At 40.6% G+C, this 62,050-nt stretch overlaps 1 protein-coding gene and 1 non-coding gene across 2 annotated transcripts; both read left to right on the top strand.

Annotated features, from left to right (window-relative positions):
- Positions 1 to 9,005: 9,005 nt before the first annotated feature.
- Positions 9,006 to 19,139, top strand: LOC136885557 (uncharacterized). The gene is made up of 4 exons (XR_011018997.1): positions 9,006 to 9,281; positions 14,929 to 15,107; positions 17,662 to 17,744; positions 19,011 to 19,139. It is a non-coding gene; the product is annotated as an uncharacterized protein (transcript).
- A 6,843-nt stretch (positions 19,140 to 25,982) lies between these two features.
- LOC136885502 (interstitial collagenase) lies at positions 25,983 to 54,345 on the top strand. The gene is made up of 9 exons (XM_067158093.2): positions 25,983 to 26,082; positions 27,808 to 27,940; positions 31,946 to 32,053; positions 34,926 to 35,231; positions 38,292 to 38,440; positions 41,351 to 41,507; positions 45,158 to 45,442; positions 49,805 to 49,965; positions 54,145 to 54,345. Exons 1-9 carry the CDS (start codon positions 25,984 to 25,986, stop codon positions 54,313 to 54,315), a joined length of 1,569 nt encoding a protein of 522 aa, XP_067014194.2. The 5' UTR covers position 25,983; the 3' UTR covers positions 54,316 to 54,345.
- The last annotated feature ends 7,705 nt before the right edge of the window (positions 54,346 to 62,050 follow it).

The following is a 62,050-nucleotide window of genomic DNA, read 5'->3' as shown; positions in this document are numbered from 1 at the left end:
CCTGCATCACCTGCCTTCGTTCGACTCTTCTCCATTACATTTATTTTCGATTTATTTATTTTCATCTTGTACTCCTTACCCAAGACTCTGTCCATAACATCCATAACTTCTGCAGTCTCAGATAAAACAACAAATTCATCGGCAAATTTTAGAGTTTCGATTTTCTGTCCTTCAACTCTGATTCCTTTCCCGAAATTCCTCTTTTATTTCCTTTACGGCCTGTTCTGTATAAAACACTGAAATGGAGAGGGGACAAACTGCAGCCTTGTCTCACTCCTTTCTCGACCGCTGTTTCTTTTCCTTAACCCTCGATTTTTATCACAGTAAACTGACTTTTGTACATCCTTCATATCTCAAATAGCTTTATCCAGTCAGCATTAACGAATGTCTTTTATAGTTCAATAAATGCCATGTACTGTATATGGGCCGTTCCTTCTTAATTTAATCCTGTATGTTAGCCTCTTAAATGATCAATCGTAAATTTACGTCGAAAATTACATGATTAAGAACCAGTTCTGTCACATATTGTTTGTTATATGGAAGATAAACTATCCTGAGGTTTAAATTCCTTGGGTTTACCACCTGCATGTAATCAGCAGGTAATTCCCACCCTTATATTTTCTTGGTGATCTACAAGGAGGCTACTGTTCGATTTTCTCCATCAGTTGTGGCCTTCAGCGCCGAAAATGTTCAACCCACTTCCACTGTTCTCAATGTTCCACGTTCGAGCGGGAATTCTTCTATTGTCTCTCTTCCCGGGAACATTTCCAAGAATGCTTTGTTTTTCATACTGTCATGCTCACGTTGCACAATGTATCGAAAAAATCGGAAAAAAGGCAAGAACCCTCTTTGTTTACAAATCTATGATAATTACTGTCCAGATTTGTAATACAGTACGTTAGATTGTGAACTAATTTGGTTGTTAGAAAGTGTCGTGCAACCCGTTCTTCCGTCGTGTACTGCGAGTCACATAAATTCCAGGGGTACCAGTAGCGCCCCTAATGTTTATGCAAATCACACAGGATAACCGTACAAATAGGATAGAGAAAACAGCAAGTCCCGATTATCCGGTCTGCGGGGTATCCGTACGTAGTCTAGCGAATTTGTGAAATAAGAAAGGAAGCCTGAAGTACTGCATTCTGTTATAGTTAGAAGGAATGTTCACATTTAAAATGCATGTGACTCACGTTTTATCGCCGAAAGATTCTAGGGACCCCATTCCCACCGTGGGTTGTCACTGAAATATTTGCCGTTCCCTTCTTGTCTTCAGGTGAATGCCATGACTCTAACCTCGTGAGATGTGTACAGTCGATTTGCTGCCCATATCTTTTTCAAAACATTTCCCTAGGAGCTAAATATAGATAATTTCCAACGTCCCTAAAACCAGAAGTAAAAGAAAAAGATTCAATAATATTTCTTCTGGGATGATGAGAGTTGTCCAAAGTGGTCCAAATCCCATGTCACCGGCCCCTCATAATGGTACTAATCACTGGTAGAGGAGAACCATGGTGTCCTCGGTACTAAGTGTGATAGAGTGGTTAGCTCTATGTCCTCTAGTAGTAGTGGAAGGTAATGACTTCTTCTATCTGTAACCTCGGTACTAAGTGTGATAGAGCGGTTAGCTCTATGTCCTCTAGTAGTAGTGGAAGGTAATGACTTCTTCTATCTGTAACCTCGGTACTAAGTGAGATAGAGTGGTTAGCTCTATGTCCTCATGTAGTAGTGGAAGGTAAAGACTTCTACTATCTGGAACCTCGGTACTAAGTGTGATAGAGTGGTTAGCTCTATGTCCTCATGTACTAGTGGAAGATAAAGACTTGTACTATCTGTAACCTCAGTAATAAGTGTGATAGAGTGGTTAGCTCTATGTCCTCATGTACTAGTGGAAGGTAAAGACTTCTACTATCTGTAACCTCGGTACTAAGGGTGATAGAGTGGTTAGTTCTATGTCCTCAGTAGTAGTGGAAGGTAAAGACTTCTACTATCTGTAACCTCGGTACTAAGTGTGATAGAGCGGTTAGCTCTATGTCCTCTAGTAGTAGTGGAAGGTAATGACTTCTTCTATCTGTAACCTCGGTACTAAGTGTGATAGAGCGGTTAGCTCTATGTCCTCTAGTAGTAGTGGAAGGTAATGACTTCTTCTATCTGTAACCTCGGTACTAAGTGTGATAGAGCGGTTAGCTCTATGTCCTCATGTAGTAGTGGAAGGTAAAGACTTCTAGTACCTGTAACCTCGGTACTAAGTGTGATAGAGTGGTTAGCTCTATGTCCTCATGTACTAGTGGAAGATAAAAACTTGTACTATCTGTAACCTCAGTAATAAGTGTGATAGAGTGGTTAGCTCTATGTCCTCATGTAGTAGTGGAAGATAAAGACTTGTACTATCTGTAACCTTGGTACTAAGTGTGATAGAGTGGTTAGCTCTATGTCCTCATGTAGTAGTGGAAGGTAAAGACTTCTGCTATCTATAACCTCGGTACTAAGGGTGATAGAGTGGTTAGCTCTATGTCCTCATGTAAAAAACTTGTACTATCTGTAACCTCGGTACTAAGTGTGATAGAGTGGTTAACTCTATGTCCTCATGTAGTAGTGGAAGATAAAGACTTGTACTATCTGTAACCTCGGTACTAAGTGTGATAGAGTGGTTAACTCTATGTCCTCATGTAGTAGTGGAAGATAAAGACTTGTACTATCTGTAACCTCGGTACTAAGTGTGATAGAGCGGTTAGCTCTATGTCCTCTAGTAGTAGTGGAAGGTAATGACTTCTTCTATCTGTAACCTCGGTACTAAGTGTGATAGAGCGGTTAGCTCTATGTCCTCATGTAGTAGTGGAAGATAAAGACTTGTACTATCTGTAACCTCGGTACTAAGTGTGATAGAGTGGTTAACTCTATGTCCTCATGTAAAAAACTTGTACTATCTGTAACCTCAGTAATAAGTGTGATAGAGTGGTTAGCTCTATGTCCTCATGTAGTAGTGGAAGGTAAAGACTTCTGCTACCTATAACCTCGGTACTAAGGGTGATAGAGTGGTTAACTCTATGTCCTCAGTAGTAGTGGAAGATAAAGACTTGTACTATCTGTAACCTTGGTACTAAGTGTGATAGAGTGGTTAACTCTATGTCCTCATGTAGTAGTGGAAGGTAAAGACTTCTGCTATCTATAACCTCGGTACTAAGGGTGATAGAGTGGTTAACTCTATGTCCTCATGTAGTAGTGGAAGGTAAAGACTTCTTCTATCTGTAACCTCGGTACTAAGTGTGATAGAGCGGTTAGCTCTATGTCCTCATGTAGTAGTGGAAGGTAAAGACTTCTACTATCTGTAACCTTGGTACTAAGTGTGATAGAGTGGTTAACTCTATGTCCTCATGTAGTAGTGGAAGGTAAAGACTTCTGCTATCTATAACCTCGGTACTAAGGGTGATAGAGTGGTTAACTCTATGTCCTCATGTAGTAGTGGAAGGTAAAGACTTCTTCTATCTGTAACCTCGGTACTAAGTGTGATAGAGCGGTTAGCTCTATGTCCTCATGTAGTAGTGGAAGGTAAAGACTTGTACTATCTGTAACCTCGGTACTAAGTGTGATAGAGTGGTTAGCTCTATGTCCTCATGTAAAAAACTTGTACTATCTGTAACCTCAGTAATAAGTGTGATAGAGTGGTTAGCTCTATGTCCTCATGTAGTAGTGGAAGGTAAAGACTTCTGCTACCAATAACCTCGGTACTAAGGGTGATAGAGTGGTTAACTCTATGTCCTCATGTAGTAGTGGAAGGTAAAGACTTCTGCTATCTATAACCTCGGTACTAAGGGTGATAGAGTGGTTAACTCTATGTCCTCATGTAGTAGTGGAAGGTAAAGACTTCTGCTATCTATAACCTCGGTACTAAGGGTGATAGGGTGGTTAACTCTATGTCCTCAGTAGTAGTGGAAGATAAAGACTTGTACTATCTGTAACCTTGGTACTAAGTGTGATAGAGTGGTTAACTCTATGTCCTCATGTAGTAGTGGAAGGTAAAGACTTCTGCTATCTATAACCTCGGTACTAAGGGTGATAGAGTGGTTAACTCTATGTCCTCATGTAGTAGTGGAAGGTAAAGACTTCTACTATCTGTAACCTCGGTACTAAGGGTGATAGAGTGGTTAGTTCTATGTCCTCATGTAGTAGTGGAAGGTAAAGACTTCTGCTATCTATAACCTCGGTACTAAGGGTGATAGAGTGGTTAACTCTATGTCCTCATGTAGTAGTGGAAGGTAAAGACTTCTGCTATCTATAACCTCGGTACTAAGGGTGATAGAGTGGTTAACTCTATGTCCTCATGTAGTAGTGGAAGGTAAAGACTTCTGCTATCTATAACCTCGGTACTAAGGGTGATAGAGTGGTTAACTCTATGTCCTCATGTAGTAGTGGAAGGTAAAGACTTCTGCTATCTATAACCTCGGTACTAAGGGTGATAGAGTGGTTAACTCTATGTCCTCATGTAGTAGTGGAAGGTAAAGACTTCTGCTATCTATAACCTCGGTACTAAGGGTGATAGAGTGGTTAGCTCTATGTCCTCATGTAGTAGTGGAAGGTAAAGACTTCTGCTATCTATAACCTCGGTACTAAGGGTGATAGAGTGGTTAGCTCTATGCCCTCACGTAGTAATGGGAGGTAAAGACTTCTGCTATCTGTAACCTCGGTAGTGAGTGTGATAGAGTGGTTAGTTCTATGTCCTCACGTAGTAATGGGAGGTAAAGACTTCTGCTATCTGTAACCTCGGTACTAAGGGTGATAGAGTGGTTAGCTCTATGCCCTCACGTAGTAATGGGAGGTAAAGACTTCTGCTATCTGTAACCTCGGTAGTGAGTGTGATAGAGTGGTTAGTTCTATGTCCTCACGTAGTAATGGGAGGTAAAGACTTCTGCTATCTGTAACCTCGGTACTAAGGGTGATAGAGTGGTTAACTCTATGTTCGTTTGCCTGTTTTAAAGCCAAGTTGATGCTATTGTGATTCGTGGGGGCAGCTCCTTGAGTTTCACCCGAACCCTTTCTGTTTCGTTCTTCATTTGACAGGGGAATTGTGAATAACTGAACTGTGTTTTCACCGACAGTCACTGTACCAGAAGCGGCCGACGCCTGTCAGCACGACAACACTGCTGCCGCCTACATCTGTGTCTTGGTACCCGGAAAGAGAAGATAGCGAGCTGTGTGAAGATCCCTCTGTTGATGCCATATTGCCGAACGACAAGAGAGAAATCTATGTGTTTAAAGGTAAGGTAAATGTATCCAGTTTCCATTATGAAACGATGTACAAACACATTTTTGGAGGCCAAAGGTAACACAGGGAGAGCGTTATTAAGAGCCAAATACTACGCTGCTGTGGTCATTGTTCAATGTAACTTCAGAAATTGCATTTTAAACGCAGTCCAATCTAAAATCGCTTGCCAGTATGATTGCTTGAGAAATCTGAAGAATAAGAAAGCTCCTTTTCCTTTGCGAAAATCAAATGATGATAAGTATGTCTTCCGGTCAAGGCCATCCATTAGCGGCTGCTACTTTCAGATGACCGCCAGCTATAAGACATTGGCTGCACGGTTGCTAGGTAACACTGTCTGACTATACATCCATACTTACGGCTGCTAGGGTTACACTTCCGTCACGCTAACTCCTGAGCTGAAATTTTTAAATGTCCCCCTAGCCGTAAGACATATTTATATCAAAATTTACAGGAACACCGGTGTTTTGTCCGAACGTGATGCGATTACGAGAAGAGGAAAAACAGAGCTTGATAGAATACGCGTGAAGTTTCTTACTTCATTCTCTGTCAACTTTGTATGTAGTATTACAATCTTGCCAGGAAAACAACACTGGATTATGAATTTCTTTAATATACGGTATTGTTATTACTTACTCACCTCTTCGCTAAAAACATAACTTAGACCGGCAGAACAACCTCGGCAGAATGATAAATTGTTTCAAGTTCAGAGAACTTGTTTCTAACACGATTCACTGCAGATGGTGGTATAGGAACACGTTTCTTACTATCAGTTGCAGTCCATGAATGAATGCGGCTTACATGCATTATCGAGCTTCTTTATAGAATTCACGACTAATTTGTGTCGTGTTGTGAAAGATTAGTTTATCGAATGAAGAAACAGTTAAATACCCTTTTACTTCGATTATATTCTAGAATTCCTGAGATAACTTACATTTTCGATGTTAGTTGGCATATAATACATTTTTCACATTTGCACCATGAAGTAGTATTTCTTCTGCCTCATACAAACATTTCTTTACGGAATGGTAATTCTTCGTCGTTATTTGACTGTGTAGAGTTCTCCTCCGAATAACTACAACATCAATGAAATTAAATTATTGTTTTCTGGAACATAATCTGTGATTTACAATAAGCCCAAATAATTTGGTTAGTAGGAAGTGCCGTCTCTCCGCTGTTCCTTAATATAGCGAGAGTAATTTCAATAGAGCTTCTGAGAGGCCTTTACCCCTTTTGTTTATGCAAATCTCATAGCATAACCGTTGTGCAGGGTAGGGCATACTCTTCCATAATGGAGCAAGCGTAACATTAGTGGGGGTTCTAATATAACACACCCCTACTGTTTATGCAAATCCCGTAGCATAACCGTCGTGCAACGTGCATACCTGCTCTACCATAGTGCAGGAGTAACATGCATTCTAGGGGTCCTGAGTGGCCGTGGCCGTACCCCGTCATGTATGTCATTGGGTTTCATATTAGAATTTAGGTTCCCAAAGAAAACTGTAATTTAATCTCTGATGTAAAGACTAAAGACAGACATTTATGCAAGTGAAGGCACATGCTTCCCCTAGTGCAGCGTCACTGCATTGTCCTACATAGAAGGCTTTCAGTGGTGGCTCAAGGGTGCAGTAGCTGCCTGTTTCTTGGTAAAGTGTGGCATTCCAACTGATGAACCCACTGCCACTATGGGGCGAAACACTGGTAATTTCGCGATTTAAAAGGACGAAAGAGTTTGAGTGTTTTAAAATATTTGTGTCGTTTTATAGTTGTGAAAACATATACGAAATTTTCATGAAGATATTTTAAAATTTTTGCTTAAGTAGTGTACAGATGAAGGAAGTTGTAAGCAGCCAAGTTTTATAGCTTCAGAGCTAAGCGGTTACGGTGACGATGAGTTAACTATGAATGAGTTGATCAATTAAAATAACTTTCAGTACGGGGCAGCTGCTTCATACAAAAACCTAGTCCAGTTAGAAGAACTAGTTCACACCTGTTCGTCTGCATTTAGGGCTGTCGCGCATGTTGTACATTCCCTATCAATTATAGTCCTTTCTTAAGTATTTTCAAAAACTTAAATATTTATAGAATATCTCCCTTGGTAAATTATTCCAACCGGGCGAGTTGGCTGTGCGCGTAGAGGCGCGCGGCTGTGAGCTTGTATCCGGGAGATAGTAGGTTCGAATCCCACTATCGCCAGCCCTGAAGATGGTTTTCCGTGGTTTCCCATTTTCACAACAGGCAAATGCTGGGGCTGTACCGTAATTAAGGCCACGGCCGCTTCCTTCCAATTCCTAGGCCTTGCCTATCCCATCGTCGCCATAAGACCTATCTGTGTCGGAGCGACGTAAAGCCCCTAGAAAGAAAAGTCCAATCTACTAATGCCATTCCACAATGTTTCTTCACTGACAGTTCGGAACATACCACTTAGTCGAATACCTCGTCTCCTTACTTCCAAATCTTTCCAACCCATAGTTGGAAATTAGTTCACGAAAAGGAGGTCGTTCGTACAATGCAGTTAGTTCACACTAAAGAACTAGTGCATTCAAAGGAGCCAGTTCGCACTAACGAAGTAGTTCATAAAAGGGAGCTAGTTCAAGTAAAGAACTAGTTCATACAACGGAGCTAGTTCAATAAAAGAAGTAATTCATTCAAGGGGATAGTCCATACAAAAGCACTAGTTCATTCAAGGGAGCTAGATCATTCAAAAAAGCCAGTCACAGTAAAGAACTAGTTCATTCAAAGGAACTAGATCACACTAAAGAACTAGTTCATACAAGGGAGCTAGTTCACACTGAAGAACTATTTCAGTCAAGGGAGCTAGTTCAAGTTAAGAACTAGTTCATACAACGTACTACTTCAAGAAAAGTAGTAGTTCATTCAAGGGTATAGTTAACACTAAAGAACTAGTTCATTCAAGGGAGCAAGTTCATAGAAGGAAGCCAGTCATAGTGAAAAACTAGTTCATTCAAATGAGCTAGTTCACACTAAAGAACTAGTTCATTCAAGGGAGCTAGTTCATACAAGGAAGCCAGTCACAGTAAAGAACTAGTTCATTCAAAGGAGGTAGATCACACTAAAGAACTATTTCACTCAAGGGAGCTAGTTCAAGTAAAGAACAAGTTCATACAAGGGAGCTGGTTCACATGAAAGATGTTGATGATGCTTGTTGTTTTAACGGGCCTAACATCGCAGGTCATTGGCCCTATGAACGATGTAGTTCATTCAAGGTGGCTAGGTCACACCGAAGAACTAGTTCATTCAAGGGAGCTAGTTCACACTAAAGAACTAGTTCATACAAGGGAGATAGTTCAGACTAAAGAACTAATTCACTGGATGGAGGTAGTTCTCAGCCAGAATTATTTGACACAATAGAGCTAGTTCACCCAAAATAACTACTTCATACATGTTAACTAGTTCGAACTATCCTTAACTGAGCGAGTGGCTGCGCGATTTAGGTCATGTAGTTGTCAACTCGCATTCACGACATCGAAGATTCTAACCCACTGTCGGCAGCCCACTAGGTGCTATTCTGTGGTTTCCCATTTTAGCGCATGGCAAAAGCTGCGGCTGTATCTTAGTTAAGACCACGGCCGCTTCCTTCCCACCCCCGGCTCTTTTCTATCCCATCGTCACCCCGATACTTATCTGTGCCGGTGTGACGTAAATCAAATAAAAGAAGCGTTAATATGAAGTTTCACGTTCGTGTTGTCTTCTCCATGTCTAAATCACTTGTCTGTGTTCGCAGGCTCCGCGTTCTACACTGTGTCATCTGGCGGACGGGTGTCTTCTCCCCGGCCCATCTCCGACCAGTGGCCCGGGCTACCCTCTAGCCTAGGAGCAGCCTTCCACTACGGTGCCGCGAACAACACGTACTTCCTCAAGGGGTCCTGGTTCTGGAAGTACGACAGGTCAGGCAGTCTGGTCCCAGGTTACCCTAGACGTGTCGGTGAAGGCTTCCCCGGTGTGCCGGACGACATAGACACGGCCTTTGTGTGGACCGGAAACAAGAAACTATACTTTTTCAAAGGTAAGGGTAACTTACAAATAGCCCTGCTTCCATTTTTATTTATTTATTGCTCATTGCTTATAAGTAGACCGATTTTTTTTGTCAGTAATACGTTAGAATGCAAAGTAATTTGGTTATTAGGAAGTGTCCTGCAAAACGTTCTTCCACAATGTAGGGAGAGTAACAAATTCTAGGAGATCTGAAGGCCGTACCCCTATTGTCTATGCAAATCTCATGGCATAACCGTCGTACAGGGTAGTGTATACCTATTACTCGCTTAAATAAGTTTGCGTTCCAACGTATTACCGTCTAAAAATCTGGATTTTGCTTGCAGCGAGAAAGAAGAATTATGAACTATTAGTAAGAAAAGCCGGAAAAGAGTGGGAAAAGGCTGCATTTTGTCCCCTCTTCATTTCAATGTTTACATAGAACAGACAATAACGTAAATCAAAGAGGAATGAGGAAAATTCTGAGATTTGTCGATGATACTGATATTTTATCCAAGTCTGCAAAACATGTGGAGAAATGAATGATTAAGGAAGGAAGGAAGGAAGGAAGGAAGGAAGGAAGGAAGGAAGGAAGGAAGGAAGGAAGGAAGGAAGGAAGGAAGGAAGGAAGGACTTTCTGAAGAAAATAAATATCCACAATTCAAACACTAACATCGGAATTAGAGAGATGTTTCTAAATACTATCATCTGGAGCGCGGTATTGTACTGAAGTGAAATATGGCCGATAACTAGCTCAAAACGAAAGAGAACAGTAGCTTTTGAAATGTGGTGTTACACAAGAATGCTGAAGATGAGATGGGTAGATCGATTCAGGAATGAAGAGATACTGAATCGAACAGGTAAAGATCGAGCTGGATAAATTTGACGAGAAGAAAAGATAGAACGATAGGACACATCTTAAGACACCTAGGACTTACTCAGTTGGTTTTTGATGGAAGTGTAGGTGGTAAGAACGGTAGGGTAAACCAAGATATGAATATGGCAAAGAGATTAGGGCAGATGTAGGATGTAGCAGTTACATAGAAACGAAGATGTTAGCACAAGATAGGGGGGCAAAGACAGCTGCATAAAACCAGTCTATGGACTGTCGACCCAAACAATATTTTAATTAATTAATCAATTTATATGGTTATAACATGTCGAAGCTGGAGTGCTCTCTTTTTTCTTACACTTAACCACAAACAAATGTTGAGAGTTTTACACTATTATTTTAATAATAATAATAATAATAATAATAATAATAATAATAATAATAATGTTATTTGCTTTACGTCCCACTAACTACTTTTTACTGTTTTCGGGGACGCCGAGGTGCCGGAATTTAGTCCCACAGGAGTTCTTTTACGTGCCAGTAAATCTACCGACACGAGGTTGACGTATTTGAGCACGTTCAAGTATCACCGGACTGAGCCAGGATCGAACTTGCCAGCGCCTCAACCGTCTGAACCACCCAGCCCGGCTATTATTATTATTATTATTATTATTATTATTATTATTATTATTATCATTATTATTAGTATTATTTAGAATGTCATAGGGATCAACTACAAGTCATAAAAATGGCAATAATTTAAATACTGAGTAAACGGTAATGGAACAAGTTTACACAACAGTATTTAGTAACTAGCTTAAAGTAGAATTACTGCAGATTTATTGCGTGTGCCATATCCGCATTCGAAACCAACGCGCGACTTGCCAATGCGGCTGTTGAGGACACCGCCAAGAGTGGATATCATTTAGTTCTTCAGCAAAACAACCTCGCTGTGGTGCGTATCATGAGACAATACGCACAGCTGTTGAGTCGGTAACCACCTGTAAGCTCATCAAGGTGTCAGAGATACGGCCAAGTGCAGTAACACAATCTTGCAACCTCTCACAACTGGCACTGTTACCCCATTAGGGTTTGATGTTGTACCGCAGTAGAAGAGTTTGCACCCTTCGCCAAATTACCGAGACTTTGCATTTTGCCGCCTTGTTTTCTGGATACTGACGAAGTAAATTCGTCGCCGCTTGAGTGGCTAAATCGTGTAATTATAATTTGACCTCACTTCTTTAGCCTGCCTGGGTCTTGGGCAGGTTGCCCTCGGGGTGCGTCACCTACAGGGGTAACCCTAGCTTCTATATGTTCATTGAGAAAGGAGGTATGCATATTGATGCGACGTTTTGTACTCGGCTGAGTTGTCGCCTACCCTCCTCCTTTATCCAGGCTTGGGACTGGCACTAGGATGTCCGTGGTATACTCCTAGTGGCGGAGTTACGTCAAAACCAAGTATCAGGTAAATATAAAAAAAATACAGACAGATGATTACACAGGATTACACAGAAGGCAACAAGCAAAGGAATCATGGTCCTATAAACATTGTTAGGAAACCCACCATCTTCGGAGTCATGGTCCACTATCACTAATATCAATGACCACGATGTACCAATAATTTATGGAGGGTCGTATGCAACTACTAGCGTGTTGTGTCATGATCCTTCATAGTAGGATTAGGTGGCACCTAACACGGGTGTTCCATGGGCGATGGAGCAGTACTATGACTTGCTCGTTCCCCTGACCTTAACCTTTTAGATTTTGGTTTTGGAGCCATGTAAAGGAAGACCATAGTGTATGCGGTTCCCATAAATGATATGCACACACTACGAGAACGCGTGTTGAATGCCTGTGAGCAATCCGGCGACAGCCACGGGTGCTCCAACGAACGCGTGATTCGATGCGACGTAGTGTGGAAGGCTGCACTGCAATGGATGGCGGTCACATGGAACACATGCTGTGAAGAGTAGAAGTGGACCATAACTCGGTAGATATTGGGTTTGAGACCAATGTTCATACGACCTACCTTTCGTTCTTCCTTTTTTGCATGCTTCTTTTTCTGTAAATATTGTAACATATTTTCGACAACATCCTGTATATCTAATATATAAAGCGCGGATTTTTATGCAGTAAAGGTTAGATTGCGAACTAATTTGGTTAGTAGGAAGTGTCGGCCACCTGCTCTTCCATAATGTAGCAAGCGTAACATAAATTGTAGGGGTTCTGATGGGCTGTACCCCCTTATGTTTATGCAAGCCCCAAAGCATAGTCGTTGTGAAGGTAGACTATAGTTGCTACTCGCTTCACTAAGTTTGCATTCTAACCTATTATTGCATAAAAATCCTGGCTCTACAGTAATATATATTGTTACGATGTTTTGTGGACCGGCAGAGGTGAAAGAAGGTGTTGGGATGAATAGGTCTCAACTTACGAAATTAAAGTTAATTTAAAATTTAACAAAGGTTATATTTTCTTTTCAAGATAAAGAAATAACAAGTATAACAGGTACTCAGTAGCCTATCAACAAATTAAGAATGTACAATTGCAATTAGTAAATGGATTTGGGCTTCGAGCCCCCAGACACGCAATCCTTGAGCAATGAGCCCAACTTTACCTATGTACAAAGTTCAACAAAGGGGCAGAAAACCCCAATCATGCCAAGGAGCACTAGCTCCCAATTACCCAGTTAAGCCTGCTCGAGGCACACAGAAACCAAATTTAAGAAAGAGCAACCCGCTCTCAAAGTTCAGCCTATTCAAAGGCCACACCAAACTCCACCTTCAAGCTGCCCTCCAGGCACACAAGAACAGGGGTAAAAATACCCAACCTACTGAGGCCTATTCAGTAAAGAAACAGGGCAATTATATGGCCCCAAAATACCAACATGAGTGGAGGCGTAACTTGCACTCCTAATACACCTTTTTAAAACCTATTTGGCACTAGGCCGCTTATGCAAGGGCTAATCCCATACTACGGAGGTGACACGATAGGAAAACTTTATTAGATTATGAAGAGAAGGGAAACTATTATGAAAACGTTGTCACCTCAAAACAATATGAGTGGGAGCTCGAGAGGGTTAGGCACTCTCTATCCCAATTTGTAGTTAAAGCGACAGAATTTATACCAAGTGTCTTTTACATTTTAAAGGAAAGTTACATGACAAAAGTTTCGAACCTGCCCCGAGGGTTAAACTGCTGAGCTAGCGAGAAAAGAAGTTATTAAAAGGCCATTACCTTATGGATGAACTGCTGCCCGAAGAAAGAGGCGCTTCCCACCACCTGCTACATAATCACACTAGGATAGATATTACAGAAGTGGCCCAGAGACCAGAAAATCAGCAGTTTAAATACCCTCGTGGAACATTCGAGACCTTTCAAGAATGAGAACCCACACCCCTCTCAATTTTATTGGGTAGCATGAAGCAACATATCCATATCGGAGAAGACATACGTTATTGGTCAAAAATTAATTAGAGAAATTCGGGATTGGCTAAATTCAAAACAAGCGGAAAGAGGAGGGTTATACTGCCAACCCAAAAAATAACTGAAAGAAATTTAACAAAGAACAAACTTATGACTACAAAATTTCTTCAAAAAAAGTTCCTTCACTTCGCACTAGGATGCACAATTGTAGTTCTTACGTAGTGCCATCTAGAAGAGAATGTTCACACTTCTTACTACAGAGAAAACAAAAACGAATCGAAACTGACATAGTTCAGAACACTTCAAAATTTACAGTAGGGACATCTTCTGAGAAATCTTAGAATTAATGTGATTGTTAAGTTCAGGCTTCCTCCAGTAGAGGAGTTTCAACTGGCGCAATGTTTGAATTAGCGGCGTGGAGGTGTACCGCCCGGTACATATATAATACGAGTTTTTTCTGTTCATTGCTCAGCGTTTAAAAAAGAATTGTATTCTGTCTTGGCCGTGTTCACAGTGACAAGGAAATGCACTTTATAATTTTCCTTCATCTGTGTCTGTATGTCCTTCCGTATGTTTGTCCGCGCATCACGAGAAAATGGCTAAAGAGAATTTGATGAAAATCGGTATGTAAAGACGGGGAGTAAGGCACTAAAATATAGGATATAAACAATTTTATTCACGCTGGATAAAATGGTAGTTTAGGGGAACGCCTAAAATTGATTCTTTTAAATACCTAATGTTTCGGTTCTATCGAAAAAAAATTACGTAACTAAAGTTATACAGAATAAAAGTTCTGATCATTTATGTCATATGCAGTTTTATCATACCGAATATGAAAATGGAATTCGTGAATTTAGACTCCTGTTGCTCAGTCTGTATCAACGCCGAGCATTGCTCAATGTGTTAAGTGGCGGTCCATATCGTTAAGGAAAATAATTGTGAAGATATTTATAAAAAATGAGAAAAATCGCAAAGGAACATACGATTGAAGAATAACAGAAGAGGGAGTCATGAACGAACGAAGGACTCCCTTTACATCAGATGCCCTAATATCACACAGTGGGAAGAAAACCATATGTGAACTCCTAAAATATAGAAAGCTGAAAAAAAATTAAAAACAATAACATTACATTGACCATTGTTGTGATGCGGTTTGTCTCTTCTACTGCCACTCATCTCCGATGGATGGGATTACCGCTGTGTCCGATGAAATCAGCATGCATTTATATTGGGGAAAGTAGCTGGGGAGTTAGATAACTGCATATGCTGTATGGTTGTCTCGCCAATGACGGTTGTTCGTTCGCGATCCTTAATGTCTTGTCAAAGCCCACTGTGAGCTAAGCTCGAAACGCTACCACTGACGCTGCGCGCTGCGCTCGGATTTTGGACACTAAGTCTCATTTACCATTTATGTTCTCGTTCAGGTTCACAGTTCTGGAAGTTTGATGAAGACCTCAGTCCTCCTGTGGGAAGAAACTACCCCCGTCCTGTGTCCGACTGGTGGGGAATACCCGGCAGCGTGAATGCCGCCTTCGTTCACCGCGGGCAGACTTACTTCGTTAAAGACGACACCTTCTACAGGATTGCAGACGACACACTCCAGGTAATAGCACCCTTTATTAATAATAATAATGTTGTTTGACTCACAACACTGGTTTGATGCAGCTCTCCACGCCATCTTATCCTGAACTAACCTTTGCATTTCTACGTAACTGCTGCATCCTACAACTATTCTAATCTGCTTGTCATATTCATACTTTGGTCTACCTCTACCGTTCTTACCGCCTACACTTCTCTCAAAAACCAACTGAACAAAGTCCTGGGTGTCTTAAGATGTGTCCTATCATTCTATCTCTTCTTCTCGTCAAATTGAGCCAAATCGATCTCCTCTCACCAATTCGATTCAGTATCTCTTCATGCCAAATGGTATGGACAAACTCTTGGGGAAAGAGTACAAGATGAAGATAAACAAATCCGAAACATATGTAATGGAGTTCAGGCGAAGGAAGTCAGTTGATGCAGGAAAATATTAGACTAGGAAATGAATTCTTAAAGCAAGTAGACGAATATTGTTGCTTGGGTAGTAAAGTAACTAACGATGGCAGAAGTAAGGAGGACATAAAATGCAGATTAGCACAAACAAAGAAGACCTTTCTTAAGGAAAGAAATTTGATCACTTTGAACATTGACATAGGAATTAGAAGCATGTTTTTGAAGATTTTTGTCTGGAGCGTGGCATTGTATGGAAGTCAAACATGGAAGATAAAAAGCTCAGAAAGAAAGAGAGTAGCAGCTTTTGAAATGTGGTGTTACAGAAGAATGCTGATGGTAAGATGGGTAGATCGAATCGCTAATGAAGAGACACTGAGTCAAATAGGTGATAGGAGATCGATTTGGCTAAATTTGACCAGAATACGAGATAGAATGGTAGGACACATCTTAAGACACCCAGGAGTTGTGCAGTTGCTCCTTAAGGGAAGCGTAGGTGGTATGAACGGTCGGGGTAGACCAAGGTATGACAAGAAGCTTAGACCAGATGTAGAATGCAGCAGTTACGTAGAAATGAAAAGGTTAGCTCAGAATAGGGTGGCGTGGAGAGTTGTATCAAACCAACTTATAGGCTGATGACTCAAACAACAACATCTATTCATTAGTGATTCGTTCTCTCCATCTCATCTTCACCATTCTTCTGTAACACAACATTTCAAGAGTTTCTATTCTCTTTCTTTCTGAGCGGCCATGTTTCACTTCCATACAATGCCGCACTCCAGACGAAAGTCTTCAAAAACATCTTTCCAATCCCTATATCAATTTTCGAAGTGAGAAAAATTTTGTTCGTAAGAAAGGTCTTCCTTGGTTATGCTAGTCTGCATTAAATGTCCTCATTACTTCTGCCATCGTTAGTTATTTTACTAGCCAAGTAATAATATTCTAAGACTTCATTTTAACCTAATCTGCATCACATGACTTCGTACGACTGCACTTCATTTGGATTTACTTATTTACATCTTGTACTTCTTCTCCAAGACTGTGCTAATACCATTCAGCAACTTCTCCCGATTCTCTGAAGACTCAGTTAAAATAAAAATATCACCGGCAAGTCTCAGGGATTTGATTTCCTCTCCGAGGACTGTGATTCCTTTTCGAAATTCCTCCTTAATTTCCTTTACTGCTTCTTCTACGTAAACATTGAAAAGGGCAGGGGACAAACTCCAGCCTTGCCTCATTCCTTTTTGGATTGCTGCTTCTCTCTTGGCTCAACAATTTGGAAAATAAATACGAACTATTGCTGGTTTATGAGACTGTACTACATCGCGATGACTTAAAGAAGATTCAAGGGAAATCACTGGAAACAGCATCTTACTCTAATGGTAAAATTTATGTGACTTGTTTCAGGGTTGAAACTCTGACAAATTTTTCCATTTACCCTCGTAATAGTGTGACACACAATATTCTTTATCCTACGACACTGGATTAATATATCTCACAAAGAAAATTCGTACAATGTTGACAAGTTCACACAAAGGAGCTAGTTCACACTAAGTAACCAGTTCAGCAAAAAGGAGCTAGTTCACACTACGTGACTAATTCAGACAAAGGATCTAGTACGCACTAAGTGACAAGTTCACACAAAGTTGCTAGTTTACAAGAAGTGTGACCAGTTCAGACAAAGGAGCCAGTTCACACTAAATCACTAGTTCGGATAAAGGAGCCAGTTCACAATAAGTGACAAGTTCACACAAAGATGCTAGTTCACACTAACTCACTACTTCAGACAAAGGAGGTATGTAGTTCACACCAGGTTACCTGCGGGTAACTGCTAGTAATTATTTAAATATAAGAGGCATGCGCCTAATGTGCCAGTTACAAACAGAGATTTGCGGAAAGGCATAACATTCCGAAAGAAAGAAAGAAAGAAAGAAAGAAAGAAAGAAAGAAAGAAAGAAAGAAAGAAAGAAAGAAAGAAAGAAAGAAAGAAAAATAAATAAATAAATAAATAAATAAATAAATAAATAAATAAATAAATAAATAAATAAATACATCAATCAATCAATCAATCAATCAATCAATCAATCAATCAATCAATCAATCAATCAATCAATCAATCAATCAATCAATCAATCAATCAATCAATCAATTTCTACTATACGTTTCAGGTGGCTGAGAGCGGTTCTCTGAGTATCCAATGGTTCGGCTGTAGGGGAAGGAAGTCATCTTCCAGAAATTCTGCAGACTGGAGGTAAGATGCACTTTTACAAGTCGCTTTACGTCGCACCGACACGGACAGGTCGTATGGCGACGATAGGATATAAGAGGGCTAGGAGTTGGAAGGAATAGGCTATGGTCTTATGTTACTGACCAAGCATTTGGCTGGTGTGAAAATGGGAAACCACGGAAAATCATCATCATGGCTGCCGACATTGGGGTCCGAACCTACTGTCTCCCAAGTGCATGCTCACAGCTGTATGACCCTAACCACACTGCCAACTCGCTCGGTTTTGGAGGCAAGATTCTTTGGTCATCCTGGTGCGTAGTCGAGTGCTAAGAGACTTCATAACTATTTTCTGTAGGACAAGCTACTATATTGCTCTTAATTCTATGTTGGCGAGCGTTACGTGTGAGTTCACCGTGTGGACAGCAGCTCAGGACTGAATGTGTACCCCGAATTTTATATATTTAAAGAAAATATGCTGCATTTATGAAGATAATCTAAATGAGAAAAAAGAGTTTTAACATTTAAAAAACAGGATTAATTTCTTTAAAGCCAATCTTGTTTATCAGTAGGCCTATCCTTGAAAATAACATTGTTAATCTCTGTTAATTTTTACTTGTAAAGACAATGAAAATGTCACATGACCGGAGCTAGTTGCGTTGGACTAAAGAGATTACTTATGAATATAGACGGCTTCATTTCCTGTTCTTAGTACTTGTTTTTGCTATTGATCTAATATTATTATCAAAGATCGGAATTTTAGGTACTGATAGGTTAGTACTTATCAAGTATACTCTACCCTGTACAACAGTTCTGCTATGCTGTTTGCATACGCATTAGGAGTACGGCCTACAGAACTCATAGAATTTATGTTACACTTGCTACGTTAGGGAAGAACGGGTTGCACGAGACTTCTTACTAACTAAATTAGTTTGCATTCTAACCCATTACTACCTAAAAGTCCGAGGACTAATTATTATATTATAAAATAGAAAACTGTGAACATATTTATAAAATTTTGACCTAAATATCTCCTACACCTGGGGTTCTTCAGAAAATTTGTGTCATATAACAAAATGTGTAACGCAATGTTACCTAGGAACAATACCTTGAGAAATGTACAGGCCCTGTTTCTGAATGTCATGGCCATCCATAAATACTTCACATCACAGCCTGTACGGTTGCTAGGTAATAGCGCGTCATACATTTTATTGAAAGACATATTTATGATCATATTATTTTCCAAACGGAGATTTCATGTACATTTTATTTTATTTCTTCTTAATTTTGCAGACCAGGCGTGTTCCATTTCTCGCAAGGTTCTAGTCAACTTCCGAAGCAGAGAATGACCTGAATTATTTTTTACTACTTGTTATATGTTGTCACTTAATTTATTTATTGTAGAAATATGTATGTACTATATTATTTATTTGTGTAACAAAATCACATGTGTAGAATCTAACGAAATACATTACTTTTATATTTATCTGACTATTATAAAATTTTATTCTCCACTATTGAGAAGAAACTGTTTGGAACAGTGGGGAAGGAGTGCCACTTCCTCCAAAAGACAGAAGAACACTGATAAATTCTGCAAAGGAATTCTGAAATGTTCATTGAAATACGGTCAGTGAAAGAGCAATCAAATCATATTTATCTAGTTCTTAGGAACTAGTAGGCAGCTCTAGGAAGAACTGTGTTGGGAGAAAGGGCGATAAAATGCAGAAGCTCTAACTGCCATCCAGATTATTTTACGGAATCACACCCTAGGCTAGAGATCACTTCAAGGACAGCTATGTACGAAGTGTTGCAAGTAAAGCAGGGGTTCAAAGATCGTGATCCTCGGGAGACTGCCTCACTTCGGTAGTGAATATACAAGACCAAAGTAGAAAGAATACCATGCCAGGGTAAAATTATTAAGTAACGAATGGATTTCTCCGGGAAGAACAACAACATTATATCGTATTCTAAAAAAAATGTGGTTAAGGGGAGACGTGCAGGAAAATTTTCTAAATTCTCTGTACTTTTTGCTAGTTGCTTTACGTCGCACCGACTCAGATAGGTCTTACGGCGACGGTGGGACAGGATAGGGCTAGAGTGGGAAGGAATCGGCCGTGGCCTTAATTAAGGTACAGCCCCAGCATTTGCCTGGTGTGAAAATGGGAAACCACGGAAAACCATTTTCAGGGCTGCCGATAGTGGGGTTCGAACCTACTATCTCCCGAATACTGGATACTAGCCGCAATTAAGCGACTGCAGCTATCGAGCTCGGTTCTCTGTACTTTAAAATTATTTGAGTTAGAATTATGAAACTTTATACACTGATTTAAAATACATTGTTCTTGGCTGTAAACATTAATCAGTTAATTTAGCTAAAATGTTTTTGTAAAAAAGACTTTTAATGAAATTTGAATGTTGGTCATATTGATGGAACTTTTTCATAGCAAAACCGAAGTCCTGGACCTTGTTATTTTTTAATGATTTCTAAGGATTTGATGATTTATGCCTGAAAGCGTTTTTAATTCCATGCCCATTTCGATTTTTTTAAATAGCTTAAGTTTCCAATTTGAAAAAATCACAATAATATACGTATAAATATTCAACTCTTAAGTCCATAAAATGACATATTTTGTAATTTCCTTGCAGGAAAACGTGTGAAATTATTTAGCCTGCCTGTCTATCAAGTTTCAGATTGAAATATTTAGTAGCTCGAGAGAAAAATGTATCTTTGTCATGGACAAAGGAAGTCTAGGAAATGACAGGGAACTTCACACTGCTTCCTTCAAATCTTAACAAACTTTCGCTGGTGATCGCCATGATTGACAAACTAGAAATGACTTTTCACAGCCTTCCTCCATAACCTGAGTGTGATACCGTCAACTGCCTGACTAAACAGATGTAAAGAGTACAGCGAAGATGAAAATAAAAGTGCATGTATTAGGAATTTAGTGCAATTACTTAATGGATTCAACTAAATCTTTTTAGGATTAGATTCCGTACATAATAATCTAGCAATTTCAGCAACAACAAACAATCGTAGTTTTGATGGATTTCGTGCACGTGTCCGCTTAAAAATAATAAGAGAAACCGAAACAAACCTTAACTTATTTATTGAAGGGTTGGACATATACTTGTCTTAGAATATTTAACACTGCAGAACATGTAGGAAAAAGGAAAATAATGTAATAATTAGTAGAATAGACAATAATAATTAGTAGAATAGACAATAAAGACTGTTAGTTTTAGGTATACTTTAATGCAGTAACGTTGTAACACAGAACATCAAATGCCTCTACAAAAACTGCATTGCGATACCGTACATGAATGCTTTCTCCCCAGTTTAAGGTGATTCGAAACTACGGAATGGGAGTATTCTCTTCACCCCACGTGAATCACGAAGCGCGCCGAGTGTCATAATTCTTCTCATGGCCCAATCATTCGACACTTCAACCATTCAAATGTTGAGTTTCGAATCGATGTACGCTTCCTTGTGTCGCTGGGATTTTGGTTTGAGACGATATTTTTCTTCCGATAGTTGTCTTTGGAAGAATCGGTGGTTGAGAGGAAGTTGAACGAAAACTGTGTGGTTTCACTTCACAGAGGAGCTGACAGGATCAGATTTTTAGTATGCGCCATGTAAATGAAAATTGTTATGAGAGAAATAGACTATTTAGTTGAACTAGAGAAGGAATGCTACAGAGCACCGACGGAAAAGGTGTTCGCCGTTACGGGGGACCATGGGATTACATGTACATTATTCAACTCAATCAAAGGGGTTTATGTTGACAATTGACCTGCAGTGAGAATTGATGGTGGTTCTTGGTTCCAGGTACTTACAGGATTTAGGCAAGGCTTTAGTCTATCACCTGCGTTGTTCATATTTTACATGGATCATCTGCTGAAAGCCATAAAGTGGCAGGGACGGATTCAGTTAGGTGGAAATGTACTAAGCAGTCTGACCTATGCGCCAACTTGGTCTTATTGGCAGATTGAGCCGAAAGCCTGCACACTAATATTTCGGAACTTGAAAATAGGTGCAATGAGTATGATATGAAAGTGAGCCTTTTGAAGACTAAGGTGATATTACTAGGTAAGAAATCCAAGAGAATTGAATGCCAGGTTGGTGATATAAGTCTGGAACAGAGAGATAATTTTAAGTATTTAGGTTGTGTGTTCTCCCAGTATGGTAATATAGTGAGTGAGTTTAAATCAAAGTGTAGTAAAGCTAATGCAGTGAGCTTGCAGTTGCTATCAACAGTGCTCTGCAAGAAGGAAATCAGCTCCCGGATGAAACTATCTTTACATCGGTCTGTTTTCAGACTAACTTTGCTTTACAGGGGTGAACGCTGGGTGGACTCAGGATATCTTAATCATAAGTTAGAGGTAAGAAGACATGACAGTGGTGAGAATGATCGCTGGTACAAACTGGTGGGAACAATGGTAGGAAGGTACTTGGAATGAGTAGATAAAGGCCAAGTTACGAATGAACTCGATGGATGAAGCTGTACGCATAAATCGGCCTCAGTGGCGAATGGAGGAGGATAGGTTACCTAGGATAATAATAAACTCGTTTATTGAAGGTAAGAGAAGTAGAGGAAGACAAAGGTGATGATTAGGCTCAGTTTCTAATGATTTGAAGATAAGAGGTACAGAACTAAACGAGGCGACAAAATCTAGTTGCAGATCGACGAGGCTTACAGACTGAAAGCTTAAAGGCATAAGCGTTTATATTCAAGATTTATGTATGCAGTTGTTTTTCCGTTATTCCCTCTTACCGTATGGTTGGCAACCTGATTATCAAACTGAAGCGGAATATCCCGACCGCTTCCTGTTTGTCCGTGCGATCCGCGAAAGGACCTAAACGAGGAAGAGACTTTATAATATCCTCCATAACTGTCCGTGTTCTATCTATAAGATGGCGGAAATCTCTCGTTTGTGGATCATTCCCAACCACATCACCCCAGCGCAAGCATGTGGTGTTCCTGCCAAATTCTGACGCATGGTAACAGATTTACTAGGGCTTGTTCAGGTAAGGTACAGACAAAAAGTTAACAGGAGAAACGTGCCCAGCGTGGATCGGGAAATTTTATTACAGAGTCCATGTGCAGCCAGATAATAGAAGTTGCCGGTTAACTCTGCTCATGATGCCGTTGAAGCCAAACGTCACACTTGCGAAGCAATGTAATATCAGTGTAATTGCAAAGTCGCAAGCGCGATACATAGTGCAGGCATTTGCTCAATCAGCTGTAACTAGACCGCGGATGTTTTGGCAGAAATAGGATAGAACGCAAACTAATTTGATCAGCAGGGAATATTATCCAGTCCACTCTTCCACAACGTAGTGAGAGTAATATGAACATTAGGGGTTCTGATAGCCTCACCCAGGTTGATGCACATATCCAACCCGCTCTTCCAAAACATACATTTTTGGGGTTTCAGCTGGGACACACCCGTAATATTTCTACAAATCCCCGACCCGCTGTTCCATAATGTACCGAGAGTGACACACATTTTAGCAGCTCGGATAGGGCGTACCCCTAATGTTTATGCATATCCCACCCGCTATTCCACAATGTAACGAGAGTAACATCAATTTTAGGGGTTCGGATATGACGTACCCCTAATGTTTATGCAAATCCCAACCCGCTCTTCCATAATGTAGAGAGAGTAACATAAATTTTAGGGGTTTGGATAGGCTGTACCCCTAATATTTATGCATATTTCATATCATAACCGTAGTGCAGGGTAGTTTATACTTGTTACATGCTTCAATAAGTTTGCATTGTAACCTATTAAGCCAAAACCCCGGACTCTAATTACAACACCATTTATCTGTCACCGACTCATTCGTATCGAGCATAACGTTGAAGGCAAAGGTTCACGCCTTCTATAACATATTCCTTGCTACCCGGATATCACTCATTCAAATACAGAGCAGGTAGAAAGTCCGTTTCTCCATGCCGTGAAATATTTTGAAAACACTTCGTGAAGACCGAGTTAAAAACCGAATATTCGTATTGGAGCAGTTATCATTTATTTCCGTAAAAATTGCATTGTTTGGGGACGTACGGCTTTGTTTACAAGAAATTTGGTACAGAGTTCTCAATGAAGGAATTTAGTACGATGTTTTGGAACGCAATCTGCCAAGTGATAAATTAAATATCTCTTTTGTATTATCAAGCACAGCAGTGGACAATTCTAACTAGAGTATGTGACATTCCTAATCCTGACACTGCGGGTTCGAATCCTGAATTTTATTCTTTCACTCCCATAAATTGCAGCATTTCTGAAGACTTACGAGTACACTCCATATTTTTGGGCAGTAATAGGTTAAAAATCAAACTAATTTGTTTAGTAGGCAGTGTTATGCAACCCGTTCTTCCGTAATGTAGAAAGAGTAACATACATTTTAGGGGATCTGATGGGCGGCTCCCCTAAAGTTTATGGAAGACTCATAACGTAACCGTTGTGCAGGCTAGCGTATATTTGTTACTCTCTTTAGTTAGTTTGCATTCTAACCTGTTGTTGGCTAAAATACGGACTGTACTTATGAGGCCTGGCAGGAAAAGTAAACCCTCCAACGTTGACTCAGAATAGTGCTCGGCGACCGACGGAACTAGGTGCAGCTCGGAATTTTAGTTCCGTTGTGTTTTTCTTCTGTATTTACAATGAGCGAACTGTGTATTTTTGAACCTAAAATAATTTATGCGTACTTTGTTTACAGTAATTTTTAAACCCGGTGGGATTTTTCATTAGAGTTTAGCGTGAAAATATGGATAACAAAAGCGTAGTTAGCTTTTCGAAATGTTATCGTCGGATACTCACGTCAGATGTAAGTGAATTACGTAGTTCTTAGATCCTTTCTTTCTTTCTTTCTTTCTTTCTTTCTTTCTTTCTTTCTTTCTTTCATAGCACGTTAACCGTCCAGGGTTGGTTTTTCCGTAGGAGTTAGCGACGTATCCCACCTCTACAGCTTCTAGGGCAGGGAGATGTTTTGTCGGGACACAACTGGGGTGGAAGACAATTACCCCGCATAGGCGGTCTTATCTGCTATGCTGAAGAGGGGTCCATTTGGGGGATGAGAGTATTGGAAGGGATAGGAAAGGAAGAGGGAAGGAAGTGGTCATAACCTTAAGTTAGGTACCGTCCCGGTATTTGTCTGGAGGAAGTGGGGAACCACGCAAAACCCACTTCAAGGAACGCAGAGTCGGAAATCGAACCCGGGACTGTGGGGGTGGCAACTAATCACACTAACCACTACACCAGAGAGGCGGACTCAGTACTTATATGACATTGTAAAATATGGTTTTCCGAGTAAAACTGTGTAGTGCATGTCAAACGTTTCTCTTTCTGACAAGGAGAAACTGCTCATGTCTATTTCTGGTGTGGCTATAGAGAATGGTCAGAAGAATGATTACAAGTCAAAATATTAAGACGCAACTCGCTCCTCCCCATTTTAGAGAAATATCGATTTAAAGAATTCTCTTAGGTTTAAATAGTCTAAGCGTTAGATAACGTGTCAAGAATATGGTCACTGCTTGTGGAAGCGCGAGGGTCTCCTATCATGGTGACCTGGGTTCAAGTCCCATCATTGACACTCATCTCATCTCATATGGGTTAGGTCTTTATTCATTGTATGTGCCGGTAGGCTATTTGCAATTCTTATGTCTACAAACATACTCATGTCACTGAGTCTAATCGTAGCATTTTGTTCATGCAATACATTAATAATAATAATAATAATGTTATTTGTTTTACGTCCCACTAACTACTCTTTTACGGTTTTCGGAGACGCCGAGGTGCCGGAATTTAGTCCCGCAGGAGTTCTCTTACGTGCCAGTAAATCTACCGACACGAGGCTGACGTATTTGAGCACCTTCAAATACCACCGGACTGAGCCAGGATCGAACCTGCCAAGTTGGGGGCAGAAGGCCAGCGCCTTAACCGTCTGAGCCACTCAGCCCGTCCATTAATAATAAACATACAAATAGTTATAATTATAAATAAATAAATAAATAAATAATAAGAGCAATAGGTAGCTCTTTAGTGACAGGTGTTTGGTAAAGCAATGAATCTGCAGATTAGAGTGTTATATATTAATGGTAACATCTTTGATAATATGACAGCACGCGAGTCCAGACCACAAGAAAGTCCCCACAGAGTCATCAACATCCTTTACAATACTGTAATTCCTTCCTCGTTGAATACCGGATGTGGAACGGAAGAAGGCTTAGAATAGGGACGACACAGGCTTGCAGTCAGCGACATGGACAACTCCTACCTACGAACTGTGTTCTTGCTGGCGGTGATGAGCTGGCTAGGGACAGCGGGAGGAAAACATGACATGAACGAAATGTCGGCAATGGTGAGTCTCACAACATACAAGTGCACATTTCATCGGTCTATTGCTCCTTACATCGTATGTAATGTGTTAGTTATATTTACATATTGGTCTTACTACCATTATCATATTCATGTCTTGATCTCCTCCACCATTGTTATATTTATATCTTGGTCTCCTCTACCACTGTTGTATTCATATCTTATTCTCCTCCACCATTGTTATATCAACATCTTGGTCTCCTCTACCATTGTTGTATTCATATCATTGCCTTCTCTACCAATTTTATATTCGTATCTTGGTATCCTCTACCATTGTTGTATTCATATCTTGATCTCCTCCACCATTGTTATATTCATATCTTGATCTCCTCCACCATTGTTATATCAACATCTTGGTCTCCTCTACCATTGTTGTATTCATATCTTGGTCTCCTCCACCATTGTTATATTTATATCTTGATCTCCTCCACCATTGTTATATCCATATCTTGGTCTCCTCTACCATTGTTGTTTTCATATCTTGATCTCCTCCACCATTGTTATATTTATATCTTGATCTCCTCTACCATTGTTATATTCATATCTTGGTCTCCTCTACCATTGTTATATATATATCTTGGTCTCCTCTACCATTGTTGTATTCATATCTTGGTCTCCTCCACCATTGTTATATTTATATCTTGGTCTCCTCTACCATTGTTATATTCATATCTTGGTCTCCTCTACCATTGTTGTATTCATATCTTGGCCTCCTCTACCATTGTTGTAATAATATCTCGGTCTCCTCTACCATTGTTATATTCATATCATTGCCTTCTCTACCATTGTTATATTCGTATCTTGGTATCCTCTACCATTGTTATATTCAGATCCTGGCCTTCACTACCATTGTTTTATTCATATCTTGGTCTTGCTACCATTGTTATATCCATATCTTGGACTTGCTACCATTGTTATATCCATATCTTGGCATCATCTGCCATTGTTGTATTCATATCTTGGTATCCTCTACCATTGTTATATTCAGATCCTGGCCTTCACTACCATTGTTGTATTCATATTTTGGTCTTGCTACCATTGTTATATCCATATATTGGCATCATCTGCCATTGTTGTATTCATATCTTGGTATCCTCTACCATTGTTGTATTCATATCATTGTATCCTCTACCATTGTTGTATTCATATCTTGGTCTTGCTACAATTGTTATATCCATATCTTGGCATCATCTGCCATTGTTATATTCATATCTTGGTATCCTATACATTGTTGTATTCATATCTTGGTATCCTATACCATTGTTATATTCATATCTTGGTCCCATCTACCATTGTTATATTCCGACACCTCAGCGTCTCTGAAAACCGTATTAGTATTTTGTTGGGTGTAAAATCATTATTATTAGTATAAAACCAACAATCTGAACTGCTATTCTTGAAGAAACTCTTGTCTAGAAACTTGACTTATTGACAATGAGATAACTGTTACATAGGGACCTCAACTGTTAATCTTCCGGTTGCTGTTACCTGGCAACCGGAACTATTATCCTTGAAAAATCCTGTTCAATTTAAAAACTTGAACTGTTAGCCTTAAAATAACTGTTACCTAGAAAACTTAACTGTTAACCTGGAGTAAGTTCTCAGTAAGAGTCTGAACTGTTAACTTCGTAATGAATGAATTGTAAACCTTTAGATACCTGCTCCATACAAAACCGAACTGCTCCATTAGTTACTCACTCTTTTTCAGATGTATCTCGACCGTTACGGTTACATGGACGCTGCTATGGAAAAAATGAACATGAGCGCAAATAACTATACCCACGATGTCATGGTAATGGCCACCAGGCAATTCCAATCCTTCATGGGGCTCAAGGTGACAGGTAAGTGTGCTACATCATCATGTACCACTCAAAGAATCTTAGTGCACTAAACCGTGAAGTCATAACTGGCGCACCTTCATAGCATTGCACGTGATATTTTCATCTGCGAGATCAGCAGACGAACAATAGGGATGAGTTAAACAAACCTTCTTCGTTAGGGACCCTGTTTGTAAAAGGCAGTATTAGCTTACATGATACTTATTCAGTACCAGCATTTGTACCCGCTCTTCGCACGGGAATTTGCAGTGGATTACATGTTACTTTCAGGAATTTATGGGGAGTAACATGGCTCTATTCACACATTTAATGTGTAATGCTAAAATGGTATTTTCCTACGAAAGCGCATGGCATAACGAAGTCGAGAATGATGACGATTTACGAATTTATTGTACGGTCCGAAAGTTGTGCGAAATTATCCATGGTTCTCAGGTTGAATATTGTATCTCTGACCGCTGTCGTGGCGCTCTGACCTCCCTTAATATCTCTCCTATCGAAAAGAGTAAAATGGCGCTTTAGTTTTTCCCATTCACCACGGGACTTAGACTTAAGATCCACATTTTCGTAATCATCTGCGTACGATAAATATGTACATGGCATAAAGAAACGGAAATAACATATCCTTAAACATTTGCTGTATTCAGTCTTTCGATAGACCTAATATTACCGAAAATATTTCAGAGTAATCCTCCTATAAATACCAGCTCCATGTGATTACCACGACATCATATGCACCTGATAAAACAATCCTGACTGAGTAAAATCCAAATACGTAATTTGGTTGAAATAAATCCAGAAGTTTTCCACTTTTAGGAACAGACAGACAGACAGACAGACAGACAGACAGACAGACAGACAGACAGACAGACAGACAGACAGACAGACAGACAGACAGACAGACAGACAGACAGACAGACACTAAAGGGAAAGCTTCTAGTGTCCGTCACACGCTGAAGAACATGAAGCCTGTAGAACATACTAATTTTCTCCGTCATTTGAACGGTAAGCGAAATTATGTACATAACAACAATTATTTAAAATAAGGAGGCGTTTCACATATGGTCTACAGTGTTTACACATAATCCGTGGTGTAGGAGAAAATCGAAAAAGCTCTTCGGGTCTCCCTATACACTCCCAGTATATTCAGCAATTGTTAAATCTTTTGCATATCGAAACCTGCTCCTGGATGAGTATACTCTAAATATAAAGTTTGGTCGTGATATATTCAGCCGTTTATTGGTGATGGCGAAACAAACAAACAAACAAACAAACAAACAAACAAACAAACAAACAAACAAACAAAGAAAGCTAAAAACTACTTATACGATCTTGAATTGACCTAAAACGGGTAATTATACCAAAATTTGGCAAAATAAATGAAATTACAGACAACGCATCCCCTAGAATTTTATTTATAAGGTACAGTATTTCAAAATTTGAAGTTTTAAAACCAAAACTTTTGAAATAAATACCTATGTCTTATGGCTGGGTGACATCCGAAAATTTGGTCAACGTGACGCGAAAAAATGTGTGACGGAAGTGTAACCATAGCAACCGTGCAGGCTGTGATGTAAGGTATTGTTATCTAGCAACAGTGCAGGCTGTGATGTAAGGTATTGTTATCTAGCAACCGTGCAGGCTGTGATGTAAAGTATTTTTACCTAGCAACCGTGCAGGCTGTGATGTAAGATATACATGGATGGCCATGACCAGGCCACGTATTTATGATCGTTTGATTTTCACGAAAATAAAAGTGCTCTTTTATTATTATTATTAACAGACACATCACACCTGGGAAATATTCCGGTGGCAATGATACTGAAGTATACAAATTCACACGTACCTGAGATATTCCAAAATGTTTACACTTAACATAAAATCAAAATTTCGATAAATTTAGGTGAAATTACGTATGACTTATAATCTGAAGGCTTTTTTTGCTACTTGCTTTACGTCGCACCGACACATATAGGTACTATGACGACGATGGGATAGGAAAGAGGTAGGTCTGGGAAGGAAGCGACCATGGCCTTAATTAAGGTACAGCCCCAGCATTTTCCTGGTGTGAAAATGGGAACCCACGGAAAACCATCTTCAGGGCTGCCAAAGGTGGGGTTCGAACCCACTATCTCCCGGATGCAAGCTCACAGCTTCGCGCCCCTAACCGCATGGCCAACTCGCCCGGTAATAATGTGAACGAAAAACCAACCTGAAAAAATAGAATAAATAAATTTAACAAAGTAAATTATGTCACAAAAAATATATACAACAGAAAAAGCATGTAGATTGCAGCAAAATTATGATGTTATAAAACAGTCACATAGACAGAGGTGACTTATGCAAGTAAAACCGTTTTTAAAACTACTAATACAGCTGGAATTGATAAAATACTTTAGGCAAGAATAATAATAATTATAACTTGTATAAATAAACAATATCGAGAAGAGCGTCAAGAGAGTTTGTAAGGTAATCGAACCAGTATTGAGCACAATTAGAAAGAAGAGCATCTCGTTTTTGGACATCTTATTACAACACCGGAAACTAGAATTATAATAGAAAAATTATGGAATAGCAATACCAGGATTAAATGGTTCACAAAAATTAAGGAACTCCAAATAACAATAAATGATCTCAAGAACAAAACAGACAATTTTAAGATTCTCAACGACTTACAATAAGACTAAAAACCAAAATTAATAAAAGGGAAAAATTTAGAGAAAACATATTGGCATCTTCTTTGTGCAATTGACTGAAGTGGTCCTATGTTGGCCATAAAATATTATTATTATTATTATTATTATTATTATTATTATTATTATTATTATTATTATTATTATTATGTCCTCGTCTGCGGTGAAGTGTCTAGTGTGATTAGCTTCCACCCTGGGAGGCCCGGGTTCGAATCCCGACACTGCTACGAGATTTGAAAAGTGGTACGAGGGCTGGAACGGGGTCTGCTATGGCTCGGCAGGTCAACTTAGTAGAGGGAAGTTCGATTCCCACCTCAGCCATCCTCGAAGTGGTTTTCCGTGGTTTCCCACTTCTCCTCCAGGCAAATGCCGGGATGGTACCTAACTTAAGGCCTCGGGCGCTTCTTTACCTATTTCTTTCAATCTTACCATCCCCCTAAAATGACCCCTGTTCAGCATAGTAGGCGAGGACACCCAGGCGAGGTACTGATCCTCCTCCCGTGTTGTATCCCCAACGCAAAATCTCACACTCCAGTACACTGCCCTTAAGGCGGTACAGGTGGGATCCCTCGCTGAGTCCAAGGGAAAACCAACGATGGATTGTAAACGATTTAAGTGAGTGAGTGAGTGAGTGAGTGAGTGAGTTTATTTAACCGTCCTGGTGACTATAATCGTTGAAGGGTTGATGTCTGTAAGGTCTGACACCGAGGTTAGCCGGTTCGAGTCTGGTGGGTCGGTTAAATCTCACCATGAAATATTGGCAGGGTAGGGGAAGTTGTGGTATGCAATTTCTAATCACTACACTGCGTGCCAAAAGACTGGATTAAATTCCGAACCCCTCGGCGTGAGAGCATATGATGCTGTTGATGGTGATTCGTCCGTCGGATGGGGACGTAAAGCCTTAAGCAGACCGCCTGGTGCTCTTTGAAAGGAGAAGGCCATGTGCCGCTCCCTTTCTAGTATCATATTTTACGTCATTCATTTCATGTCATTCACACTACTCATTACGATGACGTCAGGAAGGGCATCCGCCCGTAAAAGCTCGCCACGAAGATTCACCTCACTTCATGACCGGCCTCGTAGACGAACGGGACAAGGGTTAGACGTACATATATTCATTTATTCCCGGCCATATTCTTTCTCTCTGTTTGATCAACTCCTTGACCAACTTCAGCTTAGCCAAAACGAAATTTTTTCATGAAACTTGCATCTGTATATCATCATTGTCTTAGCCTTGGCACTTCGTGCAAGCTGTAGTCAAACTCACTGAGTATTAATTCGCCGAGGCCCATGTTAACACCTTTCTGCTATGTTTCAGGGAATCTGGACAGAGAGACGAAAGCGGTCATGATGAAGCCTCGTTGTGGAGTCAAGGATATGATGGGGCCTGCGTACAGCCGTCGCAGTAAGCGATACGCCCACATAGGTGAGGAAACTATGTGTATTGAATGTAGAAAACTATTCTGTTTAGGTAACAGCGTTAACCACCAACCCAACTACTAGAGTCAATAAGTTCAGGGACAGGCGCCTTAATTATAGGCAACACGGTATACACTCATGTAAGGTAGGTGGCCATATTTCATCCCCTTAGCACAGTTGTAGGCTAGAAATTGATTTATATTATTGAATATATTCTCCACTTGCGGGCAAGTTACAGTGAAACTGTTATATCGCAAGGTAGTCAATATTTGACATAAACCCTTCAACAACTAAACTACCAAAATGTGTTCGTAATTTCATCCCCCATCAAATTTATGAAAAGTACAATTAATTTTATTATATTTTTCCTTTCTAACATTACCAAACACTTCCCTTATAATGAATTACTTGAAGGCCATTTATGATAAAATGTTTTCTTGGTATTACTTTTAACATAGTCTTTCAGCATTGCTCGTATGATGTTAAACGCTTTACTTGTACGTTTGTAACCCACTATCATTTCCCTCACTGCCTTAATAGACATAATGGCCTTTTTCATAGCCTCCTTATCTCAGTACTTCTGTTTTCCCATCTGAAAAAGAATAACAAACTTCATAAATAAAAAATAAAATAAAGCGGGACGAAATTACGAACATACCCTGGTTTATTATAATGGCCGCTACAGTAACTGACGCCACCCACCTCACTGTAGCGATTACACACCAGGAACTACAGCACACGAGTGAAATGCAGTCCAGTATTTCATACACATATCAGTGCTCACTCTAGGAATAACAGACTCTTAATGTGAATGCTGCGCTGACTCAACTTAGCATGAAAAATGAATCCTCCTTGTACACGGAAACTGAACGTGGTTCACACAACCAACTCTCACAGCAAGGCTACGCGTGTGTGCGCTAAACATTAGGTACCAACCGTGTACACTGGAAATCCCTAGGGGGACGAAATTAGGTGCGGGGACGGAATTTGGCCCCCATATCTTACTACAGTTACTACCTTTTGGAACTGGCGCTTAGAGTGTAGACAGCACAGTGTACACCTGTGTACGCCCGACAGTCAATATGTTGAATAGTTTTCTGACCTATCTTTTCGCGTCTTTTTTCACGTCGTGGTGAACCTAAACGTTTCGCTAGCGATTTGCCTAATTTTTGGCAGAACGTGAAATCTACGTGTTGCGCAGACTTCGACATTCTAAGTTCCACCACTGACATTCAGCTACCCTTCACAAGTGAGACCGTAGTTCTTCTTATAATGCATGCACACAACTGCCTCTTGTTGGTACTGGCGAAGAACAACACCCTGTGGAGCAAACTCTCCCCTTTAGAACACTACTGCGACACTGGACGGCCAGCACACGAACTTAATGACTCTACTATGTTCAGTGTATTGTTTGAATAATCAGTTGATATATATTTTATCCCGTATTTTTCATTAATAACCAAATTTGTAAATTTATCTCTTAATAATTGTTTAATATTTCTTCCTGTTAAGTAGTAAACGGGAAGTATTCGAAGTAAAATTATACGAAGGAGAAATACGAGCATAGATGCGATTAAGCATACGCTTTTTGCTTTGCTACGTTGCTGATATTTCGCACAGCGAGTCGGCAGCCCTGAAATTGGTTTTCCCTGGTTTCTCATTTTCACACCAAGCAATTGTTGAGGCTGTACTTTAATAAAAGACCACGACAGTTACCATCCCATTTCTAGCCCTTCACCATCCTTAGAGCCGTCGAATACCATCGTTTAGTAATTATACCACGTCAAACCATTACCGAATAAAAAAAGATGTCATTTCTTAGGATTAAACTAAGCTTTCCAGAAATCGGCCGAAATTCAGTAACTGCGCCACAACTTTATGATTTAAATGGATTTGAAATTTCATAATAAATTTTATGTGGAATGCCTTGTAGAGAAGAGATGTATTCATAGCGACAGCCAGGGACCCAGAAGTACATTTACTTTTATAACCTAATGTAATTTAACACCCGCCATTCTTCATTGCTGAAGCACACAGTAGCATTGCCATTGGCTGAGACATGTAGTCGGATATGACGTCTTTTCCAGCAATAAAATTATATGCTTTTCGCGCACAATAAGATCAAAACTAATAGCTTGATCATTAGCAGAATTAACCAATCCATACAAATGGATTTTTCACTAGACTGAATGATAATTTAATTCAGCTTTTCGTCACTGTCCAACATAGAATACGCTGCTATCGCCTTACGGAATGCTAGAGGCCTATGCTCCCAGACTCCCTTTGCTTGAACACAGTCCAATGGTTTTTTCACTGATGATGATGATGATGATGATGATGATGCTTGTTACTTAAATGTGTCTAACATCTAAGCGGATTTTGTCACTAGCCCGAATGATAAATTGAACTTCAACAGTTGGCAGCCTTATGCACCAAAGGATCACGTCTACCGGAATAGGTACGCGTGAAAGAAAGTTTTTTTTGCTACTTGCTTTACGTCGCGCTGGCACAGATAGGTCTTATGGCGACGATGGGACAGGGAAGGGCTAGGAGTGGGAAGGAATCGGCCGGGGTCTTAATTAAGGTACAGCCCCAGCATTTACCTGGTGTGAAAATAGGAAACCACGGAAAACCATTTTCAGGGCTGCCGACAGTGGGGTTCGAACCTACTATCTCCCGAATACTGGATACTGGCCGCACTTAAGCGACTGCAGCTATCGAGCTCGGTCGTGAAAGAAAGACACAAACGACATCGCAATCACGCCTAGATGTCTCCGCTGAAAAATTGGCGTGGTAACTGAACTTATAACCCAGAAAACACCTTTTACTTTTACAATAACTCTTATTTTTTATATTAATATTAATACGTTCCTTTCCAGGTAATGTTTGGGAGATGCGGACGGTGTACTACAAGTTCACCGGATACTCCCGCAAGCTCGCTGCAAACCTCGTGAGGTCCGAGTTCAAGCGAGCGGCTGAAGAGTGGTCCAGATACGTGAACGTGAGGCTGGTGCCCGTCTGGAGCAGGAGGAGAGCCAATGTCAGAGTTAAGTTTGGAAGAATGAACCACGGGGACCCTTGGCCCTTCGACGGCCCCTACGGGGTGCTAGCTCACGCCTCGCAGCCGCACAGCGAAGCCTTCGTTCACTTCGACGATGACGAGAAGTGGACTGCTAACCGCCGAGGTACAAACATAGAATATAGTGGGTCCTGAAGTGCATAATTGTAGAGTTATCAGGCATTTGCTTGGCCGCCATAATCTCCTGACTTTAACCCTCTGTCGTGCATCCCACTACTGTTGACGATGAACCAATTCTCTGTGTGCACATTGTGGGAGCCTGTACGCACTTCACCAGGCATTCCTGATCGTGTTCTCCACTCAATACAATGACGAGTGGTGGGTTGCATTCACTCAGGGGAAGTCACTTCTAACATTTCATTCCATAAGCGCACAGAGTCTTTCAGCTGGTGTCGTGGACGTAGTCAGTGTAACAGTGTTTGGGGAGTCGGGATGCACTAACGTTACTGAAAATCTGATGACTCATTTCCTGACCGATTTTGCCATGCCTTTTCATTCTTCCCTTTTGGCTTCAGAAGGAATGTAAGAGCACGTGAAGCAATCCTGACTTTAAGTCTGATTTTAGAGGATAGAATTAAGAAAGACAATTCTACATACCTGTAATTGGTAGTTCTAGAAAAGGCACTCGATTGTGTGATTGGACCAAGCTATTAGAGACTCTGAAGGTGATCGGGAAAAGAAGCAGGAATTCAGAAAGAAGTGAGGCAAGGCTGTCCATTGCCCCTCTCTCTTTTTAATTTTTACATCAGTAAACGAAATGAAAGTGGAATTTGGAAAAAAGAATGACATTCCTAGGAGAGGAAGTCAAATTTCTAAGATTTTCTTATGATATTGTTATTTTGGGAAAGAGTACAAGATGGAAACAAATAAGTCCAAAACAAAAGTAATGGAATGCTGTCAGATGATGCAGGAAATATTAGATTAGGAAATGACGTCTTAAGGGAAGTGGAAGAAGGAGGACATAAAATGCAGACTAGCACAAACAAGGAAGACCTTTCTTAAGAAAATAAATTCGATCATTTTGAACATTGATATTGGAATTAGAAAGATGTATTTGAAGACTTTAGTCTGGAGTGTGGCTTTGTATGGAAGTGTAACATGGACTATAAGTAGATCAGAAGGAAAGATAATACACGCTTTTGAAATGAGGTATTATAGAAAAATGCTGAAAGTGAGATAGTTGTAGATCGAATTGCGAATGAAGGGATACTAAATTAGATTGGTGAGAGGAGATGGACTTACTGAGGGAAGTGTACGCGCTAATAACGGCATGGGCAGACCAAGGTGTGCATATGACAGGCAGATTAGAGTAGATGTAGGATGTAGCAAAGGATCGGATGGCATGAAGGGCTGCATCAAACCAGTCCATGGATTGATAGGCCAAACAAAAACATGAGAATAATCTACTTTCTAACCTTTGCCATTGAGATTTGATATCCCCTATATGTTGCAAAATTGAGGCCACTTTGCCCTCTCTTCCATGTTAATGTTTTGATAATTACTGCTTTTAAAATCCCCACTCAGACTTATTCGTCCACTAATGTCATTCCACACCATCTCTCCGCTGACAGCTGGAACATACCACTTAGTCGGACAGCTCATCTCCTTACTCCGAAGTCTTCACATTCCAATGTTTACAATAGCACTACTCCTTTGTCGGAAATTATCCAGAACAACATTTGCTGCCTTCCTTTATTTTTTCCAGTTCTTGTATCAAGTAGTCTGGGTGAGGTCCGTACTCTAACTGCAGTCTTACCAGAGAATTACACACCCTTCCCCTCGCCGGGAAGAACTGGAAGTAAGGAGATGAGCTGCTCGACTGAGCGGTATGTTCCGAGCTGTCAGTGGACAGATGGTGTGGAATGATATTAGTAGACGAATAAGCTTGGATAGAGGTTTTAAGTCTAAAAAGTATCTAAGAAGATGATAAAGTCAAAATTCAAGAGGACTCCCTCTTCCCTCTTTTCCTCTATCTCAGCCTCCAACACTCGTTTTAGTATTCTTCCCTCCTCCATCCACATAACATGTCCGAACCATCTCAATTTATTCTTCTTCATCCTATCACTCAGTTTTCCTATCCCTATCTCTTTTCTGACCTCAACATTTCTTATTCTGTCTCTCCTTGTCTTCCCTAACATACTTCTCAAGAACTTCATCTCACTGGCTGAACTTTATTGTCATAATATTTCCTTTACGTCCCACTAACCACTTTTAAGGTTTTCGGATACGCCGAGTTGCCGAAAATTAGTCCCGCGGAAGTTCTTTTACGTACCAGTGACTCTACCGACACCGGGCTGAAATATTTGAGCACCTTGATACACCACCGGAATGAGCCAGGATCGAACCTGCCAAGTTGGGGTCAGAAGGCCAGCGCCTCAACCGTCTGAGCCACACCAGGTTCCATACATTCTGACAGATGGTATTTCCCTCTTGTATCCTTCTGCTGATCTACTTATCCAACATTGCATCTTACATTATTTCACTTCTCAAATATTTGAAGTATTCTACAACCTCAAGGTTTTACCCCCTGATACTAACGATTCTTTATCCTTCTCTTTCTCCCCTTGTTATCACCATCGTTATGATCGTCTTCACATTGATTTTCATGCCATATTTATCAATAAATTCATTTAAAGCCTCTAATTGGCTTTGCACTTCTGTCGTTGACTCCCCAGATGAGTATGTCATCTGGAAACAATAATATTACCGGGCGAGTTGGCCATGCGGTTAGAGGTGCGCGCCTGTGAGCTTGCATCCTGGAGATAGTGGGTTCGAATCCCACTGTCGGCAGCCCTAAACATGGTTTTCCGTGGTTTCCCATTTTCACACCAGCCAAATGCTAGGGCTGTACCTTAACTAAGGCCAGGGCCGCTTCCTTCCAACCTTTCCTCTCCCACCGTCTTCGTAAGACCTATCTGTGTCGGTGCGACGTAAAGCAACTTGAAAAAACAACAATATCCTTTAGAATTTCATCCATAACATTATAATCATAAGTGGAGACAATAAACTTCCCTGTCTTAGTCCAGTTTGGTTTCTAAACCAATCTGTTCTCCCCACTGGGGCCTGGACACAACTGGAAGAATTCTTACATGAATATGCATTATTTTGCAGAATTGTTCGTGAAACACGAAGGTAAAACTTCTGTAGATGCGACATTTCCTTTCAGGTCGCAACTTCTACCAGACAGCTCTGCACGAGATAGGCCACGTCCTCGGACTGGACCATTCCACTGACAAGGATGCTGTCATGTTTCCCACAGTCGGCGAAAACAACCCAGAGCTGAAGCTGCATCCAGATGATATCAACGGAATAAAGGTAATATCAAACATTCGTCAATCATTTAATCAGAATTGATCTGCATTTTGGACTGTTGCCTTGGTGGCAGATACCCTACAACATTTTACCTGCTTATTGTTAAACAATTTCAAATAACTTGTTAATTGATCCAACATTTCTCTGGATAAATCATTCCATTCATTAATTGCCCTACCTATACAAAAGGTCGTTAGGGATCTCTGGGGACGATGTTTGACGGGTAATTACGAGGGGGAATCAAATATAAACAGGATTTTACTTTCTTATTTAAATTCATTTATTGAAAAACACAAGGCAATTACAATTTATTTTTCCACATAGGTTCCTGCTTTGGAAATTCATTTTTCCCAGTGTATGGGCAGCTTTTTGATGCCCTCATCGTGTCACTAGCCAGTTGCGCACGATGTCTTCCACTCTCCTCATCTTCAAATCGTTGCTCTCCTAAAGCTTCTTTAAGCGGTCCGAACAAATGGAAATCACAGGGTGATAAGTCCGGGCTGTAAGGAGGATGATCAAATCTTACTGAAAGCCCCTGGCAGACCTCCAAACGTTTTAACTTCAGATTTTAAGTCAAAACGGAGGAGGGGGGCATCTGAAAGACACTGTACGGAATTGTAGGTCGTTTGTGATGATTGCTTGACAGCTCTCCGACTTGTTCTGCAATTTCTCATACTCTCGCCCGCCGATCGTCGTCAATAATGTCTTTAACCGCACGAATGTTTTCATCCGCAGTGATGGTCCAAGGACGGCGATCGTGCTGCTGATTTTCCACATGTTCTTATCCATCCTTGAAGTTTTCATGCCAGACAAACACACGCATCCTTGACAATGTTTGATCACAGACAGTCTGTGGAAAATATCCGCCGCTGTAACTCCTTCACGAAAAAGAAATTTTATAACAATGCGTTGCGCAGTGGAGGGTTGCACTTGTTGCTCCGACATCGTGAGCGTTACTGGGAAATATCTAACAGCACGCTCTCCCCACTCCTAACGGTCCCGCCTAAGCATAGCAGAAGCGCGGGGCCAGTCCTACCAACTGTTGATGTTCAGGAACAAAAATCCCGTTTATATTTGATCGACTTACGTAGTTTATGAAAAGCCATGTCGTCACTTGGAAAGCCAGAATTTCTATCTATAGCCCGACAACGTAATTTCAATTGCATGAGACTTTCTCGCAGAGCTAGCATGTCCATCTAATCCCCCTCCTCCTGACAGGCTTTCCACAGGTCATTGATACTGCGTGGACGTCTATTTCCTAAGGCACTTTTTAAGAGTCGAGATGCACAGAAGTCCATCGGTGACTCATCCAATGCCTTCACCGAAATGTCAGTAAAATGAATTGTATAGATTCCAGTCTCCCTCTCCATTCTCTCTAAGAACAGACGAGTCGAAGGAGAGGTGTGGCAGCATATACCCATACCTGATTTTTCGCCCTCCTATACAGTACTGCGACATCTGTGTTTTAAATGGGTATTAAAACCTCTTGCTGATAGTATGCAGAGTTCACCTTCACATTATTAACTCACCATTGTTGTAGCATCCAGCGATGATTATGAAACCCCTTGGAAAACTTTCCTGGGATTCTTTATACAATTTTTGATATTTTTTTTGTCTCTAGGGCGGTAGTAAGAGTGACCCCACAGTGTAGGGCAACGTGCCTGCCGCTTACCCGCAGACCCCGGCTTCGATTCCCGGCCAGGTGAGGGATTCTTACCTGCATCTGAGGGCTTGTTCGATGTACACTCAGCCTACGTGATTACAATATTGAGGAGCTGTCTGACGGTAAGGTAGCGGCCCTGGTTTAGAAAGCGAAGAATAATGGCCGAGAGAATCCGTTGGGCTGAGCACATGAAACCTCGTAATCTGCAGGCTTTCGAGCTGAGCAGCGGTCGCTTGGTAGACCATGGCCCTTCAGCGCTGTTGCTCCCTGGGGTTTGGGTTTCGGGGCGGTAGTAATCGGGCAGGGTTTGTTACATTCATTAAGGTACACATATGTTTCGCCTAATGTTACCACATTTTTCCATCTGTCCCCTTCCAGATAGCCCTCGTATAGCTTTCTTGCATTAGTGGGATGTTCCGAAATGTGACGAGGCAACTCGGCGCTTATGTCACTTGTCGAATTGCAGGTCCTTGTTGGTTATGGTGTTAAATTTTGAAACGCCAACTTACGTGCGATAGTCCATTGCGGAGTCAGGGTTACCATCTAAGACAAAGGCCTTCACTTCCCTCGCCACTTCTGGTGTACGGTTGGTGACTGGTCGTGGATTGCCTGTTTCTTCCCCCTCTGGAACTAATCCCAGTTGAACGTTGCCTGCTTTTATTAAATGCAGCACTGATCCAGTTCTTTGATATCAAGGCATCATGCTTCTTGCCCATTCCTTGGAATACAGAACAGCTAAATTTAGCATCGAAAAGGACTGTTATGTAGTCCTCCTAGTTAGGGTCAATCCGTTTCGGCATCGTTGTAGATAATGTCACAAAACTCTACACACGTGTCCTCCGCACTGACGTGAATCATCACTCCCCGTTTGAGGTGCTCAACTTGATAGCAGCGCCGCAAGTGGCCTTCAAACTCGTCACCAGAGATCCCAAACGACCTTCTGTAAATGAATATTTGCCCACTTGAATTCTAACTTTACCTTCATATTTTGATCATCCCAACACCACTAATACTTATTCATATACTAATATCATTCGATACCATCTCTACACTGACAGGTCGAAACATACCGTTTAATCTAACAGCTCGTCACCTTATACCCAAATATGTCCTGGTCTAAGTTTGCAAACATTATCCCAACCCAACTCTTCTGTCGGAAATAACCCAGAACAAATCGTGTTCCTATCTTTTGGATATTTTCTGGTTAACATCATAATGCAAATCTCTTTTACTTGTCGATATGATTTCAGGCGTTGTACGATAGAAGATTTGGAAGATTCTCTCTCGAGGAAGAATGGGGTCAAACCAGCCAAAAACCTGCAACGATAATAGACAAGGAGCTATGTGAGAACCCTCAGATAGACGTAATGTTCAGTGACATGAATGGAGAACTTCTCGTATTTAAAGGTAACTATTTATATTTCTAAAGTCACCTGGGCGTGAGTTTCGTTCCTAATTAACTTTTACATACTTTAGTTCCTCCAGTAAAGTAAGCTTTTCTAAATCCAAAGGTATACCAAATAGCCCACCAGCGCAGCACCTCCTGGCTGTAGGTGTTTCGCACGCACTAGTGATGAATGGGATGCCTAATAACTGATTTTCACAGGGGTATTACTTCCCGGAGGCATGTTACGTCAGATTACGAGGTGATAACAACCGAACGGCACTCGCTTCAAGTTCCTACCTGCTGGGGTTCTTAAGCCTTGATTTCGAACGCACAGTAGTACTGTAGGCTAGTATTTGGGAGGGTAGCACCACAGTTGCTGTCGACATATAGACAATGCTTTCAGCAACGACGAATGTACAAGCATAATTTTAATATGTGGATAACCTGGCCGGAAAGCAGCCGAAGCTCGGAGACGGTATGCATAGGAATGTGCAAACAGCCACCTGCCTAAAGACATTGGAATTAAGAGCTCTTGAAACGTTCAAGGTACATACCTGCAAGTAACTTTCTGGTTTAGTAAAATGACTGGCTGTTTGTATTATAGTGCTCCTTTCTATACCAGCGATTAGGCATCCCATTCATCACTGGTTCATGCAGGACACTTATAAGTACAAAGTACGGTCTGCAGGATCACCTGTGTTAATATGCCTATATTAATATGCATTTTAAATGGTTATTCAAATATTTTGGCACTATTGTCATTATCTTTCAGCTGTAAGCTATGATTATATTTTCATTTATATTCATTCATAGTTGGACGATAAGTAGCTCAGAAATAGATTAGAAGCTTTCAAAATGTGGTTTTTCGGGAAGAATGCTGAAGGTGAGGTAGGTAGATAGAATCACCAATGAAGAGATACTGAATCGAAATGGTGAGGGAAGAACGATCAGGCGATACATGACGAGAAGAATTTATACGATAGGGCACATCTTAAGACATTCAAGACTTGTTCAGTCAGTTTTTGAGTGAAGTGTAGGTGGTAAGAACGTCACGCACAGGCCAATGTGTGAATATGACAGACAGATTAGAGTAGATGTAGGATGTAACAGTTACGCAGCAATGAAAACGTTAACATAGGATAGGCTGGCATGGAGAGCTGCATCAAACTTGTCTATGGACTGGTGACCCAAGCAACAACAAATAAAAACTTCGTAGCAAAGAATCAAATTTATATTCTTTGGCTTAGAAGATAAAATTTCGAAATTGATATCCTCAATTGTATGTTCAAAGTTATGAATTCGGTGGGTTTAACTTGTTGACGTGCTTCTTCCGCTTCATTCAGTACTGTCTGGAGTTGAAAATCTATTTGAGGAATGAGACATTCCGCTCGATAGGTCCCAGCATCAGGTTCTTGTCTTCAACGCTGGCGCGAGTAATGTTTCCTGTATCACGGGCGGTATCGGTCAAGGCGAACAAACCTGATGTATTACTTATTGCATGTATCAATGTTTACGGAAGGCATTTGGAACATTTCACGTAAAACAGAGTTTGATGTGCTATGCTGCTACATTCTCATCCAGAGAGCTTCCCATTATTAACGCAGGAGTTCTAGAAAATGAGTTCTAACCTGGAAATAAATTAAGAACTCATGTCCCTCTAACACAGAGGTGGTCAGCTGGGCGCCAGTTGATGCTAGCCCCATGCGGCCGGGCTGGTCTCATGTAAATGCGGGCAGCTTACGTAGCAAGCATACGTCACAGTGAAGCGAGAGAGCGAATACACTTTACAGGGAAGTGGAGCAAAGAATACGGAGCTCTCCTCCAGTACTCAACGAAATGCTGATTGGCGCACAGTATTTTAAAAAAACTATAACCTCGAGAAAACCGACTTTTTCAACATATTACACTTTGAACTATACCACTCTCGATACAATTTGATCAGAGATGATATGTATTGCACGACAGAAATTAAGAAAGGAATTGTCATGGTAAAATCAGGCTTTAAGAGAAAATCGAAATTACTTTGTAGGTCACTAAACAAAGATTTGAGGAAAATATTTATTAAGTGTTATATTTGGAGCATAGCGCTGTATGGCGCAGAGACCTGGGCATTGCGAAAGGAAGATGAGAGGATATTGAAGGCACTGGAGATGTGGGTATGGAGAAGAATAGAACAAGTGAAATGGTAATACCGGGTAAGGAATGAGGAGGTATTACGAAGAGTTGGAGCAGAACGAAGTATGTTGCAAATCATTAGAGGGGGAAAAATGAACGTTGCTTGAGGAGGGATTGTTTACTGAAAGAAGGAATAGAGGGAATGGTGAAAGCCAAACGAGGAAGAGGAAGGAAAATTTATCAAATGCTGTACAATATCGAAGGGAAGAAATATTGGGACATGAAAAACTTGGCTTAGGACAGGCACAAGTAGAAGAGGTTTATCCCATGACAAGACTTGCCATGAGCAGAATACCTGGGTGATGATGATGACGACACAGTTGGTCAGTTTTATTTTCTTATATTTATAAATTTTAGGAAAACTGATCCGTTATAATTTTTGTGTTACAATTTACAAAGATACAGGGTTTAAGCGTACAAGTTACCAATTACAACTTCTCGGACGGAAAGATGACAGTATTTACATTTTAAACACGTAACCTTCCTGTGATTCATTCAGAAAATCGAAATACATTTAAAAACTCAACAAGTTTGTTGCTTGATTTTGCACTGTGTTTTAGTGTTACGTGTCTTTCCATGTTCACTGAATTTCTGAAAATAGTATTTAAAACTTGTCTACCAGGCGCCCGATGATAATACCTAGCCTCTAAATGGCGAGGGAGTTTTATCACACGATTAAAGTAGAACAATGTAAATGCATCTACCAAATAGATGTTCGGTATCCATTCAAATAAATAATCTAACTGACGTTGTTCCCTGCTGTAAGCATGATTGAATTATTGGTGAATTTATAAGATAATTTAAACCCAAGCAACCACTGCTCACAGATTGTCAACCACAACTCCGTATTATGTTAGAACTATTTCTAAAACAGCTCTTGAAATATAATAGTGAAAACTGAAATTCATTACGTACGGTACAAAGATATTTGAGACTGTATCCGGTTAGAAACTGCAACGAACATAATTAAATTATTTCTTACTACGTAAATTAAATAATGATTTGCTTTTGTGTGTTCTTTTATTATTTTCTACCTCCATTTCAAACTTGGGTACCACCGCAGTGATCGAGAGTGACAGGGAGAATTTCGCCCAAATTTCACGGCCTGTGACGTAACCACAACGTCACCATGGCTGAATAGCATATGATCATCGCCCGCTTACACTGCTGTGCGCCACGGGACGAAGTGCCCAGCGTGAACACGTCTGATCTCGGGTGTTTCCATTTGTCCTGAAAGTTTGACCTATCTTAATATTACACCCTGGAAAACCTTAAATGTTATATCCTCTAAGGTAGGCAACTTAATCGACACGTGCATATTGCAGTGTTGCATTCCTTTTCTTTCAGGTGGAAAAATGTATGGGATTGCACCGGAGGGAGGTGTTCTCCCTCACTACCCTCAATCCATCTCTCAGAGGTGGAATGTTATATCCTGTAAGGTAGACAACTTAACCGACACGTACGTATTGCAGTGTTGCATTCCTTTTCTTTGCAGGTGGCAAAATGTATGGGATTGCACCGGAGGGAGGTGTTCTCCCCCACTACCCTCAATCCATCTCTGAGAGGTGGCCTGAGTTACCTAGTGAGATCCAGGCAGCCTTCACGTACAGTGACAGAGGTACTTACTTCTTAACCGGTTCCGAGGTGTGGAAATACGAAGAGAACAATCAGCGCGCCAAGGGGTTCCCTAAATTGATCGAGGAGGTGTTTCCTGGAGTGCCATCCGACGTCGATGCAGCCATGGAATGGGAAATGGATGGCAGCCTGTTCTTCTTTAAGGGTAAGTGTCTCCCAACTAGGAGAGCATAAGATCGTGGCTCCATCAACAGAGTCTCCATTAACTACGATCCGTCAACTCCATGGCAGTCTTCTAGATACAATTATTCAGTGTTCATTATTCCGTGGGATAAATACAGCACTTTCGGAGAAATAAACTTTTCCCTTATTCTTTCTTCTTTTCCTGCCGCTTTTCCCACACCTGTGGGGTCGCGGGTGCGAACTGTGTCGCACATGTGGATTTGGCCCTGTTTTACGGCCGGATGCCCTTCCTGACGCCAACCCTCTATGGAGGGATGTAAGCACTATTGCGTGTTTCTGTGGTGGTTGGTAGTGTAGTATGTTGTCTGAAGATGATGAGGAGAGTGTTGGGACGGACATATACACCCAGTCCCCGAGCCAGAAGAATTAATCAGAAGCGATTAAAATCCCCGACCCGGCCGGGAATCGAACCCGGGACCCTCTGAACCGAAGGCCAGGACGCTGACCATTCAGCCAACGAGTCGGACAAACTTTTCCCTTATAATAAATGAAACTCAAATATTGATAAGTAGACAAAGGATTTTTTAGGCAGAATGCAAACCAAGGCGGAAGTTTCTTTTACCCACACTACATTTCTGTAATGAGATTTGCATACATATTATTAGTGACCTGAAACATTCTTGTTTTTGTTGCTAGCCAGGATTCCTATCCATCAGCTTTCTTGCGGTTCAGTATTGTTGAGTGAAGTTCTGGCTGTCATATCAAGTTTGTTGGAATGTAGCAGGTGTTCCTTATCCATTTTGCTTCCAGGGTCATGGCAACGTGTGCATTTTTCGGATCTCAGGATGTTGATTCATTTGAGATGAGCTGCGAGCCAGTCGTGGTCAGTATTAAGTCTGAAGAAGGTTACAGCCTATCTTCTTGGTTTTATTTTATACTGATTCCATTTAGCATTATTATCCTTCCATAATTTGGTTTCTGCTGTTTTCTTTCCCAGTTCTTCATGCCTGTTTTCAATAGTATTTTTCAGAATCCTTTTTTGCTGGTATAAAATGTCCGACTGGCAGGTTGTTGTTGTATGGTACCTTTCTTGGCTAATCTCTCTGCCTCTTCATTACCTGTTATTCCAACTTGCGAAGGAATCCACTGAACTGAGATCTGTTTGTGGAGGGTTTTTATCATACATAGATTGTTTTTTAGTTCTTTACTTTGAAACTTATTAATTGACGATATTGCTTGGATGACTGCTTTTGAATCTGTAAGGATAGCACATTTTTGGTGATCATTGTTTCTGATAGTAACTGTTGTAGTGCATGGTAAATTGCTTTTATCTCTGCATAAAAATTGTTTCGTTTTTGTTCTGGAAAGTGAAGTGAGAAGAGAGATGAATGTATTGCTACCCCAGTTCTGTTTTCCTCGTCCTGTGAGTCATCTGTATATATTTTTAGCCATTGATTAGACGGATATCTGTCTTGTATAGTGAGATCTATAACATTAGAGCTCCTAGAATGTATGCAACTAAGCAACATAATAGCAGAGTGCGTAGATTATACTTGCGTCTTGTTCAAAGATGTTTGCTTTAAATATCCTATCCCTGTTGATAACAAATGATTTATTTTCACCGCTTCACAGAAAACGCGTGCGTACTGCCTGAAACATGGTACGGTGGGTGGTATAAGCTGAGGCGCAAAAGAAGCTACTACCTACCTCACGAACATCGCACTCTACTTCAAGCTCCTATCTCGGACAAACCACTCACTAAATGAAAATGATAAGCAACATTTTACTAACTGCTGGAATCATTCCTACTTTTCGTGAGGTTATCTGTACTTGATTGATGTTTGTTGTTTAAAGGGCCCAACATCGAGGTGATCGGCCCATAATGATACGAAAGGAGACGAAATGAGATGACGAATTAAAAGTCCAAATCCTCCACTGACCAGAATTCAAATCGCGAGGACGAAGAATGATTGGATGGATTGATATGAATTTAAAACGATGAGTGGATCCGACCCACACTGCCTCACATGCACAGAAGCTGGCACAAAACAATACTAGTACGGACCAAGGGACTGCTACTATAGTACGATGCTGAATCGATAAGTATATGGTCGTTGTAGAAACGGGTCCAAAATCCAGGTCATCGGCCCCTCATAATGGTATTTATCGCTAGAAAATTAGAACCATGGTATTTGGCATGTTGCGGTAATAATCGAGAGTACCGTAAAATCGCGGTATTCCACACATTATGGTACTACTCACAGGTAATGAAATTTGCACATGTATTACAGACCTACAGTGTTTCGCACATTGCGGCGCCATTGACAGGCAACGCAAACCTATGGTGTTCATCACCTATGCGTAGTAACCACAGGGACTCGTACTATCCCATGGTGTCGCTCATATAGTGCTACTACATGCAAGTAAAAGTGACCCATGGTGTTCCCCGCGTGGTGGTACAAATCACAAGTAGTTTCATGGTTCTCATTTGATCATCCCTTGGTCGCCCCTTTTAGTCGCCTCTTTCGACAGGCAGAGGATACCGTGGGGGTATTCTTCGTCTGCGTCCCCTACCCACCAGGGTAGACAAAGAGAAAAAAGAAGGAAAAAGTAGTAATCGTCACTTCGAAAAATGAAGTAACGGACAAAGAAAGGCGTGAAAATGAAAGACTCCCTGGGCCTGAAATGCTCTAATACCGTCGGAGTCGGAAAACGACAAGAGTTGACCAAGGGAGGTTGGACAGGGTTATTCGTACTTACCTCTGAAGCAGGGTGTACCAGAACTCTATCGACAAAAATACAGGGATGCAGTTCGTGTTATGTCAAGAACGACGATGCAATTGGATTAGCGGAGAAAATGAGCTTAATTTGTTACTTCCGGCTGCGCGATTCAAATTGACGAACTCGCTGTATTTGCTGTGCGTCTGAGAAGGGAAGGGACGGGAGGGGAATTGGGAAGTGGGAGGCAGAGGTAATGCTCGCTCGTTCGTTTCGCATAATCACTTCCCAGCCCCAGTTGACAATTTACAGTTTGTTATGGAAAAGTTGACTACTATATGAACCCCACAGAAAGAGAAGATGAACTTGTACCAAGAAAACAGGCAGCTTTCCAGGTCGTTGGCAACACACCACACGTCCTGAACAGAGTCCAAATATCAGGAGACATATTGAACATCTACTGTAATCAAACCATTGGGCGTATTGTTTTCTTCGTTCAGTATTTCATTCCCTTTACAAGGTTGTGAGTGAAAGGATACACAATCCCGAAGTAGCAGCGTTGCATCTTCGAGCATGTTAAATAATAAAGAACGTTACTGCGACCAACAGACGAGAGGCGAAACGATCTGGTGCATTTCTTGACTGACAAGTGTGTCTTAATTACAGTGTGCTCTTGCACTGTGTGTGCAGTTACGGGTATTAAATAAACAAAGTGTGGATATTGTCTGTAAGAGACAAGTACAATCTGGTCCTGTGCGTACGCGCGGAGCATTATCTCCGTCTCCATCATACATCCCACTTCCCTTCCCTTCCCTTCCCTTCCCTTCCCTTCCCTTCCCTTCCCTTCCCTTCCCTTCCCTTCCCTTCCCTTCCATTTTCTTCCCTGAAGCACAGCAACGGCTTGTGCTCTGGCATAACAAATACGGTGAGTTCCTCAATTTGAATCGTCCCTTCGGAAGTAAAAGAGTAAACTCATTTTATTGAAAAGAAAAATATCCTCCGCCAATTCGATTGTACCATCGTTTGTACACCCTGTATATGGAACGTAGTAAAGTATCAGATGTGGAAGGAATGTTTATGATATACAAAAATAATATGTTTGTTACTTAAATTACAGATATGGCACTTCAATTCTTTGCTTGTAAATATTTTAGGGATCCGAAAATAATGACTAGAGCTCAGAATTTTATGCATTAATAGGTTAGAATGCAAACTTACTGAACTGAGAAGCAAGTGTAGTCTACCTTCACAACCATTATGCTATGGGGTTTGCATGAACATTAGGGGTACGGCCCATCAGAACCCCTATAATTTATGTTACTCTTTCTACATTATGGAAGAGCGGGTGGCCGACATTTACTACTAACCAAATTAGTTTTCACTAACATATTACCGCATGAAAATCCGGGGTGTAGTAATGACTATTTGTCCAAATAAAAATCATTCATTAGGAATTAATTGATCATTCATTCAAGTTTTATAGAAATCTTTCTGATTGAACCACAACCGTTCTCTTGTCAGTAGGACGAGAGGATACAGTGGAGAGTCTAGGGAGTTCGTCGGCCAATTCTCTTACGGATTTGTGCGGCGGGTATGCAGATTACTAGGGGAAGGACAAAGTTTACATGAAAATACTAATAACGTTGACCCTTCTTTATTTACCCAGGTGACAACTTCTGGTGTGTGAAGAACGGACCACCTTTCAAGGGTAGTATCTTCTCGTGGCCCGGAATACCTGGCAACCTGACAGCCGCCTTCAGGTACATGGGAAACTCCCACTTCATCAGCGGCAACTCCTACTACCTGTTTGACGACGTATCCTTTGAGGTAAGTCCTGCCAGCGATCAGTCACCTGCTAGTGTGTCTGCATCGAGCTTCCAAGTATTATATAATATTCAAAGTAACGTCAAGGATCTCCCTTGAGGGATACGCATGAAATCAAAGTATGCTGGGGGTATTAGGTTATGTTAAAACTGTTGTAGCCTGGCGCGTTTCGATCAGAACAAGATGAATGAAACCAATTAATAGCATCCAGAGGACCCGTGGTGCTCGGCAGTATTCGTTATAAACAGGTCCGATAACTCGTCTTGATCTGCCTGTCGTAGTCAGATTGTTCTGTCTGCCCTTTTCAATGGTTTTTATGAACGTTTAACAAGAAGCGCGTTATGGTATGCCACAGTTAGTCTGAATTTATCCATTCTGAGGCCACCAGGCCGTCTGCTTGTTAAAAATCAATCCATATATTCGCTCTCTTATCCTACATTTCTTGAAGTAAAGTTTGGTATTGTGTCGTATAAAGCAACGCGTTTTTAAATCGCAGTTCTTCTACATAGAACGGTTGCCTTGTCAGCTCATAGGTTATTATCTAAGAAGCTGTTTTTTGCCATGCAGATAACTTTATTTGAGCTAGGTTATTCTTCACTGAGAGAGTTGGCCGCGCCACTATGAGCTTGCATCAGGGAGATAGTGGGTTCGAATCCCACTATCGGCTGCCCTGAATATGCTTTTCCGTGGTTTCCCATTTTCACACCAGGTGAATTCTGGGGCTGTACATTAATTAAGGCCATGGCCAATTCCTTCCCATTACTAGGCATTTCCTATTCCATCGTCGCTGTAAGACATATCGGTGTCGGTGCGACGTAAAAGCAAATAGCAGGTCATCCTTCGATAGATGTTGCCAGATAATGTCTAAGGCGTATGTCATGATGGAGTCTGTTTGTACGCAGACGTTTTTCTCTTGGTAGCATGTAAGTAATTAGGAACGTTCTGCCATCTGTTGAATATATTTGAAAGACGGGAAAGGTTAGAGAATCAAGGAGCATCTAGTAGGAAATAGTTTTCTTCCGTGATTAGAGGAAGTGTATACTCTCGGGCTTGGCAGGTAGTAATCAAACATGGCTGCATGCAGTGACATATTAATTAAGGTGTTAGTCGCTTAGCAACCTGCTAAGTACAGAATGTATTGCGGGTAGGGTAAGCCTGCGCCTGCGATTACTGAAGTGATTATTTATTGACCTGATTTTATGATTACTCAAAGTTGGCTGAATTTAGAGACCTATCAATGTCTTACGATTCACTGTCAGGTAATTCGTGAGATAACAGAACAAAAATGAAGCAAGTCGGTCCAGTAGAACGGACGAACGGATTTGCCAAAGCTGTTTTTATTTATCTCTTTTAATACATAGATTGTCACGCAGAGATCAAGCAACAGTGAATAACGGGGAAGAGGAACTGGAGAAAGAAGAATAATAACAATTCTGAGAAAGATGCTGGGACCAGAAAAAAAGGGAAGTGAAAGAGAGGAAGGAAGATCAAGGGACGAACTGTACCGAAACTTTAGTACGATCTCAGAAGAAATATAACTCAAAATAGCAAGATTTGTTGGACATGTGTCAGGATGGACAAGGGTAGTATGGGATGTAGTAGGATGAGAGGAAAGACGAGAACTAAGTGGGTGTCCGGACTGAGATGGGAATCAAGATGGTAGGGAGAGAAAACTGGAGATATAAATATGCCAGAGCTCAGTGACAGAGAATGGTACAGGAGTAGGATAGAGAAGCACCCGAGGGGTGACAAGAGGAGAGGATACTGAAAATATCAGCTGAAGAACGGGAGAGAGGATTAAGTGGTTTTGGGGGTTGAGAAAGACTTGCTCTAGAAAAATGACAGGAACATTTTGGGACGCTTAAACAAATTGTAACTTGAGTATTACACTACGAAAAGTTCTGGTTGTAACATACAAAAAGTTCATTCCCATCAGACATGTACATATTCCTAAGTGAGTACTTCCTAGAAAAGATGCCAAGAGCCCGGACAATATTTAGTACAATCCAAAAAAAGTTATGTTATTGGCTTTACGTCCCACCAACTACTTTTACGGTTTCGGAGACGCCGAGGTGCCGGAATTTAGTCCCGCAAGAGTTCTTCTACGTGCCAATAAATCTACGGACACGAGGCTGACGTACATGAGCACCTTCAAATGCCACCGGACTGAGCCAGGATCGAACTTGCCAAGTTGGCCTTAACCGTCTGAGTCACTAAGCTCTCACTATAACTGACTTTGCAATAGACCTATCACTTCATCTTTAATTAAAGCGAAAACTGGAGTGTCCACAGTTAATTAAAAATCCGACGTTCATGTAAAACTGTTCTTCCCACAAATGATATTTGTTGCATAAAACATGATTTGATGTTCACTAATAGACATCGGATTCTTTTACGCAGTAACAGGTTGTTTATAGGAAGTGTCGTGCAACCCGTTCTTCCATAATGTAACAAGAGTAGCATAAATTCTAGGAGTTCTATAGGCCGTACCCCAAACGTCTATGCAAATCTCATAGCATAACCATTGTACAGGGTAGTAGATTCTTGTTACTCGCTTGAGTAAGTTTACAATCTAACCTATCAGCACCTAATATTCCCGACTCTAAGATAGCATGCTTTGTCACGGCAGAACTCTCCGGCTCGCAAGGACGTAAGTGCCTGCGATATTCCTTATCCCTCCCTGTTACCTTCCTACACGCCTGGTCACTATCGACAGATCCACAGGAACAACGAGTCGTTATATTCCACAACTGTTAAATCCAAAGATTGCAAGTGATTTTCTATGCTGATCTAAAACTCAAGGATCGTCTTGATGCTTTTGAGATATTTGAACTTGGGACGATCGTCGCATGTTAACGATTTTTGATGCTCTCCTGGGACTTGTTCAAAAAATAATTGAACTCTGGAAGTACCAGTACGGAAATGAACTCTCGGCGCCTTTCTTTTCGTCACCTTCTGCGTAGATCTGTCCTAGCATAGCTATCTCCAAGTCTCCCTCTCCTTTCCTTGTTCCTTCATCTCCTGATATGTTTTTTCCATGATAGCTGCCAGCATCCCGTATTGTGTTCTTCTCACTATCTCCCTATCAGTTCCTTCCTCCATTGCACTTCCTTGTAAACAGTCCCTCCTCAAGGTGTGCCCAAGCTACGATTGTTTTCTCTCCATTAGGTTCCCTCTTATTCTAAGCTTTACAGTGTTCCTTCATTTCTCAATCTGTCTACCTGTTTCATCTTCTCCATCGTCCTCCACACCCACATTGTAAAGCCTCGAATTAATGTAAAACTTTATTCTTAAGCGGGACGTATTCAAAATCACAGCATAGAAGATATACTATGATAACTCTACCTGTTTTATAGATACTGTAACTTCACCAAACTTGGCACACACATAAAAAATATCTCCCATTACTACGAAAGTAAAATACGCAAATTCTTAAAAATTATGTAAATGCAATTATTTAAAAAAACTGTAATTACACAAGGAATTTTTCGCAAAATCAGTCATTGCTATGAGCATGGTTTCTTTACTCTGTCTGTATGAAGACAAATGAAGAGCTCTAAAACAGAAGTAGTTTAAATGTCTTAATATTTCAAGCAATAATCTTTTAAATTTTACAATAATGTTGCAAATATGTGTGTGTGTGTGTGTGTGTGTGAATCCATATTCTCTTTCAAAATGTGCAAAATGTGTCTGAAAATATTGTTCCACAAAAATGTAAAATAAAATGACTGGAACCCGTAATGTTATACAGTAATAGATTAGAATGTTAATTACTGCAGCGAGTAACAAGTGTACGTTATCCTGAACATCAGTTATGCTATGGGTTTTTCAAAAAACATAAGGGGTACATCCTGTCAGATCCCCTAGAATTTATGTTACTCTTGCTACATTATGGAAGAGTGGTACAGTCTATTAAATCTCCTAGAATTTATGTTACTCTTGCTACATTATGGAAGAGCGGTACAGTCTATCAAATATCCTATAATTTATGTTACTCTTGCTACATTATGGAAGAGCGGACTGGGAGCCACTTCCTAATAACCAAATTAGTTTGTGTTCTAATGTATTACTGCCTCTGAATCCGGGGTTTAATCATGATCACCTATATCAAATATGCATCTTTGTGAAAATAATTATGTTACGAATTAAGTGTGAGCAATATCTTTGTTTATTTGTCCGCAGGTCGTGAGGGCAGAGATTCCTTACCCAAGAAACGTCTCCTCGACATGGTTCGGATGTAGTGAATTTGAAGAAAAGAAAGCAACTCCAACTAGTGAAGCTCATTGCCTGCAACATACCGTAACATTGATGCTAACCTTCAGTGTATTTGTAGTTTCCAGAAGCATACAATAACTTGTAATCAAAAATGTACCTCAATAAACCATAAAGAATCACCACATTGTGCACTGTTTTCAGAGCACACGCGTGGTTTGCTGAAGGTCGATTTGTCTGCGACGTCTTGAATTGCAATCAGGTTGGAGACGTCGTGAGACCTCGCAAGAGGTCTGGTGCAAGTCTTCCTTGTTCACGCACATAGATGACTTGCGCGCGCGTGTGATGGTAACAAGTATAGTGTACCTGCAAAACTGTTATGATATGAGATTTATATAAACATTGGGTGAGGGTGAATTACAGTTCCCATAATTTATGCTACTCTCGCTACATCACTGAAGAATAGTTAATTGACATGTCTCTAGCCAAATTAGTTTGTATTATAACCTATAACATTCCAGTTCTGGAGTGTGTTAGGGAAAGGGTGAAATCTGTTATCGGTACGTATCCGACTGCTGTCGAAACACCGATAGATCTGTTTAAGCCTTGAAGTCCGCACTCCCGGCACGAACAACAATCAGTAGCGTCATATGCCCTCACTCCATTTGAGCACCGCAGGGAGGTTTTAGAACTGAATTCAGGATTTTGACACGCAATGTAGTAATTAGAATATGTACACCACCACCTCTCCTAACCTGTCGGCAAACATTCTAATGGTGATCTTTTCTTTCCGTCAACCGTATTCATTAATGCGATGTTCTTTATTCGTTTTGCTCGGCTTTGGAACGAACTCACTCCACAGGAAAAATAAAGGAGAAAAATTTGTGAACAGGTGAAATGGAACGTATATTTAACGACGACTCTTTCTATACATAGTACCTGTTGATGAGAAGTTAGGTTCAGAAAAAAGTCGGAAGGTTGTGGGTTCGGATCTCACTGATGTCAGGTTGGCCATTGTTGTTCTCGTACGTATAACAGCACCTAATAGGTTGAAAGTCAAATTCGATTAAGAGTACTCCTTTCAATTCCATTCTGAGGCAATCATTAACTCCTTGGTGGAAGTGGTTGCGCGGTTTGGGGGAGGGGGGTGCGGCTGTGAGCTTGCATTCGGGAGATAGTGAGTTTGAACGTGATTGTAGGCAGCCAGGAAGATGGTTTCCCACTTTTACACGAGGTAAATGCTGAGGCCGGCTCCTTTCCACCCTAAGCCCTTCCCTATCCCATCGTCGTTATGAGACCTATCTGTGTCGGTGCGACGTAAAGTAAATAGCAACAAAAAAGAAAAAAATGGTGCAGATTTTGGAGACGAAGTAATAATCCACAATGTTAAGTAGAAAAGTGAGTTCTCAAGGCAATGTATACTAAAGGCTGATGGCGAAATGAATTTATTTTGTTCTCTTTATTATTTAGCTTGTTTTTCTTGGTGTAGTTAATGCTATGAACCCTTCTCTTACACTAGACAAATACATGAAACTAATAAAATGTACAGTAATTCGGAAAGAATTTAAAACTAACTTACATAACAATTATATTAAATAATAATAATGTTATTTGCTTTACGTCCCACTAACTACCTTTTAAGGTCTTCGGAGACGCCGAGATGCCGGAATTTATTCTCGCAGGAGTTTTTTTATGTGCCAGTAAATCTACCGACACGGGGCTGTCGTATTTGAGCACCTTCAAGTACCACCGGACTGAGCCAGGACCGAACCTGCCAAGTTGGGCTTAGAAGGCCAGCGCCTTAACCGTCTGAGCCGCTCAGCCCGGCAACAATTATATTAAATGAATTGATACAATAATAACAATAATATAAAGAAACAATACAGAAGAAGAAGCAGCAACAGAGTTATATATATTTAGAAATAATGTGTTAAAAATGGAATGATTCCAAAGTCGAGAGGGAAAGAAAATAGGCTCAAAATGGCCCGAGGAGGAAAAAGAGACATAGCGAGCAGATGAAGGAGTATTGGAGGAAGAAGAAGGAACAACAAAGGATGTTGTCACGTGGTCCATAGAAGATCATAACGGAGAAAGGAATAATAATATAATGCTATCTCATCTGGTGTGTTTTGAAAATTGGATTTGATGTCAGAAAGGCTCCTTTCATCTCATTTTCGAGGTTTGTATTATTCCAAGAGATGACAAAGTAGTAAGAAGTCTCCAGGGTGAAGCGTCAACTATTCCAGTTTCAACAGCAAATCTTATGGTGTATTTTTCACCATGAGTTTTGTAACCCTTGTAGCATGTAATCTACAAAATCGAAGGTGAGAGTATCGAGAGCACCGTGTGCAGGCAGTGATGTGAAGTAATGATGTATGGCCATGACATACAGATCCACAGCCTGTGCAGCTCTCAAGGTACTGTTGCTAGGCAACATTTCCGTCATACATTTTGTTCTATGGCACAACACAGATTTTGGACAACCCTCAGCGCCAAGACGTATTTGTGCCAAAACTGTCGATGTTCCACTTTTTTCCACCACATTTTTTAAAGAACTGTTCTGGTAATCTTCCTTTGTAATTCTCCGAAACTTATGTTACCGTCCTGGCTCGGTAAAGCCGAAAAAAAAGAGTGTGTTGCTATTTTTATTTATTTTTGTTTGTACTACTTGTATTTATCTTATTTTCATTATTTTTATCCTAACTGTCAAATAGTAATGCTTCCTAACAAAATTGCAATAGTCAAATGTCGTGATTCTGCTTCACTGCACTTTTAGCTTAGTAGTATCTAGTTACATTATTCATAAACCAAGGGAAATCGTGTAGTTCAAAAGTCAATTCTCTTAGTACTAGAATATCATCACGATTTTCACTTTCAGTTCCAAGATCAGGCCAATAGGAACGCAACTACAACTGGGCGTACGCTCATCAAACTTTTCTGTGAGGTTAGCGTAATACTATTTTCGTCATAGCATGAGAAGTTGTTTGAGTTATAGTTTGGATCCTGTGGAAAACAAGTCTAATTTTGGACTCCTTTAGACAACAAGCATCATTGACCCAGGGATGAGCTTTAGAAGCACTCCCTTGGTCATTAATAGTATCATTTAACGCTAGTTTCCGGGAATATGGGGCATTGCGCGTCGGATCCTGTGATTGCTTTAAATTGATACCCTTCCATTCATTTTTTGTTATCACGTATTGAATTATGGTCAATGGATGATTTTTGACTTTTAAATTGTCACTACATTTCATCTCATTTTGTACCATTAGGGGCCAATGACCTAGATGTTAGGGCCCTTTTAACAACAATCATCATCATCATCATCATCATCATCATGATAACCCGTACGCAGAACCGATGGGGCTGTGTTTCAACATTGTGGTGGTTTTTATAATATTAACGACAGCTTTCATTTAAGCGGAACGAAAATTCCGTTATTCATATCGGGAGCTTTCGCTTTTGAATAGTACGAAAGTGCGCTCTATGCTAGACCACAAAAGTGCGAGGACAAGCAATTGCAGGCGTTACCCAACTCAAAATCATCAGAAATTAGCACAAGCATCAAATGTGTCACAAGAAATAATCAGCAATGGAGAATATCATTAAACTCGGTAAATGGGTCCCACGCGATTTGAATGAACGAGCTCTTGAACTCTTGAAGCTCGGTGAAACCATTAATGCACAACGCTATCGCTAACAAATGATTAATAACAATCACGCATTGATTGATTGATTGTCTCACACAGAAAAACCAGTGAAATCGCTTGGATGGGTCATCCTTCCGCACCCGTCTTACTGCCCCGATCTGGAGCTATCTGACTATCACCTCCTTGCGACATTTTCTATAATTCTATGCGGACGTATCCAGACAATTACAGATTTTTGACGAAAAAGCTGTTTGAAGGAAAGCTTTTAAATGGAAACATTATGAAACGTGAGTATTTGGTTTATTTCTGCAACCAACGATCTGCTTTGAGCTCCTTGTATTCGATTTGCAGGGGCATCCCAGACTGCAGCTACTGTCTGCAATGATTGGAAGCACGGAAATCACCGTTTGACGGAACATGAGAATGTTCACTCTTATCGTGATTACGTGGGGATCTTTAACGCGGTGTGGGGGTAAGGATCGTGCAGAGTGGGCAGACGACAGCTCTCTCAGTTGGGATTCTTCTTTTTCTTCTTATACGAGGGCAATTCAATAAGTATAAGAAATTTTGCTCTAATTGTCTTTAGGTTGGCTCTATGGCTCGCCAGCTGCTGGATGGCACCGTTTCAGCGTTGTCAGATCTGTACAGCTTGCGCTGTTACGACGTAAAGATGGCCGCGCCCCTCTTTGTTCGCACCAAGGAAGAACCATGGCTAATGTGCATATGGTTTGCCACGTCATCAACTGTCACTCGTTTGTTATTCAGGTTCATATCACGTACTTGATCACTTACAGCCGCAGATGGACTCGCGGATCTTTGCTCATCCTTCACGCTCGTGTGACCCTTTTTTAACTGTTCAATCCACCGGTAAACACTTCGCTGTGGCAAAACATTGTCCCCGTATTGTGCTGAAAGTCTTCTATGAATTTCTGCTCCTGGTACATACTCAGACCACACACCAAAAAAAAAAAGAAGCGGATTACGGAACCGTGTTCTTCCTTGGTGTAAACAGAGTGTAGCGCGGCCATCTGAAAATACTGAAACTTATCACAGATGTATGCCTTTGCTGGCAGGAGCTAGTGTTTACTGTGCACTATGTCTTCTGGTATAGGCTGGAGCAATTTTGTTACTTTCATAGATCTGTCTCTGTCTTATCCTTGGCTTTGACAATATGAAACTGACTGAGGGATGAGTGATGCTAGTAATGCCAATCCTTATGCAGCCAGTCCCTGCTGTGAATGGTGTGAAAATGTTGCTCATAGGGTCAGTTGGTGTATGCATTTCAGTGGGCTTGGCAGACTGATATGTAATAGCAACTCTGGCTCGGCGAGGAAAACAACGGGAAACTACATCACTCCTCATTTCCCTAGTACGCCTCTTCAGTGATGCCTAGGCCATCTATGACAGCTGATGGCAGAGCTGTTGAGGATCCCACCAGCGGAATCGCTGACGGACTGAACATACATACATACCACAGATGTAGACAACAGTGCCGTCTAGCGGATGGTGAGCACAAAACGCCATGCAGCCAACATAAAGACAATTAGAGCAGAATTTCAGGTATTTATTGACATGACTATTCATTATATAAAAACAACAGTAATTGAAATTTTGTCTTATCGAATTTAAGGAAGCGAGGCGCAAAATTATTTGGGCTCAAATGCGTTGCAATAATTAAATTCGGCCCTGGCTACAACGTGTTGTATTTTGGATGTTGTGAAACTAATTGCAATCATCTTAATACACACGTACACATAACAGACTGGGTTTGTAAACAAGCCAAAGATGCAGAAAATGAAATGTAATTTAAGAAGCAAACACTAATACATGTTGTTATAGCTTCAAAGCTCCGAAAATTGGAATGTCACCACAACGTTTCCTTCTACAACTACTCATAATAGATATTCTCAAAAACATGTCCCTGATGGCCATCCAGTGCTGGACACGTCTCAACAATTCAAATGTCAGTGTAGTACAGGCATTTCGAATTCCTTATTGTAGTTGTTCATCACTTTCTGGTTCAGCTTCGTGCACTTTATTTTCCTCCAACTCCCATCAGCATTTTCTGTGGTCAAATGAATTTCCTCTGAAACTTCCTTTCTTCTCGCGTCCTCGCAGCTCCCCTTTTATTATTTTAAATAAGACACACTGCAGCGTACGATCCTCACGATCTTATAACCGACTATATATACTTACGCGTTCCTTTCTGCATTAATTTATTATGTCATGTATTTATTACTTTAAGAATCTATTTATTATTACTATTTTTAAAATTAATTTACTTTTTCATATCTTAAATCATTTACAAATATTTCACGTTCCCCTTGGGGAACAACATCTGCATCATTTGATGGCTTAGCAGGCAGCAGTCTCTCAGAGTGTTTTGCCACTGCCTGTGGTTCCAAGTAGCCTACGCCGTGGCCTCCACCATATCCACTAGCCATGCGTCTCGGTGGGTGTGCAAGTTACCAACTCACGAGCCCAAATTGGCATACTGGTGCGGAAACGCTGGAAACTTTATAATTTCATAAATTAAAATAATGCCTTCACTGATTCGGGACAAATATTTCACGGTCCGTATGAGAAACAAGATCTACGTCATTACTTTTCAATTTTAATTCATATACGAATTGCTGTATTAATTATTTAATTTACCTATTTACTTATTAATTTATTTACATTTCTTTTTTTTCATAAGCCTCCGTGGTTCAAATCCCATGTTAGATTTGTGCTGGACGAAGCGGAGGCGGGGCAGGTTTTTCTGCGGGTACACCGGTTTTCCCTGTCATCTTTCATTCCACCAACACTCTCCACTATCATTTCATTTCACCTGTCAGTCATTTATCATTGCTCCAGAGGAGTGCGACAGGTCTCGGCAGCCGGGACAATTCCCATCCCCGCCATAAGATAGGGGCTTAATTCATTCCATTCCTGAGCCAGTTACTGACGGGAAAGCAGGTTGTAGGTTTTCTTCATCCTATTTACACACATTGTGATGGTGCTGTTTGTTGTTTAAAAGGGCCTAACATCTAGGTCATCGATCAATAAGGGTGCCAGATGGCAGGGAATGTAACGACAATTAAAATTTCAAAATTCATCCGCTGACTAGAATTAAAAAGATTTGATGAAAAATGATTATGAACTTAAAACAATTAGTGGATGCGGCCTGCAATGTCCTATCGTCCCATAAAACAACTCAAGACAATGATATAAACTGAACAAGGTACTGTTTCCGAAGCAAAATCGTAAGTTGATGATAGTTGTTGTCCAAAGGGGTCCAAAATCCAGGTCACCGGCCCTTCATAATGGTACTAATCATAGATAACCTCAAGGTTCAAGATCCACCATCCCTTGGTCAGTCCTGTGGTGTATTCTTCGTCCGGCTGAGTCCCCCACCAACAAGGGGTTTACATATTATTATTATTATTATTATTATTATTATTATTATTATTATTATTACTATTATATCGTTTTTATTTAAGATACTGTGATTAATTTATAGGCTAACTTGTAGGCTCGGAGAACAATGGTGTAGGAAAACGATCTATGGAAAATGCATGAACTGCAAACTCGTTGAGGCTTAGAGGAAAATGATGCGTACACGCTGAGGCAAACGACGTCATAGTAATGAAATAAAGAGCACTAGAAGTATGTGCACGAGTACTTTTCATACATATGACGGCAAGAGCTCTCTGCGTCCATTCGTTATGAGCAAGAAAATTATAAAAATCGCTGACCTAAGTTCACGGCAGGAAAAAACTGTCCGAGATTTTCAACCATATACAGTCTTAACATTTTAACTGTGTAGCGAATCCTCTACACTCCAACAATAAAGAAAGAAAGAAAGAAAGAAAGAAAGAAAGAAAGAAAGAAATAAATAAATAAATAAATACATAAATAAATAAATAAATAAATAAATAAATAAACAAATAAATAATTAAATAAATAAATAAATATTTAATCAATCAATCAATCAATCAATCAATCAATCAATCAATCAATCAATCAATCAATCAATCAATCAATCAATCAATCAATCAATCAATCAATCAATCAATCAATCAATCAATCGATCGATCAATCAATCAATCAATAAATCAATCAATGCTTGCTTTTACAGACATCCCTGCTTTTGCATCCAGTTGCAGTACTTACGTGAAGTTGTTGCTTATCGTGTCTGATCTACCCTCACTACGTAAGTTTTACGATAAGTCATTTCTTCGAGTGGC

This window comes from Anabrus simplex, chromosome 14 (genome assembly GCF_040414725.1).
Source record: "Anabrus simplex isolate iqAnaSimp1 chromosome 14, ASM4041472v1, whole genome shotgun sequence".
NCBI classification, from domain to species: Eukaryota; Metazoa; Arthropoda; class Insecta; order Orthoptera; family Tettigoniidae; genus Anabrus; species Anabrus simplex.
The sequence above is the reverse complement of the archived record's forward strand: the minus strand, read 5'-3'. Positions and strand labels throughout refer to the sequence as shown.

Bases quoted from the DNA above. Each gene is read 5' to 3' on its own strand.
- LOC136885502 (XM_067158093.2), top strand. From the start codon at position 25,984: ATGGACAACTCCTACCTACGAACTGTGTTCTTGCTGGCGGTGATGAGC. The intron at 26,083-27,807 runs GTGAGTCTCACA...ACTCTTTTTCAG, and splicing joins TGAACGAAATGTCGGCAATG to ATGTATCTCGACCGTTACGG. The intron at 38,441-41,350 runs GTAATATCAAAC...ATATGATTTCAG, and splicing joins ATGATATCAACGGAATAAAG to GCGTTGTACGATAGAAGATT.